Source organism: Perca fluviatilis, chromosome 4 (assembly GCF_010015445.1).
Source record: "Perca fluviatilis chromosome 4, GENO_Pfluv_1.0, whole genome shotgun sequence".
Taxonomy (NCBI): domain Eukaryota; kingdom Metazoa; phylum Chordata; class Actinopteri; order Perciformes; family Percidae; genus Perca; species Perca fluviatilis.
Window position 1 is genome coordinate 21836272 of NC_053115.1, and position 72089 is coordinate 21908360.

General features: G+C 39.4%; 2 protein-coding genes across 3 annotated transcripts; one reads left to right on the forward strand and one right to left on the reverse strand.

The window, feature by feature from the left end:
- Positions 1-11961: 11961 nt before the first annotated feature.
- poc1a (POC1 centriolar protein A) lies at positions 11962-54247 on the reverse strand. Of its 2 annotated transcripts, none has more exons than XM_039799031.1 (11): positions 54035-54247; positions 48823-48907; positions 48486-48657; positions 48115-48294; positions 47869-47976; positions 47447-47562; positions 45182-45315; positions 40134-40202; positions 39782-39922; positions 21325-21603; positions 11962-13103 (listed from the first exon to the last, which is right to left on the reverse strand). In XM_039799031.1, the coding sequence occupies exons 2-11, from the start codon at positions 48833-48835 to the stop codon at positions 12993-12995; spliced, it is 1323 nt and encodes a 440-aa protein (XP_039654965.1). In that variant the 5' UTR covers positions 48836-48907; positions 54035-54247; the 3' UTR covers positions 11962-12992. The 2 variants fall into 2 exon arrangements, with proteins under 2 accessions (XP_039654965.1, XP_039654964.1); XM_039799030.1 differs by lacking the exon at positions 54035-54247 and adding an exon at positions 52698-52917.
- b9d2 (B9 domain containing 2) lies at positions 50887-51908 on the forward strand. Its single transcript, XM_039799033.1, has one exon. It carries the CDS (start codon positions 51203-51205, stop codon positions 51728-51730), a length of 528 nt encoding a protein of 175 aa, XP_039654967.1. The 5' UTR covers positions 50887-51202; the 3' UTR covers positions 51731-51908.
- Positions 54248-72089: the final 17842 nt, after the last annotated feature.

The window sequence follows — 72089 nt, forward strand, 5'->3', positions numbered from 1 at the left end:
AGCACAGAAGCTTTCAGATTGTCGATGTACACACATTTCCTGTTTCACAATACCTCTGTGTCTGTGACAAGATTTCACATCTTCCTTTGTAGTCAATTTGAAGAGAAAAAGAGAGGCAAGGATTGCGGAGTTGGAAGAACGTAAATCTCTAGAGCAGTCTCTAAAGATGTGTTTTTATATATACATACTCTTTTAGTCACGAGTTGAGCAGAGCTAAATGATTTGCTAAGAAGGAGAGCGGAATTCATAATGCACAGTGTGAGGCAAAAAAAAAAAAATTTAAATGGCTGCAAACCAAGCAAATTGCTGACTCTGAAATTAAAACAAAATGAGTCCAGAACCACTATCGACAGCATCTACACGGACCGAGGTATCTCAACGAATCCGAAAGGTATCAACGCCACTTTCCAATCCAATCCAAACCATTTATTCAAAGTTCTCCTGCAATCCAGATCCAGCAGTGCCAGGAGTTCCTAAAAGATCTAAATCTGCCTCTTCTTGACCCAGAGGAGGCAGAACTGGGCCAACATATAACGTTAGAGGAACTTAAATCAGCATTAAAAACAATTAAAAAAGGGAAAACGCTGGGGTTGGATGGAATTCCATCAGAACTTCTTCTACAGTACTTTGACATATTAGGACCTATGATTTTACAAGCTTTAACCTCAGCCATAGAGATGGGTACTTTTCAACAACAAACCAACACTGCAATAATTTCTGTTATACCCATCAGCCTCATTGGGACTGATATTAAGCTCTATTCTAAAGTCTTGGCACTCTGCTTAGAACGCTTTATTGAGAAGCTAGTCCATCCCGACCAATCAGGTTTTATACAAAAGCGTCACGCTGCAGACAATGTACGCAGATTATTTCATGTAATAGAAGAAGCCAGAAACAACAGCAGCAGTTTTATCAGTGGACGTGGAAAAGGCTTTTGACTGCCTAGAGTGGAACTACTTGTGGCAAGTAATGGAGAGGCTTGGTTTGGGGGCCAAATTCATTGACATAGTGCGTACTTTATATGCGAATACCACAGCCTTCATGGCTGCAGCAATCCTCTCCAGACTCGAGGAGATGCGCCTGAGAGGCCGCAGCAACACTGCCACCTGGTCAAGATGGGCATTTATTACTTTGCCGCATCCCGGACAGCTCCCGCTGGCGTGCACCAGTCAAATCCGCCGTCATAATAGCAATCCGCCATGGAACAAGCGCGCCTGCTCTTAAAGGGAATGTGAGATGATGCTCTGATTGGTTTATTGCATGTTACGCCCAAACCACACCTAGCTACTTCAGACCAACCCATTTTAGATTTGCGTCGGGCGCATGACTCATTTATCCCGCCGGTATAATAGCAACAGCACCCGAGATCCGCCCACAAAGCTACTTGCGTTTCGCGTTTGATAGTTGCATTTCAGATCGTTAAAATAGGGCCCTAAGACTGCCAGACCTGGCCTTTGCTCGTGTTTGTCCAAAAAAGTGTATGCTAACCCATAGCCCCATTATCACCAACACATTGGCCAACTTTAAACAGGTGGAGGAGCACCTGCGCTACACCAATAAGTGGCACGTGAATACCCCAATATGGCACAATACACACTTAATGTCTGGTAACAAACCTTTTGCTTATAAGCAGTGGAGGGACAGAGGTATTTATACTCTAGACCAGATATTCAATAAGAAAGGTATGTTGAGTTTTGAAGACCTGAGAGCTAGTTTTGAGGTCCCCAGGACATCCTTTTTTTCCTTGTACCTACTTACTTCTATCTTTGCTTAAGATCAGCCATAACATGTTATGGAGTGCCATGGGGAAACAGTCTTGAGGTGCACCCAGTCATTAAATTAAAACAGTTTTTTTTTATTTCCCTGTGAGAGGGTTAGTGTCCAAGATTTATGCTAAGCTGTTGCAAGTATCCATAGGAGAACTCCCAATAGTAAAGAAATGGGAATGAGAGCCCAGCCCTGAGGGAAACACAATTAATTGGGAGGCAGTTTGGGGACAACATTTTCCACTGTTCCAAGAACCCAACTCACCAGTATATCCACTTCAACACAACATATGCCATAGGACACATTGGACTCCTCAGAAGAGATATGTCTCGAAAGCCATTCCCACTACCTATTGTACGTTCTGTCAACCTGAACAAACTGGAATTTTCCTGCATATGGTCTGGGAGTGTGAATAGGTGCATGAGTTCTGGCATAAAACAACATCAATACTATCTGATGTGATAGGATATCTAATTCCTACTGACCCGATTGTTCTGTTACTTAATGATGACTCTAAATTACACTTGAGAGACAGAGGAAGATTTGGCTAGCCGGCTCAACTGCAACCAAGAAAATGATAGCTCAACACTGGCTCCCCCCTCCCCCCACCACTCGCTGTGTATAAAACAGTGGTTAGCGTATTTTCTGGACATAGTTATGCTTGAGCTCTCTACAGCAAGGATTAACAAAGCCAAATCATCAACTATCAACTTACAACAAAGCACAGCAGCAAAAATATCGGACCTAATGACCTCAGCGCCACAAGTACTAGAGGAGAGTGACTAAGCAAGGTGTGATTTCTGTTTGTGTGTTTCTTTGGTTTTCCTCAAGCCCGTAGAGGGTGGGGGATGGGAGAGGGTTTTTGTTCTTGTTCAATTTGTGTTTCTCTGTTCTGTGCACCATCTGATATTACCTGGCACATATTGTGGAATTCGTTCTGTATGTCTGAATGATAAATGGTGCTAATAAAAAATTTATCTAAAAAAAGAAAGAAAATTGCCCTCCTTCATTCACCAATACTCAAGGGTTTTAATCTGCTTCATCGTTCTCATATTGAAATGGAATATGAATAACCATCCGTACAGTATTAAGTTATCCTTCACTGATGGAAAAACTCCTTCTGCCAGATGGGGGAGTCCTTAATTCCACCTTCAATATATACTCCAAATTGGTAATGTAATTTTCTGAAGTATGGTGTTGACATGAGCACACAGTCCCTTAGTCTCATTTATAAATCCCAAACTGGAACCGCCTGTATGAAGCCACATACCAAAAATATTACACAAATCCATGCAGCACCTCAAAAGCAAGGACACAGATAACTCTTATTATGTAAAGTTTTTTTTGGAAGGGGAAGTATTGTCTTGGCTTAGCATGAATATCTACAGAAAAAGTACTGCACTTCCAACAGTAAATGGGAGATTAATTTGATATCTCTGTACTTGTCTGGACCTTCTTACCCATGAACAGTTTTAAACTGATCATTTCTGAACCAGAAAATCTGCCCACATCCCTGGAAAATCATCCTGGGTTGCATCCAGTATTCTGAAAAAGTCTCCCCATTCATTGTCAGTGGAATGGCGACTAAAACTATGTTATGAATAAATAGTATTCATTTCTATCAATATTTATACAAACTATGTATGTATATACACATATATATATATATGTATATATATATATATATATATATATATATATATATAGTACGTACCTACAAAACACCATGGGACTCCGCAGTGCCAAATGAAATGCATGCATGCTGATATACACCAGGATTATTCATAAAGAAAGGAAAGTAAAATAAGGAAAATAGGACTAGGAAAATAAAAACTTGGCACTAAGCTCTGTTTCTTGTTTTTGTCTGAGGTCTCTTTAAGGCAGACTGTGGTTTAAACCCACTCACCTCAGTGATGGAGTCAGGTGGCCACCCCTCTCTAACACTAACGCTGGCATTTCCTCTGCTGTTTCCTTTGCCCCCAAACACACAGGTCGCCAACACATAAAAAACAGGCCTGGAAAATGTTTCAAGGCACTTTGTCCGTCTCTGTTCAGTCGTTCTGTGATTTGTATCTATTCATTCATCTCAAACATAAGCAGGTACAGAGATTGATAGTTAACTGGTTACTGGTAAAATTCTTATGTTTTCATATAGTGACTGATTTTCTTTTTTTTCATTGTGTTCATACTACTTTGTGTAGAAAATTACACAATTAGAAAGTTTTTAACAGAGGTCCTTTTTGTTACGAGGCTATTGTACTGCATTACAGTGTAGTGGATTATGCGTTACATTAGGTTACATACCAATTATCTCCTGATCCTGACAATTTGATATAGTCGTAGTCCTTGTGAAGCACACTGTAAGAAAGAACAGTGTGATATACACAGTTTATTTCATTATTATTCAAGTATTACAGGGCATTATTAGTGGGGTAACTTACAAGATACAAACGTGGGTCCATTAGCCCCTGCGCTAAGCTATTCAGCTGATAACGCTACTCTAGCTAACTCTCCCAATAAGGCCGCGACATTTCCTCTGGCAGGTGGTTCCAGAGTTGAGACTGCAAAGAACCGCTCTCCTCTGGATTTTCACCTCAATCTGGGAACTACTACTAATACCAGAGAATCTCAGGCTAAACCCAGGCTTAAAATCTAATCTGTAATTAACATGAAGATCAAAACATAGCTCGTTATCAAAGGTGATGCTCATGTGAGGAAATTTAACAAAGCAAATGGTACATGTAGCTACCTGCCCCCAACAACCAGAGACAGCTAAGGTGCCAGAGTGATGCTTCACATCGGACAAACTGTGATAAAATAACAGAACACTTTCTCAAATGTAGCAGCCTCAAACATCTGTGATGAGATTGTTGGGTGAACTGGTTGAGTGCTCAGTGTTCACAGAAGTAAAAAAAAAAAAGCAGGCCAGTGTTAATGCTGAGGTCTTCAGTGGAAGTGTGTGAGCAATGACTGCTATGAATTTTTCATGAATCCAAGAGATAGAGAAGTGGATGTGTGTGCATTTAAGTGTAGATTCTGTATGTACAGTATAGTTTGTGTATGTCCATTGAAGAGCGGTGAACACGTGCTTACGCTGTGAACCCTTAGCGACAGAAAAGCCTCTCAGCTGAATGCATTATTAAAGACCAAACTAGAAAGATGAGAGACAGAGAGTAACATAACACACAGCTGGCTGAGTGACAAAGAAGGAACTCACTTTAAACAAATGAACCAAATCTCCTCATAGCAGTAATCATGAGAGAAAACCGAATAAAACATTAATGATTGTGAGTGTTTTCGTGTGCAATCCATCCCTCTAATAGGCTGATTTGCCAAATATGTTTTGGAGAAGTGGGATTCCTGCCTGGATTACATTCACTGGAAATGTTTTATCCAATATAGGAAGTGTGACATCCTTAAGGTCTCGATATACCTAAAACAAACTATTTTGTACAACCAAGCCAAAATATCTGAGCAGGACACAATTCCAATGTTCAAAATATATGTGGGAAGGAAGTTTCAGACACTCTAAGGACATACTGAGGACTTAACACTTCACAGTAGGGAGCAAGTCAGGTTGGATGGTTGGGCTGACAAAGCACAGGACAACAGAAACCAGTTTTTTTTTTGTCTAGCATGTTGTTTATTAAAGCATACAATGAAGTTACAGACAGATTGTAGTTGGGTTAAATTTTTCACGGTCGGTTGGTCCACCACTTTGGTCGAGACTGAAATAACTCAAGAACTGTATGATGTTCATGACATTTTGTTGCCTTAGAATGTACTTGCCAATGCAAATTGGTTGTACATGAACATCCTTTTTAAGAGACAAGGTTGTCACAGCAAGGTTAGAGAACAGGGTTTGGCTCAGCACCTCTTTGATTCTGGCTAAAGAAGTGCTTCAATCCTGCCAAAAAATGAATAGTCTACCAACCTTAATGGAGCAAGTGGACACACCACCCGTCAAAGAGTTAACAGGACAAATCCACCCTAAAACTGAGTCACCCAACCTGCCCTCAAATTCTCTCTGCTGCTCTCTAAACTGCCTGTCTCTCTTAGTGATGCTGTTATAGTTCTAGACTGATCTAGAACTGCTCTCTCATCTCGGTTTTCATTTGTTTCCTTTTGTGTGCATCCTTGTTCCACAAATGCTTGTTACTAACCTAGTAACAAGCATTTGTTTAGTTTGTTTAGTTAGTAACAAGCATTTGTTTACGCTCTGCGATTCCCTGCAATGCCCGACTGCGTCCTGCGTCCGCCGCATCCACCCATGCTCTGCACTGCCACGTTACATCCCGCAATGCCCTGCTGTGATGTTCATACGCACAGAGTAGTCAGGATCCGGTATTGGAGACTGCACTACTCAGTATGACATGATGTGCCCTGCTATGACATGAACTACAAATACTACCTTTGAAGTCACTGTTCCATTATCTTTAAAGTGACTATTATTGCCACTGTTCATCACACCCCCAACCGGCCCCGTCAGACACCGCCTATCAAGAGTCTGGGTCTGTCCGAGGTTTCTTCCTAAAAGGGAGTTTTTCCTCGCCACTGTCGCAATAGCCACTGCTAATGCTTGCTCTTGAAGGAATTACTGTAATTGTTGGGGCTTTGGAAATTATAGAGTGCAGTCTAGACCTACTCTATCTGTAAAGTGTCTCGAGATAACTCTTGTTATGATTTGATACTATAAATAAAATTGAACTGAATTGAAATTGAATTAAGTCTGGAGCTGATCCACAAAATGCATTTGACTGGGTTTGTTCCAGTTTGAGTGAGTATTTATTAAATCACTCAATCAACATGAAAAAAAACATTAACTCAGTTTGACTCTTTTTATTTTAACATTTAAATCTTTTTGAAACCACCTGTAATCTTAACCCTGCCTACTGTATCTAATCAATGTGCAGAGCAAACACACTGTACCTAGATTGTAGATTGTAAAAGCACTGAGGTGAGTCATGGTGTGTTAAATCAGTCCTCACCTCACCTCACCTCACCACACACACACACACACACACACACACACACACACACACACACACACACACACACACACACACACACACACACACACACATAAAGTCAGATAGTCAAAGGTGGCCAAATTACACTCTAATGATCTGTTCTGTCTCATGAAGAGTTTCACTTTCCTCCTCTTTGTTTCAGCTTGTTCCAGACCTAAGCCAGCAATTTATAGAATATATACAAGCGACCTCATAACTACTGCTGTTACATAACCGCTATAAAAGATCTGAATGATCAAGATTTAGGTATGTACAAACGTAATTGCCATATGTGGATGTGAAAAATCAGTTTGGACGTGAATTGGCATACCGTTTATGACTGATGTGATTAAGTGTAATAAGGTTAATAACATCACTTTCAGGGCTGCAAAATGAGTACTTTTTTCATTATTCATTATCTGCTAATTATTAGCTCTAATTATCTATAATGGTTTGATCCATAAAATGCTGGAAAATAGTTATAAAAACAAAAAATTCTGTTGATCGACTAATGGATTCATCCACCCATTGTTTCAGCTCTAGCGTTTCAAGTTGTTGCTGCTCTAGAGATTTGTGTCATTACAACTTGACGCTAGCCTGACAAACACAACACAGCAGGCTTCAAATAATAAACAGCTATTACATTGGCAAAAGCAATAACATCTGATTACAGTGTACTAATTGTCACAACACTGAACACTTGTGGCACATATTAAAGTTTTCAGAATATAAAGCATCTTTCTCCTCTGAATCTGCTGGCAGTGTTGTGGACAAGTAGGTACTTTGATTGAAATGCTGTGGCAGGTTAACCCCTGTGGACAGAAGTGTTTAATTCAATATCAGTAATATCAGTAATAGCTAGAGAAGGCAGTTTCTTAAGAAATTGCAGCGTGAACAGTATGAAGAAGCAGCTGTATTCTTGACATTCAGTCCATTAATTTGAATGGGGAAAATTTCTTCCAGCATTCACACCAATGAAAATAAACCTTTCTCGGTGTCCTAACAAACAGCAGGCTTATTGGCTGCTTAGAGAATGATTTTGTTGAATTGGATTTGGAAGTCCAACTATTTAGCTGATTACTTGTTTTTTAAATCTTCTTGGTATGGAACGAATAGCAGATATGATCAGTGCTACTAACTACAACTCTGGACTGACTTAGGATCAAGTGTGGAAATGCCTTTCGACATATTTGCAATTAAATTATACAGAGCAACACTGTGGCGTCCTCTCCACAGTATTTGTATTTTAAACTTGGTTCCCAAGGTCAGGTAGACGCTATGATCACCAATATATAATATATATCCCTAAGTTGTCATGACAGATCTCTAGAGCAGTTCCAAATCTGCAATAAAAGTGACCCAAATAACCTAATGACCATTTATGAAACAGACGGTAAAGTTTAATCCTAATTTATGTTTTTATGCTTTTGATTAGTGCTTAAATTATTGATGATAAAGTGATAAAAATGATTTAAGTAACATTTTGGTTGGATATGTACAGCAATTTATAAATTTTTTTTGATGATGATCGACTGTCTTCTTGTTGTTGTGGTGACGATGGACTGGTATCAGGGACCACAATGTCCCGGACTTTGTTGTGTTATCAAGGTCTTATACATTTGTATTTTCTTACTACTATATTGAATTTTGTCTAATAAATTGAACAAATAATTAAATTCATGTTTACGTTTTTTACAGAAGCGACAGAAAATTTATTGTCAACAATTTTAATTATTAATTGACAGCTTTGTTTTATAGGTTGGCTTATTGTAAAGTAGGTCATCAATTTTAAACTCTCAGCACACATTTACACCCCATGAAGCGTGTGTGAGTTGGTTGCATTTGTGTTACCTGAGCAGTGACAACGCAGGCGTGATTTAGAGCTGACATTGGAGCATCGAGGTTACACTGCAAGCTGTAGTTTCATATTCTACTGTGTGGACTCTTACTTACTATATATTAAGTAAATATATATTATAGATGTGTATAGAATGAAAATCTTTGCTGAGTAGCAGATGTGAGCAAAGTTATGTTTTTGCCCACTGAAATGAATCCAGAAATAGACTGAGGATAAGAGGGCAGCGTTTTAGAAGAACTGCAGCTCCTTTTTTCAGGATAGTTGGGTCAACAAGATTAAAACTTTTTTGTTGTTGTATTGTGTTACAACAGAAAAACAAATATCTAACCTCACTCGATCCATTTACTCCCATTGGGATTGAATGGAAAAGAAGGTTTTGGCGCAGAAGCTGAGGCGTGGGTTGGAGGAGCAGATCGCCAAACCTCAGCAACTGCCGACAAGCACGGCTCAGTCTCAGAGGGGGGGAGGAGTGGGAGGCGATGAGGGGAGAAAAAAGGGGGGACAAGGGGAGAGGAGGGGTGAAGCAGGAAATGAGGCACTATGGAGTTTTGCCAAATCCAGCAGCGGCCAGAGAAGACATGGTGGGACTAAGGCTGAAACATGTTTCTCCTCTGTTAAATGGTTCTGTGATAAAACTACTGTTAAAACTTTTCACACCTGTACATACGACGTACTTATGTTTTATATCCTTAATGTTACTTTAATGTGGCTTTGTTGCTGAGAGGTACTGTATCTACATTGTTTAATTAGAAAGTTAATGTAGAAAGTACAAACAGTACTGTAGGTGTCCTTTATCTAACAATAGCTCTGTTCTTTTCCCCTTAAAGTTAATGTTTCATTTCATAACAGTGAATTAATTGATTATGATGTAGGTGGAGGTGGTCTTTATTTCAAGCTAGGCGTCCCGCCTCTACGATTGAACACCGTAGAAAACCCAGACTTTATGATAAAAGGACCTTGAGTGTCATTGCAAACTGCTTCAAAAGTGGGCCATAATTGCATGCAGATTACCAGTATTTGTCACCTACATACAGCATGACTCCCTTAACGACATTTAAAAAAAACCTCACATATCGCCAGATCTTTTATAGCCGACAACCCGACATTCAGAGTAATATGAGTCCCTTTTGTAGCTCTTGGGTGTTTACATTATTTGGTCTACCCTGTGCATATGGCGCCGTCTGTATTCATGAACATCTTTTTGGGCTTGCAAAAACATTTAGTGCACCTGCTTTGCTGTGACTAACTGGAAAGTCTAGCAGTTATTCTGTTTTTCTACTGTGGTTCCTCAAAACCGTTCGGCGTATTTTTTTCTCCGCAGACAGCCTCTCATTTCTTTCCTAGAACTACAAAACGTCCAGTTCCCCCTCAGCTCATTGTGACCACCACACTGTTACAATAATAATTTCAGTGATCATCACCAAAGACAAGTTGCAGTTCTAAGAAAACGCATTTGGCAATAGATATTTCGAGAAATCCGCCTTTTTTTTCACCCACAGTGAAACTATGTCTAGCAGTGCAGCCTCCACCTGATGCATCAGGGCACAGCAGCAGTCTGGCCGAGAGAGTGACTGGGTATCATCTCAATGTCATAAAGTCTGAATGTGACACAATGTTTGAGGACACAAAAGGCCTAGAGGAGTAGCAGAGTACAAAAGCATGACACACTGAACTAGTAAAACGCTGAAACACACTGACACACACTCAGGCAAGAAGTGGCAGCAACCACAGCGCACCAGGAAAACTTATCCAGATGTTCTCCTCATAGGATCACCAACCCCCTCTCCTCCCACACACACACACACACACACACACACACACACACACACACACACACACACACACACACACACACACACACACACACACACACACACACACACACACACACACACACACACACACGGGCCACACATGGGCTACATATTACAGAGGCTTGCTCTCCAACTTCTCTTTTCTCCAACTTCTCTTTTCTTGAACTTCTTTCTTTTTCACGCACGCACACACGCGCACACAGTTTAAAATGATATACAACAGAGAAAGCAGTAAATCCTTACAGTGGAGAAGCTGGAACCGAAGAACAGTTGGTGTTTCTATATGAAAAACACAATGGATTATAGTTGCATTCACTTTCTATAGCTGGATTCATTTTCTATCTTTCGACTAATTGATTAATTGTGGGGAAAAAGTGAGGACTGGCCAAAATGTCCTCACTTCGCAGAAATGTCCTCACTCCCAAGGTTAAAACTGAATTGGTCCCCACAAGGATACACACGCGCGCGCACACACACACACACACACACACACACACACACACACACACACACACACACACACACACACACACACACACACACACACACACACACACACACACACACACACACACACACACACACACAGAGTCAAGACTTGCAGTTATTGAACCCACTCTTTCAGCCCCTCCTCTACTCGACTAGAGCTCCTGGCAGGCTGTCTGGTTGAGGGCCCATAGTAAAGGGAGCCGTTTTCTCTGGCCAGTATGTGTGTGTGTGTGTGTGTGTGTGTGTGTGTGTTGTGTGTGTGTGTGTGTGTGTGTGTCCTCAGGCCCCAGACAGGAAGGAAGAGAGTGGGCCCGGCAGCACAGCTCCAGAATTCCGGTTTTGTTTTTCTTCTTTTTCCATCAGTGCAGAGCCTGAGCCGGGTCTTAAAGAAACAGTCATTAATATTTTCCCCTCTTAACGACCCTGCACTGTTTTCTCAGACCTCCACAATAGGACTCGGTATGATTCATTGCATTAATATGTAAACATATTACCAGTTTGTTAAATAAAAAAGTCAAATTAATGAATAGGTATTTAATGGCTCAGATGAATATGCTCCTCTACAAAGCACAGTGTGCGTCTAAGCAAGGCCTGAGGCTCATTTTCATTGAAGCTTCTAAAAATAAAAAGTAATGATCTAGCATCAGTGGTCAGGTTACGTAAATTACTCAGGGGGTGAAACATAAGAATTTTGGGACACAAGCAGGGCAGGCGTATTTAGCTGCCTCTCCATGTTTTGTAATAAATCCTCACTCAAAATCTGGCAAAGACAGGGTTGAAAATGAGTGATGGAAGACACAGTTCACGGCTCATGATCTTAACATCCCTAAAGATAATAAAGAGGTAAAAGCTCGGGCTCTGTGGACCAATCAAAGCAGGAAACAGTCTCTTAAAAAGTAATCCGGTGACATCATCGATTTGGCAACGATTATGAAAACAAACTCTTTTACTTGTTACACAAACAGAGCTCAGTGTTGTGAAATAGCAACCGGAATCGTTTTATCAACTAAGTTCAAGTCAGAGATAAGAGTGGAAAACATTTATTAAGAAGGTACACAATAAGTTACTTTCAGTGTGTAAAAGTTTCACACACAGGATATAAAAGGGACGGAACAAGTCGCTTATCTTTCAAACTGCAGTAATTACAATCAGATGTTATGCATGGACAGAACAGAAAATCCAAACCGCACCATCATTTTAACTTAAAGTCTTTATGTCTTTCTTTTGACATTTTGTTTCATTGTCACCAGTCCAGTAAGAAGACAAAAACTAACAATGCATTTATCTCTCAATACTTTCTGACTTTCCTACCCCATGTGTTGCTCTCAGCTGTAGGCCCATTCGTTCCACAATGTCAAATCTTTAAAATTGGGACACAATTATATAATTTCACTAAAAAAAGGCAAAATAAGTTCCTTAAACAGGCACATTTTTTAAGCAAATATTACTCAAAAAGAAGACAATAGTTGGAAGAAAACATTTGTTGAAGAATATTTTCAGGACTGCATTAACATTCACACTCATTAAGTAAACACTCATTTGCTGCACAAGTGAGTGTTTACTAATGATTTGTAAACTGTTTACAGTATATGTGCTTTTTGATGAAAAGCAGCGTTTTATGCGCACAAATAGAAATGAAATGTAGCGTAGTGCAAAGGCAAATACGAAAGTCTCTTGCACGTGTCTACACTTTTGTAAAGGCAATCCTCGTGGGCGCACACTCACACACAGTGACTAGTAGCAGCAGGTCCTTCGTCAGCAGAAAAGGGACTGCTCTCTCAGCACTCTTGTAGAAGAACAACTTCTCTAATATTCAACAACTTCACTTCTGATATCTCTTTGTTAAATAACCAGACACAGTACATCAGCAGTAAGGCTCAGTGTGCATTTAAAGTCCAGTCAGGAAAATGGTTCAGGACTGTGTGCAAGATTGCACATTTTAAGTGTGATCTTACAACAACGAGAGAGTGCTGTTTACGTGTTTCTGTTAATGGTGTTGGTGTGACCCCTTTTCCCCTCACACCACAGCTCAACATTTTCCTGGTGCCGCCATCTTCAGGCCTCCTCTCGTCTCTGGAGATGTAGACCGATCTCCATTTGGTTCTCCAAACACTCCTTGAGCTTGTCCTCTGTTAGCGTCAGCCGCTGCTCCAAGATCGAAACCGTCTGGATGGAGGGAACAAGAGGAGAGAGACCAGACAAAGAAAGAAAAGGGGGAAGGAACAAGATGGATAAGAGAGAAAGAGCATGTTAGAGAGGGCTGTATAGCATCAGATTGACAGTAATGACTATATAATGGCGGTGTTTGTGTGTGTGAAAGAAGCAGTTCTGTGTGTGTTTGAGACAGATGTTGTGCATGCAAGACAATCCAGCTGATTATCGTAGAGAGATCTGCTGCTTGAGCCGAAAACACCAGAGTTTCTGTGTCTGGCACGCACCCTGTCTTGTTCTCCCTCTCACACAGTTGCATAAACACACTTACGCACACAGAGAATACAAGAAGGCCGCTATCCGAAACAGGACGGCCATGTGTGGGTAGTGAGATCACAGTGTGACATACTTTTCCTCTCAACATCCTCCAACAGTAACAGTATTTGTTGTGCATTTGTGTCATCTGGGCCTGTTTATTAGGAGCCTCCAGGTGTAATTTCACCATCTGAATGAACAGATTACTGAGGATAGAGCTGGCTTTTCTATCTTTTATTGTATGTGAGCTTCAGCAGGCACATTAAAGCAATAACTGAATCAGCCTTTTATCATCTAAAACAAATAGAAAGAGGATTCATGCCCAGACAAAAAAAACTATCTATATACTTCATGGTTCTAACTAGAACCAGGAGAACTGAGAAACCAACCCGGTCTCACTCAAAAGCGTACAAATAACACGGGTTTACAAACGTGCAATGTGTACGCCAAATTCGAATTGTGCGTACAGTAGATACGTGGAGCCAGTATATGCACGCGCGGCCGGTGCGTTTTATATGCACGCGCGGCCGGTGCGTTTTATATGCACGCGGCTCGCGTCGCCACGTTGTGGGTTATTGCGAGAACAGCGCCACACAAAAAACAAAAAGAAAAAAATGGTTGGGTTTAGGAAAAGAATGCAGGGAAAGGCTTTAGTAACACAAAAAAGTCACAAAAACACGCCAATAAAAGGTTGGGTTTAGGGAAGAAACACTGGGGAAGGCTTAACAAAAAAAAACATAACAAAGTCACAAAAATACGGCACTTAACCCCGATCTCTCCCACGTGACAGTCCTGTTACCCATCCGCCACCCCGCCCAACCTCCTTACGTGGTCCTGCGTCCCTTTATACTATAAACGCACTGGTCTCCATTACTGTAATTGGAGCGCTCCACGTATCTACTGTACGCACAATCTTACTTTGGCGTACACATTGCATGTATTTTCAAAGTGCAAACCCGTGTTATTTGTACGCTTTTCAGTGAGAGTGGGCTGGAGAAACATACTACAATTCTTAAATCTTCATAGTGGCTGCCAGTTAACTTAATTGCTTAACAGCTTTTGGTGAAAAATGTTATTTTTAATATGTTTGAAGAGTATAATCCCAGTTAATTCCCAATTTAAAAATGTTGACGCTGCAAAGTCTTTAGTTTAGATAAATTGAAAGTAAAAAAAAAGACAAACTTGGGAAATAATGTCACGGAAATCAGTGTTTACAGTAGTTTATATAGTGAAAGAGTTGTTAGCGACCTTTGGACAATAAATGCAGTTTCAGATCTAAATTAAAAAAATGATTCTGTGCTTTTGACTGATTTCTTTCCTCTACTGTACTTTTATTCCCTCAAACTGCATTAATCACACCGGGCACGTAAACTCGAGTTGCGTTGCGTTACACACGTGAGTTTGGTTGCTCAAGTTGAAATATTTGAATCTTACACGGATACACGAATGACACAAATTTTGCGTGTTCGATTCATTCGCTTCGCCCACCCCAAATTTGCATCCATTCATTGGCTTTTTATGTAATCGCACAGCGCAATCTGCAAGAAATTTGGGCGGTGTGAACACACCACTAGTCTATAATCTGTCAGTATCTATAATATTTTTTTGTGTTTACATTTTCTTTTTCTTAACATTAGGCCGGTTACACACTGGAAGCGTGGCGTGTCCGTTTATATTTCGGCTCCCATGTTAACAGGTTAGAGCTTACACACTGCCGGCGTGAGACGTGCGTCTCAGGCGCGGCTCGAGACGCGCCTGAGACGCGTGCCTGCTAGAAATAGAACCGACGCCTATTTTTAACGCGAGACGCGAGCGTGTTGGAAGCTTTTCCAGGCAAAATAGAATAGGAAAATATGTTTAAACGTCATTTAGACACAAATACATATTAATAAATGACATGTTTGAAAGTCTAAGTTTTGACATCAATGTAGATATAAATGTAATACAAAATTTCAGAGAAAAGATTTTCAAATATTGCACCCGTCATACAGAACGAAATATTCAGACACGCTTCTGGTATGTAGGACACAGAAAAATCCACGCAAGTGACACGCAGCAGAGACGCAACAGAAACGGCACTCTCGCGAGACGCGTGCAGTGTGTAGCCGGCCTTATGTAAAGCATTCTAAATATCCTTTGTTTGAAAGGTGCTATACACAGACAAACTCACCTTGGCTTGCAATCATAACTATGTAGCCAACTTCATCACACAACGTTACAGGTCTAAATTGTTGACTGATACCTCCTTGGCTTTGGCTTTTATTATAATCTAATCATTATTCACATATGTGAGGTGAAGTAAAACATGAATGAGTTGTGCTAAGATGCAAAAAGATGACAGAAATTTGAATGAATCTTCTTCTGGAAACACTGAAGTGGCGACAGCTCCCTCTGAATCTCTGATAATTGTTTACAGAGCTAATGTTGCCTGGTGACAAACCCGATCCCAGCTAATAAGCATTTTTGGACAGCAGTGCTTGGCAACATAGATTTGGTTCAGGCCAGTAACAATCAAACAGTAAACACGTTTTCCCCTCGACAGAGGAGCCTCTCTAGATTTGGGCCAGCGGGTGAACGATATGTCAACAAGTCTTGACCTGTAATTTCATGTCCCTTCCTGTGCCAGCGAGTGTTATTTTGAAATTGCTAGAAAGTAGCACAGAGATAAGTCATTTATCAAAATATAACCAGCTGTGTGTGAGGCATTGGATAGAGAGATGGAAATGAAAAAAACTGATTTACCAATTTAGTTTACCTCAAAAGTTTCATTGAGAAATAATTTCATGCTGGTAAATTGTGATTGGATTTCTAAAGACTACTTGATAGTTGTTGATTAGTTATTTTTCATTTTGGCCATGAATACGAACAAATTGTTAACTCATTGATGGCAGGGTGGCAGCCCTAGAATCTTAAATCCCTTTGATTCCAATTTGAAAAGACTGAGAGCAAGAAAAAAAATGAAAAATGGGCAGCAACACAGCTTGGACATGGTTATTGGCTATCGAGGTCATGCGTTTGAACCCACAGTGCCACACAAACAAACGCATACAACCAGGCATGAACAAAAAAAAAAAACAAAATGACTTCAACAATGTGTGGGCGAGTGGCGTTTTCTTTTGGGTCATCAAACTAGATAACATCTCCTGCTATTTCATGCATCATGGGAGAGAAAGGGCATGTATTTCCTCTGTCTCTCCCTCTCCCTCTGCCTGTCTTCGTTTTCTAGATCAATACCACCCTGTATTTTTTTACCAACCTGATATGGCTCCCCAGTACTCAGCCCGCCCAACTATGGGTGTTTGTGTGCGTTTGATTCTGCACGTGTCCCCAGGCAGCTGCAACATTATATGGGCATATAGTTTTCATCTGGAGTAGAAACCAAATCTTTATGCTCCTAAAAATAGAGCAAGCTGTTTTTCTTTTCTCTCCAGAACACATTATACTCTCCATCGCCCTGAGCATTACTGGCCTCTGTTACAAAGTCTCAGAGCTTTGGTATGACCCACACTAGAATAGTCTGAAGGCAAAGAAAGGCAAACTGGTGCTGGTTAAAGGTGGCAAAGTCAGCTCTTTTCTTCAAATGTAGCTAGCTGATGTTTGTTAATAAATATGCCACTACTGGTATTAGTGATCCCATAAAATCATTGTGGAACTGGTGAAAAACTAAATGAAAAAAGCACACACAAATACACACATAGAATGGTGGTGTGAATAAGTCCACTGACCAATATCACCAATATAAACAGAATGTGTGTAGAACAAGCACTGCTGCGGTGTTAGCATCCATAACCAGATTAAAAGACATTGTATTGACAAAAAGCCAAAAAAAGCCAGCCAGTCATTAGTTACAAGCCTCAGGCTAGTCTTAACGTTGGCTCTTTAAGCTCAATGCTGCCATAGCATGCTAACAGGATAACTTACAGGTTAATTTTTTTACTTAACCTCTTCTGAAAAAGACCACATGAAAACATAATGAAGGATTTTATATGTTTTACAAGATATAATGGCAAAAATTCAAAAGGGAAAAATATTACTTTTGAGCACTGCTCCTTTTTTTTTACCCTCAACATCGAGCTACATTACATAACATAGGAGAGTTGTTGTCCCCGACTCTGCCTCAGCGCAATGTGCTGCAGTACTGTAGGTGGAAGTGAGTCTGAGAGGTTGTAATTTAGCAAGTTGTTTTTTTCGGTAGTTATTGTGTAATATATTGAAACCAACATGTTTGTATTGTTACCAAATATAACAACAGCCAAGAAGCCTTTCCCCCTACCGATTTTAGACTTTCAGAGGTTATGATGATTTGTAAATAGTATGTATGATGAAAGTGCATTGTTGGTATTTTAAATTACCATATTTTTCTGAATTATGGTGAGTTATCTTTCTTTCTATGTTCCTTTCTCTACAGCTCAGAGGGAAAGTAAACAACACTATAAATCTATCCAATTCCTCAGAATCTCAAACACTGTGGTGAAAAAGAGCGTGTGGTTATCAAGCGGTTTAGTGGTTTCCAAAAGTCCAGAACCTACACATCACAGAGAAAGTTAACAAAATCTTCTCACCTAATTATTCATTCAAGATTTTATATTTGTATTGTACTGTTGTCTGTACTGCATTGTCTGTTTGTGTGTCTGCTTGTCTGTCTGGGAATTTAGCCCTTGTTTTCTATTGTGTTTTAGATCTGTTTTACTTGTTTGTTATGATTATTAGTTGACCCCTTTCCCCTTTGTCCTCAATGTTTTAGTCCATGTGGTGTTAACTCCCCTTCCATCTTAAGGACCACAATGGAAACAAGCCTTTGGGCTTTATTGTGTTTTTATCCTTTTGAACACCTCTTGTTGATTGTTGTTCAATAAAGTTTTCAATCAATCAATTTGTCATAATTAAGAGGAAGAGTGTGAAAGAAAGGGACAAGTGTGGGTACTGCAGGCTTAGTGTAAAGGACATGTAAGAGTGATGGATTATCAAAAAGAGGGAAAGGAAAAAGAAAGGGTATGGGGGTGTTGATGTTTGGGAAGAGGAATGGGGGGGGGGGGCAGACAAGTGAAAAACCGCTAACACAGCAAACTGTGGCTTTGGAAGCTTCAGTCTAACGTTAAATAATTCATCATCTTCCCTCTCGGTCTCCTCGATTATTAGAGTTACAAAGAGCTGTATATTGAAAAATAATGCTGGGGAAAAGACTTATAATGGAGCAGGAATATAGTACAGAAATAAATAATGCCGCTTTGTCAGCCTAATCTTTAGAGGATGGCAGGGCATTGATTTAAATCTCAATGTTAGCCAGCCAATCTCAAACTGAGCAGAAATTAGATCAAGAGTGTCAGCCCATTCTACTCACACCTTGTCGTGCATTGTAAAACTGAGTGCATTTTGGGGTTAAACGGCAAACTTAACTGGGTTGAGCCTGTCTAGCGTGAGCCACGCGTCGGATGTCAGGCTTTATCCTGAATATGTACTTCCGTTGATCCAGACTATACATTAGATTTTTTTTACAACATAATGCAGATCACATGTAACTAGCAGTTGTCTGAGTATTACTGTTTTGTAACTTTTTTTTAACAAGCTATTTTGTTGTACCTCAACAGGTGAGGTACACTGAAAAAGTTTGTCAAAGCCTGTACCTGTGGTATTTGCGGCATTCTTACTGAATTTTATGCCAGCTTTAAGATTATTCAGTTTCATTAAGAGGTGCAAAAATTACTTTTACATTTAGTACATTTTAGTCACCAAAACTCATCGTGTGTATCCTTGAGGGCTAACAAATGTATTAAATGCATGTCCTGCCTCATAAAACATTTGCAAAGACAATTGTTAAACATTGTTAAACCTGTATTTATGTAAATCCATTTTCACAAGCTGGCAGTCTTCTTCTCTGCTTTTGTTGGGGTACTGTAGCTTCTCTTGGTGCATTACTGCCCCCGGTAGATCAAGGGATAAATGTGAAGCTATTGGGAGGACTGTGAATTGCATCACCCACAGTGCATGCATGAGACTAACATGGACTTACTTGACTGACAATGCTGGAAGTCACTGCAAAGCCAAATGGAGAGAACAATGTTTTTCAATGACAGCCTTAAGACGCATCGCTAAAAGCTGCACTACTCTCTCACATTCTGTTTGTTTCTAATCATTTATCTTCATATAACAATAACATATTCTTAAGTACAATTGTCACCGTAAATAAATTATTTGTTATACCCAGGCCAAAAAAAAACAAAAAAAAAAACACTCTCCTGCTTTTTATGGGTGTATTTCTGGACAAATCTTCCACCGTTCATTGTAGCACTTGAACCATTATCCATTGGTATTGCATCTAACAACGAGAAAAAAGGTGGGCTTATATATTTTGAAGGAAGAAAGGACACATTATATCTCATATCTCATATTTGTGGGAAGTACAGTTTCTAACCATAACATGCATAAATCCTCAGATCAATGCATGAGTTTTGGTATTTGATTAAAAGAAAAAAATGGGTCTTTGATGTTGCCCCGAGATTACATATCTAAGAACCAGGTCTGTTTACGGTGCAACATCACTCATCTGGTGATTTTTCAACAGGCTCAAACTAAATAATTAGGAGAACATTTGCAGCAATTACAGTATATTGGTAAATAATGTCAATAAACCATTTCAATTAAACACTCCCCAGCCTTTAGACGCTTTTAGATCGGCAAGAGATAGGAGATAGAAGGTTTAATGTGATTATATCAGAAAAAACAAATCAGTGATTCTTTCCAGTATCTGACATCCACGTTTCACAATTCCCAGGGATTATGGCTTCTAATCACCTACAGAAAGTGATATTTTACTGTATCTTAACACTGAAAGGAAAAACAGAAAAGTAGATAATAAATTAGATAGGTGTTAACAACACCTAGCAATGAGGTGTGGTCTGATGCAGAGCCGCCAGTGGCTGCAGCCTCTGGCTTTGCCAGGGAGCTGGGCCAGTTAAATAAAAATCTTTACAGCAACAAAAAGATGGAATTGCTGTTCACTGCATTTAGGTTCACAACACTGATGAATAGAAGTTGCAAATTCAACAGCTGCAGTCATTTAATTTCATACTGGACAGGTTGGCTAAAAGGACTAAGTTGCACTTTCCTTCAGGTTTGCACCAAGAGCTGAGCCTCAAACTACAGCAGTTATTTCAGGTCTCTCAGTGTCCATCACTGATCACATCTATGAAGCTAAACAAATGCACACAACAATAAAAATGACTAGTGGTGGCGTTTCTTTTCGGTTTTTGTTCGAGAGTCTGTTTTTAGTCCTGCAGGGTTTTACAGTCCTGCGTTTTTAATCTGGCATCATCAGGACAGTTCTTGTGTCCTCACTGTGTGTAATTAGGATTTGACCAAGTTAACTGGTCAAATATCTCCGCTGGCATTGTGGCACAAATGTGTGAATTTCATACTATAATAGACAACAAATGATTGTACAATAAATGTGTCAAATAAGAAACCTATGTTGCAACGACTGTTAGCTGCTACTCTGGTGTGTTTCATATGCGATGCATACAGGATCAGACTTACATTAAAAAATAAATAAAAGCAACATAGATTTTGTCCAAGGTAACTCCCTTTGGACAGTACCAGTGTTTTCCACCTTCTGAGGACGATTGCCAATGAAATACTGAAATGTAACTATGAATGTGAGGAATAAAATTGACCACAGAAACACACACAGACACACACACACACACACACACACACACACACCTGTGTAGAGTCAATGTGCCAGTCACCAAACAGCATGGACATTTTTTTTTTTTTTTATATATATTTCTGTGTTGCAGAAACCATCTCTGGCCTGGAGGTTAAAAGTAAAGGAAGCTTTTGTTCTGAACAGTGTGAGTGGGTGGCACAGTTATAGCACAATGCATGCTGCTTGTCATGAGAGATTAACACATCTTCTGCTTACCTGAGTGAGAATATCCAGTTGACCTATGATGTGTTCCAGGGTGCTGGCTAGACCAGGGGGGACCCCTCCATCTGAGAACTGGGACTGTGCTTGAACCTGGGATGAATGCTGTGGTAAACCCCGGGTCTGTGTCTGGTGGGTGGAGGAGGAACTCGTGCTGAGGTGTCTGTGAGAGTGGGATTGAGTCGCTTTGCTGTGGCTGCCACTGCGACTGGCGCTCTGAGTGTGGGCAGCAGTGTGGGAGTCCTGTCCGGTAAAATGTTCTGTTGGTTCAGAAGCCTAAAAACAGAGAGGAAGGAGGGTGAAGAGTTGTTAGAAACGACATGCAGCAAAGGGCCGCAGGCCGGAGTCAAACCCGGGCCCACTGCGTCGAGGAGTAAGCCTCTATACATGAGCGCCCGCTCTACCAACTGAGCTATACAGGCGCCCGCTGTTAGAAACTCTGATGGTCTCTGATGTGCTTCAAATAACATACTGTATAGTGCAGAGAAACTGAAATGCGAGTGTTTAAAAACTGACTTTTTATCTAGCTAGCAAACAACGTAATGTTTTGTTTGGGATGCTACAGGCTAACTAACTGACTTTTTAATAAGGGTGGGGGAAAAATCGATTCACGTTTGTATCGGGCTATTTTTGCGACGATTTTTAAAATCCATTATTTTCCCTAGACTCTATTTTTTTAACCAATGATTCACCTAAATATTTTCTGTTTATGGTGCCGCCGACAGCGACTATATCATAACTGCTTCCAGCAAAAGAGACTGAAAACAGAAAATGCAGATAATACATGTTAGGTACTTCTTTAAAAATGAAATAAATATTAGACTGACTGACATGTGATGTGCATTCTTTTTGGAAAACAATTATTTTTTAGAAATGTTAGCTACAGTCTAACTAGCTAGCTAGCAAACAATTACATTTTTGTTAAGGAATGACTACAGGGTAAAGTATGTCCGAGCCTCTGGGACTCAGTTGCCTGCTTGTCGTAACGGTTAATGATCGATTAACAAGGGCCGGCTATCGGTCAGAAAAAAAATCTAAATTAGCATCCCTAAAAAAATCTACACTGACTTCGCTTGAATGAATTTTGTTTCTGTAGAAGAACCTTTTAGACATACTTCAGAAGGGCTATGGAGTCAAAAGACGGAAACGGTTGACTCTCTCTTTCACACACACTCACACACTCACACACTCACACACTCACACACACACACACACACACACACACACACACACACACACACACACACACACACACACACACACACACACACACACACGTCGCTCCATCACCTAGTCTATGTGACTAAAAACTGTGTGCACCCATCTATAAGTTTTTTCATATTTCTGTCAGTCTCCACAGACCTCTGTCTATTTGTCTGTTTTACTCATCACCACGCAACAGGAAATCTATTCACACTCAGCTAAGCATGTTCAAGACAGCGCAGTCAAACTGCGTTGTTCCTAAACGAAGCCAGATGAATGGAGCGGTCACCTGGCTCTACACATTTGCCACAGACAGGGGTAATACATACTGCTACAATACAACGGGCAGTGAGTCCCTGCAGTCATATACGATGGGCTATGAGATGTTCCGTGATGTGTTTTATTTTTTTTATCATCTGTTCCTGCTTCAGTTCTGACAACTTAAAACAAAAAAAGATAGAACATACGTTTCACAGAAAGACATTTTACTTTAAAAGAATAAAACAAGAAGTTGGCTGCAGGAAAGCCAGCACTGCAAGAAAGTATAAGATGTGAAAAGGATATCACACAGCCAGAATCAATTGCAATTGCTCATAAGGAAAATGTCAGAAGAGGAACTTAATGCCCTTCAGCATATTGCCACCAGCTTCTAGTTGGTTCAATACTCAATGTGCTCTCAATACATTATATGGTGCATGCTTAGACTCAGCAAAAGACGGGGTTATCACTCAGCATGTGTTTTGCTAAAAAGAAAAATCGAAATGAACCTGTGACATTGTGCACATTTGTGTTTGTGCAGCATAACCGTCTATCACCAATGTAGATAATGTCTGACCTTAAATAGTCTAATAATAAATAGATGAAATAATTTCATCTTTTGCATGTAGGGTAGACAGCAATGAGTTTTTGGCGGATGACCACTTTTTGGCAGTGAATCGCAATCAATGAGCCTTCTAGGGATGCAGCAACTCCCCGCCCCTGCTGCTGTACTGCGCATGCGACACACACACACACACACACACACACACACACACACACACACACACACACACACACACACACACACACACACACACACACACACACACACACACACACACACACACACACACACACACACACACACACACACACACCTCGATTTATAGTTAGATACTTGTCATGCTAAAATGGCTTACAATTTAGCTACAGTGTATGTGGCAAAACATTTGTCTGGATTAAGTGAACAAAGTAATCTGTGAACAAAAACTATGCAGACGATTCAACAAGTAGATTAATGAGACATTCTGAATAGAGCAGTAGAGTCGATGGAGATTCCTTCACTGCCACTGTACACAATAATAACTTCAGGTCATAACTATGAAGGTGTTCAGGTCACGTGCTCCCATATAATGACTTACTGACATCAAATTTCATCCTGATACAACACACCTAACTCCTTTTTTGGGGCTTTTCTGCCTTTAATTTGACAGGCCAGCTAGGTGAGAAAGGGGAGAGAGAGGGGGAAGACATCCAGGAAATCATCACAGGTCGGATTCGAACCCTGCACATCTGTGTCCAGGCATAAACCTCTCAGTATACGTATACCCACAGAGCCAACTCGGCCACAAAGTGTCTTTTTTTTTTTTAAGATAAAGTAAAAAAATCCAGGGACAGTGCACTTACATGGTATCTGTTTGATCTTTTGTTGGAGGCTGTAAAAAGACAGGAAGAGAGAAAGAGGGAGAGAGAAAGAAAAAGAAAGAGAGATAGATAGAGAGAGAGAGACGGAGAGAGGAGACAACAGAGCAGTTCTGCTTAGCCTACAAGCTCCACCAAGACTGGATTAACTCTTGTTGAAAGTACGACTTACAGCTTTGTATTAAAACAGCTGCTTAAACACACAACAAGCACTGGTCCCTATGAGAAGCCGCCTAGGTCAAAATTTAATTCTTCACGAACATAGATACATAGATACATACATACATACACCTGGGGGCGCTGCACAGTGGCTGCCCTGCAGTGTTCTCACGCAGGCATTTGTTTGTTTTTCTTTTTTTTTTTTTATGTCTACCTGAGTGTTTGTGATTGTTTTTTTATTGCTACATCTTAGGCTACTAGCCTCGGAACACTCATCATGGATCTCGCCCTGTGGTGCATGATCAGCTTGTTTTATGTGATTTTAAACAACTATTGCACCCAAGGACTCAACCACCATGCTGCTGGCGGCATTGTTTGTGAGTTTCACTACAGCAGAGAATCTCTGCTGCTGTTGCGTAATCACCTACCTACGGACTTTTCAAATATTTGTGAGCTAATACCAAACTATCTTAAAAAGAACTCTAGCAGGGATACTGCACGGAAAAAGCGAAAACGTGGATCCAAGGGTGGCATTAGTCACCGATTGAAAAAGCTGAAGAATAAACTCCCCCTGCCTTCAGTCCTGCTAATCAACGCACAGTTCCTGAGAGCGAAGACAGACGAGCTGTCAGCCAACGCCCGCTGCCTGCACGAGTACAGGAACGCCTGTGTCTTAGCGATTACTGAGACCTGGCTGGACAAGAACATCGAGTCTAATGCAATGGAGCCCACGGGTTTCTCTGCGTTCAGAACCGACCGAGATCCGGACATCACAGCGAAAAGTCGGGGGGGCGGAGTCTGCCTTCTGATCAGAGACGAGTGGTGTGGGGCAGTGACGGTGAGGGAGCAGCTGTGTACCCCAGACATAGAGATGTTGTTGTCTTTCTCTTCGACCCTACCATCTCCCCAGGGAGTTTCCTCAAATCTTTTTTACCGTGGTTTATATACACCCTAAAGCAGACTTTAAAAAAGCCACTGAAATTATATTTAATACCTCACAGAAACTTGACTCTCTCTCTCCAGATGCTCCAAAATTCATTCTTGGAGATTTTAATAGGTGCTCCATAAAAAAAGTCCCTGCGCACATTTTATCAGTATGTTGACTGCCACACAAGGAAGAATCAGACTCTGGATATGTGTTACGGAACTGTTAAGGACGCATATACTGCCTCACTGCTTCCACCACTGGGAGCATCTGACCACAATGTGGTATATCTCCGTCCTGTCTATAAGAGTCTATATGATAGGGAAAAACCTAAAGTAAAGACTGTTAAGATGTGGAATAATGACAGCATTTTGGCTTTGCAAGGATGTTTTGAATGTACACTCTGGGAAGTATTCGATGCTCAGGATATTAATGAACAGGTTGTGTCTGTGTCTGATTACATCTGTTTTTGCGTAGACTCTGTAATACCCACAAAGACATACAAGGTTTACTCTAATGATAAGCCTTGGGTATCTGGCAAATTAAAAAAACTTATCAAAGAGAAAAAAATAGCTTATCAAAATCAGGATGAGTTTGCAAGGAGGGATATACAGAGACAAATAAAAAGGCAAATACAGCTGGATAAGCTCAGCTATAAACAGAAGCTGGAAGCCTCCTTGGCTTCTGGTAATTCAAGAGAGGCATGGAAAGGAATAAAAAACATGACCTCCATTTCGCATAAGGGCAGGGGAAAGCCCTCCATTAACCTGAATGGCAATGATGGTAAGGAAATGGCAAACCAATTTAATTCATTCTTCTGCCATTTTGAGAGCAGCAAGAGTGATGAGGCTTTCACTAGGACTGCCATCCCTCCTAGTATAAGCATAGAAGAGACAGAAGTACTTCAATTATTTAAAGGCTGTAACATTAGAAAAAGCCCTGGCCCTGACCACATTGGAGGAGATGTTCTAAAATATTGTGCGGAGCAGCTCACACCTGTGTTTACAGGCATTTTTAAGTCCTCTCTTAACTTGAAAAAAGTTCCCACTCTCTGGAAAACATCGATAATTGTACCAATACCAAAAATCCCCAGGCCTAAGGAGCCTAATGATTTTAGGCCTATTGCATTAACTTCATTGGTAATGAAGTGCTTAGAGTGCCTAGTTAAGAGCTACATCATCTCCAAAACGCAGCACCTTCTAGACCCTATGCAATTTGCGTATCAAGCATCCAGAGGAGTTGAAGATGCTGTTGCAACTCTGCTGCATCTCTTGCACACTCATTTAGAGAAGCCAAAGGCTCATGCTAAAATTATATTTGCTGATTTCTCTTCTGCTTTTAACACTATTAAACCCAGTATTTTAGCAAATATTTTAACAGAAGAATTTTTACTTGACGATGATGTTGTCTCATGGATTGTTGATTTTCTTAGCTGTAGAGTACAACGAGTCAGAGTTGGAACGTCACTCTCTGACGATGTGACCACCTGTACAGGATCTCCACAGGGATGTGTTTTATCTTCTCTGCTGTTCACCCTGTACACAAACTCCTGTACCAGCACTTTTCCTAACAGGCATTTTATTAAGTATGCGGATGATACTGCCCTGGTTAGTCTCCTATATGACCAGGAAGAGGAGCACGGGCCAGTTCTTGACTTTTTTATTGACTGGTGTAAGAAGTCAAATCTGATCTTAAATACTTCTAAAACAAAGGAGATGTCAATCGATTTTAGAAGAGCACAGTCCCCTAAATCCACTCTTATACACGGGGATCCTTTAGATAATGTCACAGAGTACAAGTACCTCGGCATGGTGCTCGACCACAAACTTAAATGGGACATATGGACTGACAGATTAAATACTAAATCCCAACAAAGAATGTTCTTTTTAAGAAAACTGTTGTCCTTTAATGTCAGCAGCAGTGTTCTTCAAACGTTCTACTATGCCTTTGTCGAAAGTGTTCTCTCCTTTGGCATTATTTGTTGGTTTGGCAATGCCACTGAAGCACAGAAAAAGTACATCAGGAAAATAATAACAACATCAAGTAAACTATCAGGTATTCCATTACCAAGTATGGAAAGTGTATATAAAAACAGAATACTGAGGAAGGCAAATAGCATTGTGGGTAATCAGAGGCACCCCCTTGCCCCCTCATTTGAATTGCTGCCTTCAGGACGACGATATTGTGCTCCTCTGTTTACAAAAAACAGATCCAAGTTCTCCTTTGTTCCACAGGCTATTAAACTGCTTAATATATCTAATAGTTAACGAAGGTCCTGTACGGTAATAAGGTCTTTATTTATCTATGTATCGTTATCCAGCTGGTCTGGAACCATACTTAATCCATACACCCCCCTCTTCCCTTCCATACAAGTGCCCTGGTTTATGAGTAATAATATCTACATGTTACAGTTTTCTTTTTGTCTCTTTCCTTTTATTTATTTTTTTATTTTTTTTTGGATTAATGTCATTAAAATGCCTTGTGATGTGATTTCTGCTGCAACCTAATTTCCCCACGGGGACAATAAATAAACAAACAAACAAACATACATACATGTGTATGTGTCTGTGCTTGAGTGTGTATATATGTATGTGTGCATAAGTATGTATGTATGTATGTATGTATGTATGTATGTATGTATGTATGTGCATGGAGTCGGAGGTTGGGGTGGATGGATGGGTCAAACAAACGTGACTTTCACCCAGGAGACCTGAGTTTGTGTCCTGTGCAAGGAAGTCAACTTTTGTGACTTTTTTTACGTTGACTACTTCACTTAAGTTCGTAACTTAATTCAGTAACAAACATACTTATTCTAACCCAGACTATGATCTTTTCCTAAACCTAACGAAGTTTGTTTTGTTTTGATTCACCATGTTTAAAACTGTGACCGTGTGTCCGACCAGGAGTTGCTACGTTGTTTGCAGTAATGTGATTCTGAAGATTGCGAAGTGAAAAGCCGAATGGAAGAAGAAAAAAAAATTAAAAATCAGAATGGATTAGTTAAAAGTTCCTTCTAACAAATGTAAAAAAAAGAGGTGTCATTTAAGGTGATCCATAGATTCTAATCAGAGAAACATTTCTTACAAAAGCTGGAGTGAGATGTAAATTGTTCTTTCTGTGAATAACATCCTGAAATTTGTTGACTTGTTGTCTCACACACACACACACACACACACACACACACACACACACACACACACACACACACACACACACACACACACACACACACACACACACACACACACACACACACTCTAAATTAAAGTATGTGGGCTATCTTGGTTCCTGCTGGTTGAGATTACGGAACCGTGTTTGTTTTATCACACCCGCTACAATAGTTTGCATGCATTAGCTACAAGGGCTAATTTGGCTGTTCTTTTAGATTCCTTCCTTTGAGTCTGTTTACATCCATTTAACAGCATGCTGTTGTATACGTATGTATGCGTAGAGGGGCCAGACCTTACCCTGTGGAGCGCTGTGGAGATAGGTCTGGCAAGCGAGACTAGATAACCGGATGGACGGACTTACAGAGATTCCTGCCTTTCTTAGTGAGATGACTAAACTGTTTGTCTTTCAAGTTAGTTAGTTAAACTTTTTTAGTTGTCATTTGCAATAAAGCAGTAAAATGGTTTATAGCGTGTACCGTTAATATATCTTAATACATACAATCATTTGCAATGTGACATGTGTACATAGCGATGTTGATGCTAAAACAATATATTGATCCGCAAACTCAACATGTTTTGTACCGCCGTAGCCTTACGTTGAGCCAGGGAAAACCCTGATACGCACAAGTGTACACACACACATGTACAAACACAGCACACACAGTAACCACCCTCCTAATGAATCACCTGGAGTGGAAAAACCAACAGTGGAAAATTTCCTGAGGCCCAAATTAAACTCTTAGTCTGACACAGCGAGCCATCAATACACCCTGCAAGCGACATACAAAACTATTAATCACTCTACATGCATGCACACATTATTCACACACAGAGTAGGCTACCCACTTTAAATCTTCTGGGAATGGAGCAGGGAAATGAAGAGAGGTGAAAAAGCATATGAAGAGACAGACGGATGTGTAAAACTCAAAAATGTCTTCAACTTCAATCAATTTAAGTCTTAATAGAGTGATATGTGGGTAAAAGGGCCAAACCAACAGAGGATGGCTGTAACCAGAAATACACGTTAAAGACACCTGTCACCCAAACATTTGAAAAATCCCTGAATGCTGAACTCTTACAACACAAGGGCAGCAGGGTGATATACTGATAGTTGCAGATAAAGTTTACCCTCTGGTAACAGAAAGCATCTGCCAAATCTCCCTAAACCATCTTGAAACCCTTAATGCTCCAGGGACGCTGTTGTACAGCATAATCGACAATGTACGACGAGTTCTATGTGTGAACAGAGGTGATACTGCAATAGTAACAGTAAGAGTTTCCAGTAGAGCTGGGCGATATGGAAAAAATCTGATATCACGATATGGTTGACCAAATACCTCGATATCGATATTGCGGCGATATTGTAGGGTTGACAACTGGTGCTTACAAAAAAAATATTTACTCAATGAGATTTTTGATAAATAATCATCATTAATGTGTATATAATAACTAAGTGGGTTAAGGCAAATAATAGAAAAGCTAGAACAGTCTGGTAAATTCAAACAATTACATCACTCTATTGTAATCCAGCCATTAAAACCAGGAAAAGACAACATTTATGTCATATCACGATATCCAAAATCTAAGACTGTTTTCTTTTTCTTTTTTCTTTTTGAGCTGCTGTAACACAGGAATTTCCCCAGTGTGGGATTAATAAAGTCTATTTTATCTTGTCATGTTGTGTACTAAATACGTACCATGTCAAACACAGGTGTAACTAATAACATTAATGATGGCTACACTTAATACACTTGCACCAGTGCACTGGTAGAGTGCTGGCCAGAGCACTGGTATTGTGCATTCAAGCTCACTGGCATATCTAACAGGGCCATCATTAGGTTGTTAGTTACTACCTGTGCTTTGAGAACTCAAAATGTCTGCCGTTAGAAAGGTTCATTGAGGACAGTGTTAAGTGAGAAACTGGAATTTCCAACAATTTTATAGGATTTTTCCAACATTTGTACAAAATGCTTAGGGTATAGGAGGAGCAACTTACACTAAACACCGAACAGTGATGTTTTATTATTTGTGAAAACGCTCCCCTCAGTGCTGAATGGTTAATCATTTTTGCATAGTGACACCGGTCGACAATAGAAATCACAATTTCAAACAGCAGTGCCTTTTGATCATAACTGATGTAATCCAACTGTAGGGCTTTACCCAAATCAGAGTCGGCACTTCAGACTGATCAATCAAAATTTGTCAAAAAAGTGCAGTGACTCGACTGAAAAAAGTGCAAGCCTACATGGCGGGCTTCTCCCCTATTAAACTCCACTGTAGCATTACTGGAGACATTTTACTGTAATGTCACACCCACTTATCCACAGGAAGAAGGCAAATAATGCAAATAACAAGTACAAGAAGTACAATATGTTTTGACACCAGCTGTCACTATTTAACATGCCTTTGAGTTTAAATTGACTGTTCAAGGATAACGTGTTTTATTTTAAATTCATGCAAATCATCCAGACCCGCCCTTTCCTTTATATCACTCATAGCACAGCTGGTGATAATAGATCTTGTTGTTCTGCCACAGAAGAAGCCGTATGTTGTCATATATTATTGTAAAAACAAAACTCCACAGACCTAAAAATTTTGCAAACAAAGACAATCCATCATTCTTGCCTTCTGAGGCTTAATCACAATTAAAATATAAAACAAACAATATCTCTCTCTTTAGGTAAGGCTGGAGTGTGGGTGTGGGTGTGTGTGTGTCATAATATAACCATAAGATGTAGACAAATCTTTTCACCAACTGCTGACATCTTAGTTAATTACAGTGGAGCAAAGGTTTTATGCCAAACTGCTAGTGACGCTTTTTGATGAATGAAGCCTGCGGTGACTCAGCTCAGACTTGTGCTTCTGGCCACAGCTATAACTTACAGAATCAACAAGGGAGGGCGTTTCTCACCAAACCCTTTTATTAATGCGCTTCAGTCAACTTCTCACTCTTATTTTGCATCGCTCTCTGACTGCTTCCCCCACTCTTTTTATATAACCCCTTTTTCTCCCTGCTACACCGTCTCCATTTTTCTTCACATTTCTCCTCATCCCCATCTCTTTTAATCTCTCTCCCTGTCTTTTGGATAAACAGTTGTCTGTTAATGGCTCTAAAATTTTCATTATTTCCAATGCGTCCGTTTCCCATCTCAATGTTGTTTTTTTGTCTTCCGTGTGCTCATTTAGGTCGGAATCGCTCACATGCTCACCCTGTTTTCCCACTTTCTACCTCTCCGTCTTGCTGATGTTCTCTCGCTCCACTAGACCATTATACACTCTTTAACTCCATCGTTATCTCGTCTTCAACACTCCCTTGTCACACCCCGTGCCTTTCCCTCTATACCCTGCTGTCAAATGTATTCAACTCCCGCTGTCAGAACAATACCACCTGCCTTTCCAGCACCTCAGATGAAAATACAACCACAAACTGTATCAGAAACGGCAGTCTTCAGTGCAATATTCTGAGGTCTTAAATATAACTTTATGGATTGTTTCACTGCTTGTTGGGTCTTTAATTAAGGAGAGTACCAGTAAAGTTTGGTCTAATAAAATAATGGTGAAGGAGATAGAAGTTCATACAGCTACTGCAGTCTCAGAACACCCTCCCCGTTCTCCAATCCACATCGCCAAAGCTGAGTTGAACTGTGCAGTGATGTGTGTATGTGTGTATGTGTGTGTGTGTGTGTGTGTTGAGCTGTGAAGGGAAGCCTGCTGTGAGTGTGCAGCTCGTCTATCTGCACACGTGAGTGGGAGAAAGACCCAGATGTGAAGGTAGAGACAGAAAGAGGGGAGGGGGTTCAGCGGGGGATGGATGGAGGGATTAGGGCGGATGTGATCAGAGAGCTGATCTGCCTGTCAGCAATGCTTGGCTCACTCTCACACACACACACACACACACACACACACACACACACACACACACACACACACACACACACACACACACACACACACACACACATAAAGATTTATTCCTGACTGTACCACACACACTCTTTGTTTAGGTGGAGAGACCTCATTTTAAAGCTGGCTTTTTGTGTTTAACAAAAAGGCCTACATGGTCCTGGTACAGTGCCCATCACTGGCAAATTATCATGGAGCTTCACATCCATCCAAGTTCATTAAAGGATCAGCATATCAAATAAGCTACTTAAGAAATCCCTGTGGATTTGATTCTGAGAGCAGCATCCATGGGTGGCCGTTACCTCTGTATGAATAGACACAGCATTACGGTTTCATTAGTCAATTTCTTCCTGGTACCATGAATTAGAGCCAAAGGCGGTTGTGTGTAATACGGGATGTTGGGGATAAAAAAGGAGGGCGGTTTTTTAACACCTAGGTCACATTAGACAATTTAAAAACCGACTGTAGTCAGAGGGCTGTAGTCCTGCTTGCTTTCCGAGCCAGCCTCTGCACTACAAGCCTCAGCCGACAATTAAAACATAGAAAGACCTGTAGTTTTCTGGCTGAAAAACAAAAAAACAATGTGTGATTTTCATAATAGTGTTTTATTATAATATTCATAATAAAACACTGATTGCTTTGCGAGCATACAAATACATCATAGCCCATAAGTCTTAGACATAGTCGTGCTGTCAAAGCCTTGAGGGAGCTGTAGTTGTTAAATGCGGTTCTGTACAAATAGGAAAATATTTCTGAATGGAGATGCACTTATTAGCCAATTTATTAGGTACACCTAGCTAAAACTAATGCAGTCTAATACAACAGCCCTGCAATAAATCCTACCTTCATGAAAGTCATTTTGCTGTTGTTGTTGTTTGTTTAGAGAGGTGTTGATTCAACTGTAAGAAACTTTTTGAGGATTGTCACTGCCCGATGCGAGTCGAGTGCAGATGTGAGTTGCGCATACTCAGATTTAAACGGTTTACGGCATAACGTGTCTTACTGAAATTTGTGAAATCCATAAAACAATAAACGTTTCTCTTTACATACAATAACAGAAGATGGTAATAATTTCAAAAACGTTGTAGCTATCTATGATTGTTTGATTGCTAACGTTAACTCAAAACGCCATTCAAGTGACAGCCTTTGTTGTGTTTGATTGCTAACTTGTAGCCAGCAGTCATTTCAAAAATGTTTTAGACATCTATGATTGTTTGGGGGAGGTCCCATTGGTAAAAAAAAAGTATTCATATTCATATCGAATTAGTTGCTTTTCCTTTCTGCATTTATATCCACCAGTTTAAGGGATGTTTTGTACAGTGCACACATGCTGTGAACTGTTTATAAAAGTTCTTACAAACAAGTGAACATATGTTACGGTGATTATAGTGACTTTGGTGGTGCTAGTGGCAAACAGCTGTGCCTTTCATCTAGCCTAAACACTGTTATTGGACCCATAGTAAAATACCCCTCAGGTATTACTGCCATTAAAACTTAATTAGGTACTGTACAATATTAGCTATGTTGGTTGTTGTTCTTTGCTTAGAGTGATTAGTCTTAGACTTACTTAGCCTAAGTAATGTTTGTCATAAGACTCAAGAATAATGTTTTATACATTCTGAAATATGATGCATGCAGTGTATTTTTCAAAGTATTTGTCAATTTATGTATTATTTTTGTTGTTATTATTATATTTAATTTTAATTAGACAAAAAAGTGATATATTTAAACAAACTTACAAACATACACAGCCCACATTTGAACAAAACAAAACAAAACAAAAACAACCATAACCAAAAAGAAAGCTCTGTCTCACGCAATAGGGACTATCAAACGGGAGAGTTAAGATGTCTAATCATTGGGCTATTCTAAAAATGTTCCTGAAAACCATGCGGTTTGCTTTGAACCCTCTGAAGCTGTATTTCTGAGACTAGTTCCTTTTTGCCATCTGGAGCACTGGTAGCCTTCCATTCAAGAGAATTATCCTCTTTGATATTAACATACCAAACAGAAAGGTCTGCTGTACAGTACTGTATATGGCAATGCAAGAGAAGCTTCAGAGCAACCAAACAAAGCAATCAGTGCATCAGGTTCAATCTGTAATTCATACATTTTACAATATCAATTAAATGTCAAAAAGGAACAATCTTAGAACAAAACCAGACATTACGACCTAGAGTACCTTTTGAGAAGTTGCACCTGTCACACGTCAGATACAACGGTCTATGTATAATTTTAAGATTCAAATGTCTGCATATGAAGTGTAATCTTGAGTGTAAACCGACTAACAATATTCACATTCTGTCCTTCTCTTTAATTAGTTTGCAGTCTGGCTTTTGGACGTATGAGCTGCAGTAGTGTTCGACAACTTCTTTCCTGGCTGCTTTCAGACAGAACATCCTGTTTACTACTGCATATTCTGCCTCTCTGAAAATAAGTCAATTTACAATAGCACATTAGATCCACTTCTCCTACATTATAGTACATTTCACTGTTGTATACTCTCCTTTTAAACTCGTAAAGCCTTTGAATACTCAAGAGAGAAGGAAAGGAACACATTTAGGCAAGCTTGTGACATTTTTCTCCTCTCTGCTTCCTCTCAGGCAACACGTGTCGGAGACTTGCAGCAGTTTATGAGAGATGAAAGGGCCAGTATTAATAATAAATTATGAATGGATAAATTATACATGTACAGGAAAATCTAGCTGGGACTTCCAGGTGCAGCTACTACCATTACTTTAACTGTAACAACTGGCAGATGACAAAGAAAATAAATGTCACTGCCAGGAATTAACAAAGGTTAATGAGGTGTGTGTGTGTGTGTGTGTGTGTATACTCTAACTGTAAATAAATACTATTTGAGCATCATTTCAATAGTGCCAGTAGCAGTCAAGAAATGTATTTGGTATTAGCAGAAATTATCTAGTGTGTGAAGTCAAATGCAAAGCAGCATGTATTATTAATATTATTATTGTTATTAATCATTTTAAACAATTACTTTTTTTGATTTGATGTTTCAATTAAAGCTGAGTGATATGTGGATATGATGCCTGCCACTGAACAATAAGCTTACATGGTAATAGTATCATTAATAACATGTTTAACATGCAGCAGTCAACAAAAGCCAGAAAACTAAAAAGGTCAAACTCCACCAGAGCTGGTTCCGACATGTCTCGGTTTCACCTCCATCGGTCAAATCTAATATGTAGCCAACCTAATCATTACAACCAGGTTTACTTGTAGCCTTTGCAAAAACTTGATGAATCACTTTATTTATGCATGGGGTTTTGCATTGATCTTTTCCCTACATTATATATTTATAACTCTGTTTTAAATCTACTCAGGCAGTTTTTTGTGTATGTAATAGATTCCAAATAGAGCTTTTTCTCCCACAGACAGCACTTTTTCTCAACTGCCTGAAAATGGCTCGCCCACATTCCCGTTTGAAATTCCTCAATTAATGATGTCAGTGATTGAGGAAGCCAGCCCCGTTTTTCATATGTGTGGCCCATAGGTGCTGCCTGAGCAAACATAACCCACCCAGGGGCTTATTTGAATTTGGTTGACCAATCACAACAGAGTGGGCCAGCTGACCAATCAGAGTAGACTGGGATTTTCAGGAAGGCGTGCCAAGAGTTCAGACAGTGTTTCAGGTAGAGGCACAGCAGCAATGGGCATTATGAGAAACATAGTATGTTTCTGAACATCAAAGCATGGAAACCTATTCTGTAGACCTCAAGAGTACAAATATGATGCTGAAAAGGAGTATATGGGCTCTTTAATCAAGCAGATGTGAAGTAAAGTGATGAAGCTTCACACAGCTGTAATTGAACTGTATTTGGAAAAAAAAAAAAATCTCAAAGAAAGGTTTCAGTGGGGTTTTACAAGAACAGTAGTTCTCAGAAGAAGAGAATATGTTTCAAGCATTGCACTAAACAAGTCAATGTAAAGGAGATGTTAGAAATAACCATCCTCAGTGCTTAAACACTTGCTTGCAAATACTAACTTGACTGTAGAGAAACATCTGACATCAACATCGTGTTTGCCATTACAGAGCGTCTCAGGGAACCTTTTTTTCTGGAAATTGTCCTACATCTTTTGTAATCAAGTTTCAACGTAAAAACATGCTGACATTGGAATAACAGTACATTATAAGACATATGTGTAACGTGTTCCTCACCATAGTATTCTATCTATATCAATTATATCTAAGTATTCTATGTTTTATGTACTAGGGACTTTAAGATTTGCTAATTAGTCGTATGTTTTGTCTTTCAAAGACGGTAACTATTCTAAAGTTCAATGTAATTAAGCTCCCAGTTAGTATTATTAGCACTGGTTAAATATCACACTGTGTCTATTTTTTCACCTGCTACATAAATTATTAATTACGAGTCTTATGCTATTCTGGATTTCCAATTAAGTGTAAAGGCAAGGAAGGCAGAATCACTGTGGGTGGCTCCTGACTTCTAGCAGAGCGATCAATAAGAGAAAGCAAAGACCGGGAGTGTGTGTGTGTGTGTGTGTGTGTGTGTGTGTGTGTGTGTGTGTGTGTGTGTGTGTGTGTGTGTGTGTGTGTGTGTGTGTGTGTGTGTGTGTGTTTGTGTGTGAGAGAGAGTGAGTGAGTGAGTGAGTGAGGGAGAGGGTGAGTAAGTGAAAGAAAGAAAGGAGAAAGAAAGAAAAGAGAAAGAAAGACAGAGAAAGAGAGCACCTTGGCTGTGCCCTTGTTGATGTAAGTAACACTGTAGCAGTCAAAGGAGTTGAAATCCAAACCAGTCCCTGAGGTTCCCCAGCCGGCCGGTGACACCCTGTCCCCTTTGTGTGTGTGACATCTGACAAGGTCTTTTAATATTTAAACATCGCTAATAGCTGCACTACTCTCTCACTTTCTGTTTGTTTCTAATCATTTATCTTTTCTGTAACCTCCATGTTTTTTTAACTCTTTTCACACACACACACACACACACACACACACACACACACACACACACACACACACACACACACACACACACACACACACACACACACACACACACACACACACACACACACACACACTTTTGTAATTATTAAGTAATTGTTAATGTCATTATCATTCAGGAATTATTCAAAATATTTTCTGTTTCTAGTCTGTCTAATGTGTGGCTTTGCTGTGTTTTTCTGCAACAAATTAGTTTATAATGAAAATAGTTGTTAGTTTGAACCTGTGAACAGCACAGATTCAGGATCATTTCCCATGTGCATAAAAGCATGCTCCATGGGTGCTGTGACAACTGTGCTCGGATGACTTGTTCATAAAACAAAGTGCCCCTCTTTTTCTGTGACCAAGCAAACAACAAGCATATCAGCAGATTTTATCACTACCTCATACCTTCTTATGTCAAAATTTTAATCATGATAATAAACAACAACAATAATAATAATATTTTACTGTTACTGTATGAAAAACATTAGTCCCTTTCAAAATCAAACCCCTGCCTGCCATGAAGATGAGGAAATAAATTTGCTCAACCCTAAGAATTAATGTTAGTATTAATTAATAAATGATTTATCACTAGTAATGAAAATGTGTTCTACTTCCATTTTGTGAAGTTTTTTTTAAGACAGATGTCCCAAAGAGCCATAGACAGTCAATACCAGACACATCAACTATGTACAGCACTTAAATGATCAGTTATGACTACACAGGGCAGAAAACTGAATGCCTCATCACTAATTTATCTGCTCCCATTGTTTGAGTTTATTGATAATACAGCAGCCTGTACTCTCACAACAGCAGCTTTGCATTCAGTCTGAAGACTAATAAGCATGAATGTAGTAAGTTACAAGAGTCTTATATAAAGGCATTCAAATAAGATTGTATAGGACAAGAAAAAAATAATCACAACCACAAGCCAAGTGAGGAGTGACTTAGCTTAACGTGCACTGGAATGTCATTTTCATCTTTCCTTTTAGTTTGTCAGTGCCTTTTAGGACTCTAACTAATTCATAAGACACAGTAATTACAGTGTTTAAAGACTCATACTTCATTACTTCTTAAAAATAAATAGGAAAATATCTCTATATTTTTGAGGACGTAGTCATAAGCTGAGCACAAATTAAAATTTCATTAATTTCATGTGGTCAGAAAGATGAAAAAAAACTTCCTTCATATCAAGTGTAGATGCAGGAATAAGTAGGTATTTCTTGCCCTGCATGTGAGATATGATTGTAGCTTTGGGCCACACTGCAGACTTCAAAGGAAGGATATGCAGGGAGGAAATATGCCAGCTGCACTGGCAGCATGAAATACTGAGGGGCATCTGTGCACGTGTGTTTCTTTAGGTTTATTTTGGAGCTAGTCACCACACATGCATGCAAAGTCTTTTTTGTGCTAATGTGAGCACTTGCATACATAGACATGTCTGTGTGTGTACATTTGTGTGTATATACCCTGTTGGTCAAACTATACAATGACTTCGCTTTTACATCATTTTGAAGTCTTTATGAGAGTTTTGCCTGCACAACCCTCAGGGGAAAAAAAATTTTAGCCACATGAATACCGAAATCATCACTATGTTGTTGGTTACTTTCAAACCTTTTCTTAATTGTAGACATATACTGTAGCCTCTAGCGCCAAAAGGTTTTGGAATTGCTATGGCCATGGAAATCCTAGGGCCTGAAATCAGAAAGCTCTAGATGATCAACTAGTGTTATAATCAACCTTAACCATTTTTTAAACAGCAAAATCAACTGAAATATGGGGCATCCTGGTGACTTAGTGGCTAAGAGGCATACCAAATAACTGCAACAACAGCCTGTCTGTGACAAATAACAAGCAACACAAGGTGTCACTAAAGAAATGTTCCTGTTCCCATTCTTGAACTTATTACTTCTCCTGAAGAATCCATAGTACAAAGTGCTCCATTGTGTCTGTGGCCAAAATGAAAAGGAGTTATGATGCAGCTAGGCATATACCAGGAGATCAATGTCAGTGCCCATTCTAGATGGATTTTGAATTAAACCAATACCGGTTTTCCGAACAACCACGCTTCATCAATAGTTCTGTTTTAAAGAAGGAAGTTACTTTAGAAAAAAAGCATACATTGCTGGACTCGGTCGAGATGAATTAGAATATTTGGCGAGATCAAGAGAAGTCCAAGTGCAAATACAAATGAGTCCAAGAAAAGTCAGAGACAACAGAAAAACGTCTCTGATCCGGACTCAAGTCCGAACACTGCTCTAGGCACATTTATTACCCAAGGACCATAGCAATGTGTGCATGTAGGGGTTAGGTGTGTTAGGGAAAGGAAAGGATAGATGCTGTGTGTCTAGGATAAAAAGGAATTACATAAAATGTTTGATTTAAATGAGACGTCAAAGTAGATTTGCTGTCAGTTCAATGTGGTTGTCTCCCGCTGTCTGAACTTACCTGGCTGCGGAGTACAGATGGATGCGAGAGGTGCGCCGTGGAGCTGGCTGGTAGTGCCTGCAAGCTGAAAGCAGTTTTATGCTGCAGCCTGACGCCATCGTTGCCTTCAGCACTGTCAAAGTTACTCTTCCAAACCATTACCTGTAAGGTGAATATAAATCATTGCTTGTTCCACAATAATACATCAAAGTCAAATATTACCAATAATCTTATATACAAAGAATGGATTGAGCCATATGAACAGTTTGCTTTCTCTTTTTTAAGTTCTTAAAGGGGAACTATGCCGTTTTTTTTAGCTTCATTTACCTATCTTGTGCAACGTTTTGGATCAGTTAGAAGAATAAGTCATCACCTGTTCATCAGAACCTCCAGAGGCAAAGTACTCTCCTGTCCTGGAGAAGGCCACACAGTTCACTGGACCCTGGAGTGAGGAGAAAGAGAAACAGAGAGATGGTGAATGGAGGTGATAATACAGTAAAATCATAGAGAAGCATCCTGAAACTATAAGCTGCAAACTGTTTATTCAAGGTGAAAGGAAAAGCAATGTAATTGTTGCTATGAAATTGTGTGCCCCCAAAAAAAAAAAAAATCCCAAGAAGAATATACAACACGCACAAGAAGATGCTGTGCACATCTAGTGTTGGCCAATCTCATGAAGTGGGCTAAAACAATTAGTCAACAGATAGATTAATTAATCAGCAACTAATTTGGTAACTCCTTAATCTTTTAAGTCATTTTTCAAGCACAAACCACAAATACAAGGGCCAGCTACTCATAACATTTGAGAAAATAAACAATAGAAATAGTCAGATTAATCAATGACAAAAGTAAATGTCAGTTGCAGCCTTAAAAATTAAACAATCCCTGTGAAAAATGTTTCCATATATTTGTTGCATTCAGCCCATTCATTCATTTTCAAACCATACATATTGTTATTTTAGGTTTCTCTTATATATAACTGTAGTGAAGGTTTAGGTATTCATGTTAAGCAGGGGGAAGTAAACACTACATAATTTAACAAAATACAAACATAAAAATAAATACTCACTTTAAAACGTCATCTATAACAAGATTAAGTGTTTTTGGGTCTATAACTTAAAGCATTTAGGCAACAAAATGATGCTCAGCTGTGGCAGAGCAATCAATAACAGAAAGCAGAGACTCAGGTGGGGTGAGGTCACACATGGTCAGAGCCAAAAAGGATCACATACGGATGTCAGGACTTTGGCCTGTCATGTGTGTGTTTGTGTGTGTGCATGTACCTGGAGGGCAGACATAATTCAGCTTGAAAAACTCACTTTTTTTTTCTTTTCTCTACCTCAAAAAGCACAATGGGGTCAACAATTCGACATGAACCCTCTGACTGTGTTCAGAGAGAGGATGAAGGAGAGAACAGACAAAAGGAGGAAAAAGAAACAGACAGAGAGGCTGCTGGAAAGTTTAAAAAAAAAAAGGGAGCTGTGTGTCCTGCGGCTGGCATGCAGACAGGCTGGTTTGGGTGAGGAATGGTTTCCCAGAAGCACCTGAGAGAAGCAGACGGTGTCACTATGGCAACGCGGTGGCCTGACAGACAGCATGTTCTGTCTCTGCTCTGACTAATGCCTGCTGCCAGGCTGGCACTTGCCATGGCTGCACGCGCACACACACACACACACACACACACACACACAACACACACAACACACACAACACACACAACACACACACACACACACAACACACAACACACACAACACACACAAAACACACAAAACACACACACACACACACACACACACACACTTCTCCACCCTTTCTCTCCATTTGTGATCTGCTGAATGAGCTCCGTATGAGCACAAATATTGATTAAAAAACGTTTTTTATTGATTTAAAAGTGGTCATCCAGAGTCTATGATCACAACTCTGTCCATGGCAATGGTTTTTTATACTTAGCAACTGTCTGTTATACAGATTTAACAGACCGTATTCACAATCAAGTACTCAACAAGGCCCTGTAATAAAAGTAAATATATAGAAGTGGTCATGAACACTATTCTGCTCATCTGACAGAGATCATAAAAGTACAGCAAAATGGACAGCTGATGCAGCTGTGCTGCACGTCATAATTAATTGTCGTTGCTTTAAAAATGGCGGCTCCGAGGCAACAATGCCTCGACTCCTCTTCTCTCGCGTCTCTTACATGACTGCTCCGCTTGAATCTCCTGTGGCCGGGAGTAAGATGTGAGGAGCGGAAGTGCAGAGAGGAATTGGGGATGTACAAACTGGGTTTGTTGCAAGGTTTAACCATAATATTAGTGTGAAATATTTTTTTTACTGTCACTGTCACTTAGAAGGCTGATAAATCTCTATGGAGGGTTGCCATGAAAAGATACAGGCAACGCACGGGGCATGTTAAAAGAAGTTGTATGTTCACGTGAACGGAGCATGTTAAAAGAAGTTGATAGAGACGGTCACGGCTACTGGAGGAGCGGAAGAACTCGAAAAGCCGTGACCCCGCTACACAGCTCCTCGTATCAGCGGCAGTTGGTAGATGATAGGGGTGTGACGAGACACTCGCTCACGAGACAAGACGAGACACGAGATTGGGGTCACGAGAGCGAGACGCGATTTTAACACTAATTTAAAGAAAACTTCAGTTAAGAAATATGACTGGGAAAAATAGTCTTTACTCAGAGAACCAAGGTTACAAGCTAGGGGTGTGACGAGACGCTTACTCCACGAGACGAAACACATCACGAGATTGGGTTCATGGAGAACGAGACGAGATTTCGCCATTCGTGAAAAGTTGTCTCGTGGTAAGTGATGTCAGCGTGATGGAGCGTGGAATTACTATTGAAAATCCCCCTGCCACTTTTAAATCATTTTTGTGGCAACATTTTGGTTTTCCTGCGGAAATAATAACGGCGAAGAGTGACAGACAAGACGAACACAATATGTAAACATTGTAAGAAAAAAATGCCGTATACCGCGGCTAACACGAGCACTATGCAAAAACACTTACAGCACCACCACAGCTCTCTACTAACTACTGCACCCGCGACTCGCGGGTGCAGTAGTAGTACGGCATTTCTTTCTTACAATGTTTACATATTGTGTTCGTCTTGTCTGTCACTCTTTCACTCTTTTCACCTCGACGAGAAATCTCGTCACGCGAGATCTCGTAAAACGAGATCTCGTCACACCCTTAGTAGATGAGTTACCCAAGAATAGGGGGCTTTGATCCGGGTACAGAGCACCGCGAACTGCCGGTCGTTTCGACGGCTACAGTTAAATTTAGGCACCAAAACAACTAGTTACGTTTAGGAAAAAGGTTGTGGTTTGGATTAAATCACTCCCAAAGAACACGCATTTCCGGGGTTAAAGTCCTTTGTTTTCCCACCGTAAGTAATAAATGGAAAGCATTTAAAAAATATATTGTTCCCCTCTTTTTTTGTGCTGATCCAAAAATGTATCCAATCCGTGACTCAAAACCGTGATCCAATCCGAACCATGAGTTTTGTGATCCGTTGCACCCTTAATCGAAAATCATACGTATCGTAATTTTTTTTTTTGGCAAAGATTTTTAAAATCAATTCTTTACCTAGAACTATTTTATTTTTTTACTAAGGATTCACGTACATATTTACTTTTTATACGGTACCGCCAACGGCGACTACATCATAACCGCTTCCAGCAAACAGACCGAAAGCAGAAAATGCAGATAATACATGTTATGTACTTCTTTAAAAATGAAATAAATATCAGATGTGATGTGCATTCTTTTTTATTAAACAATTAGTTTTTAGAAATGTCTCATGATATATTGTCTCTAAAAGTGTATCATTCAACTTTTGTTTTTGTTAAAGAAGGAAAAGAAAATCGCAATGCTTCTAGAATCCCAAAAAATTAAAATCGCATTACAAATTGAATTGGCACCCATGTATCGTGAAAGAATCGAATTGGCAAATTCTCCCAGCTCTACCATGCATTATTGGCATGCACGGGATACAAACAAAACAGGGACCCACTCTTAACAACACTGCTTTATAGCACTCCTGTTGGTCAAAAACTCCACAGTGTACCTTTCAATTTAATAGAACGGCATGAAGGCTGTCAGTGTCGATTTTTTCTTTGCCATACTTACCTTTTAACTTCTAAAATCAAATCTCACCTGACATTAGTCCCACCATACAAGCAGGAGTACATTTAACTTTGTAAAAACAGTAGCATGCCATCTCTTTCATGGGGTCTTTAAAAGCTAAAGTGTATTGACTAAGACTTTCTTAATAAAACATTTTGGATTAGTCAGACAAAGGAGCAGAGAGACAAATTAACCTAAATTAGGCTCATTCTACCCAGCCAGGTTAGGAACCCATGAGCCGAGGTAAACAACAGTTTGTCAGATCCAACAGAAATAAACACTCCCTCAGAGCCCTGATGTGTTTTGATATACAGTACATGCACATAGGTCTACACACATACACAGACAAACAAACACATAACAGAAATAAACCTACACACCCACACTGAACAGATGGGGTCTCTCCCAATTTCAAGCTATGCGACTGGAGAGACAATTATCACCCTGAGCGCTCACAGATTGGCGAAGTCACCACTGAGCCAAAAAGAACAACAACAGAAAGGGAGACGCAGAGTGCAGGAGATGACAAATTTGGAAGTGTGAAGCGAGAAGGGGAAAAGTGCTGTTTATATCTTGACAAAGAAAAGAGTCTTGGCAATAGGTTGAAAGAAGCGTGTGTGACAAAGACAAAAGTCAAAGAGAGGGATAGATAAACAGATGGACCACATGTGGTACTGGCAAGCAACTGATCTCCACATCTAGCCAGCAAGCCAGTCCATCAGCTGTTCAAACAGGTACAGTCAGCGAGCCTTCCGGCCGACTAGTCCAGCCAGCCAAAAGGAGTACATGGGAGGTGGGAACAATAGAGAAGGACAAGGAGGAAAATGAGGATGTTAATGATGGTGGCAATGCTAAAACATCCCCAGAATACACGGAGAGGAGTGCAAGAGAGAACAAGGACGGGACGGAAACAAGACAGGATGAGGAAGAGGAGGAGAGGATCTAGAGGAACGGAGAAACACAGTTCTGTTTCCTTCCAACAACCCTGAGATGAGTCATGAGTGGGCTGCCCGCTCGCCTGGCAAGTACTAAAATACATACAAAAAAGGCATCAGACACACACACTCACACACTTCACACAATCAAACATGCACAAAGGATAACAGTCCACCCCCACCCAAACACACACACACACACACACACACACACACACACAGACGTAATACATAGGAACAGCAGAGCAGACTGCAGACATGACCTGATCATGACTGGGTTAACTGCATGTGTCATATGTATTTGTGTGTGTGTGTGTGTGTGTGTGTGTGTGTGTGTGTGTGTACCTGGTGTCCGTGCAGTGTATACAGTAGCTTGCCCTCTACAAGGTCCAGTATCTTCATTGTGGAATCGCTGGATGCAGTGATGAGGAAATTACCACCCGGGTGGAAAAACAAGCTGTTCACCACACCACTGTGGACTGAAACACACACACACACACACACACACACACACACACACACACACACACACACACACACACACACACACACACACACACACACACACACACACACACACACAGTTTATGACAGGACTAGAACAGACATTTTGTTACTGTAATGCTAGTCTATATCAACAACGTTTCATTTCCAGGATTGTTCAGGCGCAGCCGGAAATTACGCCGGATGTCCCTCTTTTTGGCCGGATGTCCGTCACCTTCCGCTTTCTTTGTGTTGGCATTCTAAACTCTGGTCGATCTATAAGGACTATGGGTAACTGCTCCTCAGATCTCTGCAGGGTAAATCCAGACAGCTAGCTAGACTATCTGTCCAATCTGAGTTTTCTGTTACACGACTAAAACAACTTTTGAACGGGCACGTTCCACCAAAACAAGTTCCTCCCCGAGGCTATTTTGCGAAGGCACCGTCATTGTGTTCTGCGCTAAGCGCCGGCCAAGACAATTGTGATTGGTTTAAAGAAATGCCAATAAACCAGAGCACGTTTTTCTCCCATCCCTCCTCTGCAGTGCTGTGGGGGAAGCTCTGGCAGTGCGAGACAACTGTAATGCAAACTGAAGTGTATCCTTGTGCAATTAAAGACAAAATGTAAAAGAATTAAAAATTAAATCAGGCTTTGCTGTATTTTGTAGCTTTAAATAACATGGAATTATTAAACATTATGATTAAAATCATGATGACAATAACAATGACTATGACACAATTTAAAGAGATCAAATTTTTTGGACGTAGACAAAATACTTTGTTTGTTAAAGTTAATCCTAAAAAAGTGAATTAAGAATAATGTTCTTTTGCCTTTTCCTTCTAAAACTGGATGCCCGAGTACCAGGTCAGTCATATGCCAGCACCTAAGGGGTTCAGTGTCTTGCTCAAGGATACTTCAGTAGACCAGATGCAGATTACTAACATGGTTGCCTGGATCACAATGAAGTGCACTGCTGCTGTAGATCACAAGGTCTCAGTTGCTATGTAACATGAGAATGGCTTAACATCAGGATTACATTAGTAGATATCACAATGTCAAGTATAGTAGCCTATAGCAACTAATCAAAACTTCCCCGGACCTAAAATCAATCTACCATTTAGTGAACTGAGTTCTTAACTGAGACAAATGAGAGGGCAGCCAGACATTTGACGAGCAACATGGTCCCTCTGCTGGCTGCAAGATGCTATGACATAAATAAGATATACTGCTACAGTAGCTGCAAAAAGATGCATCAAATTATACTGGGAGCAGGGGAAATGTGTTCTTTGGGTATGGCTTACGATCACGCAAGGATTACTGAGCAATGTAAGCACCCCAATAAACACAAAACCAGTTGAATTAACCACCCACACACCACATTTTAACCACAATTTGACACTTAAGGCTGGCACAATTGGTGATTAACTACAGTATGTAAAGTAAGAGGAGAGTTGAGGAGAGGAAAGGAGTGGAGAGGCTTTTATCTTCATGCCCCATCTCATCAGACAGATGTGATTATCCATTATTAGATCTCACAACTCAAATCCATTTAAGAGAGCTGATTGGACCACCAGACTGAGAGGCAGACTGACAAAAGGCAACATGGCTTGGCTTATTGAATATGCAAGGGATCTTGATTACCACTTTAGTCGTGAGCTTTATAGCTTAATTTTATCTTGGTGTTATTTCACTAATTTGTTGTATTTTTCACTGTCTAAAGGTGAGGCTTTACTTCAGCTGTGTGTTGCAGAGTCTAGGTGGGAGTGGATGACAAGACTTTAACTGTTAAGACATTTATCTCCCAAATACAAACATTGGGCTGTGGCTTTGCTAGTGGTTTTACTGTGATAGGGATCCAGTTTATGATAAAAGCTCTATTAATATAATAGCTAAAAGGCATCAAGAGTGGCTAAACTGAGTGTCTTGAAGCAAATAATGTAGTAAATGCTTCCATAAATGTTTGCCTTTAGAGTTGATGTGGTTGTCATTTATTATTGAAAATAATGACTTTGCATTAAAACAGTGATTCAATGCAAATTGTGGTTTTGCTGTAGCAATTGACCATGATCTTCAAATGATGATAATTACAAACTAAATACCTCATACGATTTTTGAGGTGTCTTTACCTTGGTAGTGCTGTAGCATCTTATGGGATCTGATGTCCCACACCTTGACAGAGTTGTCAGTACTGGCTGCAGCGATGCATGTTCCACTGGGATGAAAGTCCACATGGTTTGCATAACTTGGGAGAAAGAAAACATGACATTTAATAAAATGGGGTATTTGTTAACAAACACTCTACAACTGAAGCTGATGCTTTTAGAGACGTTTTTGTTACTGAATCAGTGTAAATATGTGTGCCCATTTTTAAAACAAATTATAAATTACACACAGCAAATAATGCTCTAAACCCTCAACATTTACAAAAATGCCAGAAGAAACACTGACAAAAAGATATGGATTCATCTTGTTTACCCACTGCGATTCTTTCTCCCACACACATCAGAATTTTTCACATGCATCTTTTTTTCTGGTCTCAAGTGCTCACCCAGCATGTTCATAGAAAGAATGGATACACTCTCTGCTATTCTTGTCCCACAGCTTTATAGTCTTATCATCACTGGACGACACAATCAAACGATCATCTGGAGAAAACCTGCAAAAAAAATGCATTGAAATTTCTAGATCAAAAACTGTCCATTATCTACGTCTTCTGCTTCAGTTCTTCACTATTAAAATGTATTCATTAAAGTTGTAAAACAATTGAGACATGTTTTGTGTGTGTAGGTCGTACTTAGCACAGCGGACCCAGTTGATGTGCTGGTTGAGAGAGAAGAGAAACTTTTGCCTGTGGACGGTCCACACTTTGATGGTCTTGTCGTCAGAAGCTGTGACCAGATTCTGTCCGTCACCAGAAAAGTTAACACTGCGCACAGTAGCCGTGTGAGCCCTGAAAGATGTTGACTCAGCCTTCCTGTATACACACACACAAGACAACACTAACCTTCTTCTATGTTGGATGAAGCAGAAAATTCAGTACAAATGTCTAGTTTTGTTACTTTCATGAGTCAGAAGAATTGTGCTTTGCAGCAGCTTTCTATTGCAATACGATAATAATGAGAGATGTACCTAAAAAAACAAAAGCTGGAATACTTCAAAACTCACATGCTGGGCACCCAAAGCCGTACAGTCTTGTCTCTGGAGGCCGAGGCCACCAGGTGGCCCGAGGGAGAAAACTGAACAGAAAGGACAGCATCTTTGTGTCCATCAAAACGATACGCTCGCATCTGAGGTTTCGTGTTCCAGATCATCACACAGGAGTCCATAGAGCCTGTGGCTGGGAGAGGAGGGAGCACAGGTGTAGGAACTGAACATATTGTGCATGAACATAGAAAACATGCCACACAGTAAAATTAAATAAAAAAGACAACATCAAATGTGCAGCAAATGATCTGGCCACAGACAAACACAAAGACACAGAGTAAAATAAGGTTGCAGTTACCAATCTGTTTCATGTTGCAGCTGAAGTCCACAGTCGTAACAGTGTCCCTGTGACCCTTGAAATGTCTCTCTAGAGTTGGATCAGACTACATGGTAAACAGAGAGACAGATGGAAGCAGCCACATTAAAGCTTGTGAGCACTTCTTTCAAAGTATTTCTCAATAAAATGAGTCATGACTAAATAAGCAACAGTCAAAATTCCATTTTTTTTTCTTCTTTTAAATCATCCTTGGGTATTACTTATTTTAACACTTTGACGTCCAGAGGGAAATTGCTGTGCAGCAGTTCCAGTATAAAGTGGGAAAGAGCAAATTCACGAGGATCATAAAAATAACCAGGTTGGTGGTAAGGTGCAAATACAGAGCTGAACAGGGCAGACCTCTGCTGTCCATCTCTCTGTGTGAGGTACCTAGATATATTGTAGAGTTTGATTGACACAGGAAGCGTTCTGTGGTGTATTGTTACAGTTTTTCTCAATTGCTAAAACACTAAAACCCATTGGCTGAACAAAGTTCTCAGTAGCCTGAACTAATTTAGCTTAATTATGCAGTCTGTTGTCAATACCTTAAACCATTTCACATGGTAAAACACAATTTACAAATCTCACTTAGACTTTTCAGCCAAACTCTAAACACATTCTCAAAACACATTCTGCACTCTAATGCGCATGTCATCCATACTGGTCAACACAAGTGGCCATAATCAAATACAAATAGAGAACACATGTCGTTGATTGAACACAACCACTCAAAATTGATTTCACTTGTTTCAAATGATGTGACACAACCAATATAAGCCAGTTCAGAGAGCAAACAGGTTGTTGAAGGTGGGAAGGAGAAAGTCTGAGAATGGATAGAAGAAACAATGTGAGAGGACGAGGACGAGTGCGTATGCGTATGCAGGGTGGGCGACGAGGAGGAAGAGGAGGAGGAGTGCAAGAAAGAGGAAGAGGAGGACGAATAGGATTTTTGTCCCTTTTAGTATTGTATACTGTAGTACAGTGCATTGTAGGCTGTATACTGTACAATGAACAAATTGTATGGCCCTGAACATTGTGCTTTCCATTTGTTAACAGTACTGACTGCTCAATAGATTTTGACTGGTTGCTGGTTCATATCAACAAAGAACAAGAATTACAGTATCACAGAGACAAAGGACAAGTTTGTGAGATGCAGGGTACAGTACTGTAAAAATAGGGGTACAAGGAGGAGAAAGAACAAAAAAAAAATTGCAAAAAGAAAAGCAGAGTAATCATTTCTGATAAATTTTGAGCTACTATGATAGAACATGTTTTTGTTCATCAAAAGACAATGACGGAAAAATATGAAATTTGTTTTGAGATTAAAAATGTACTTCTCCTTGAGAACTATATGTTTTGAACAATATGTTTTCTATTTTTTGGTGTATTGTTTACTGACTGCTTGATAGTGTATATCATTATGATCACTTTTGAGAGCAGTGTTTGATTTTGAACTAGGGTAAAACTGTTTTGCGGCGAAAGTTTCATTTTGCGAGAGGAGTCAGAGGTTTTGTAAATATTGCTTGAAGATGAGGTTTTGTGTTTAATGTTTTCAGAAAATGGAACAAGGTTTCAGAATCTGTGTTTTAGCAATTGAGAAAAACTGTAATATGCTAGTCACAACCAGATCAAAACATACACAATGTTTGACCATACAAAGTGCATTTTCTGTTACAAAGTGAACTGGCTGGACTTGGATGCGCAACAGCCGTGGGGTGGCACTGTTCCACAGCTTTACTTGTTTCTAGACTTCCAAACCCTGTTTAATTCCAGACAATGCAACAAATTAACACTCGTTTTGAGGCTTGCAATGAAGTAGAATTCAGTCTTCATCAGTGGTTGATTATGAATAATGGACATGTAGTCATGTGTTATGTATTTGTCTCTAATGCACAGATGTTATTTTATAAACGATGCCAAACAAGGAAACACGTCGCAGGGACACCCCTACTTAATTTTGCCCTCCGCTTAGCCTGTCAGGCAGCGGTTTTTAAAGTTGTGCCACCGCAAAGAAGTCTCCACCAGTCAAAATAACTATTTCCTGGTATTGTGTTGGAAAAACTAACACTAATTTGGCTAAGGTTGGGCTTTATGTCTCTAAATGCTATTCAAAAATGCAGGATCTGTTGGCACTACGACAGGAAGTACTGCCTGAGAAACTACACTCAGGGTGAAATGTGACGAGGTATATACATCCCATCCATGGTGGTAACAGCAGGCATCACCAAGGAGACGGGAGCTGTGGCCCTAGCTAGCTAGTCAACATAGGGCTAGCTAGTCTATGCTAGCCGTTAAACTCGGAAGAAAGACTAGAGCGGACTTCTCGGTGCTGCATGTTTTTGTGTAAGTGGACATTTGTAACATGGCAGAGCTGCACATTATAGGCCAGATCATTGGGGCCGGTGGTTTCCCGCAGAACAGTCTATTTTGCAAATGGGGAGTTCACACAGGAGGAGCATGGCGACTTCTGTCTGGGCTGAAGGAGGGTCAGACCCAGGTGGATATCCCCCAAACAGGAGACATGGCGTACTGGAGTCACCCGATTGATCTGCACTACGCGACTAAGGGACTCCAAGGCTGGCCAAAGCTTCACTTCCAAGTGTGGCACCAGGACTCTTTCGGGCGCTGTCAGTTGTACGGTTACGGGTACTGCCATGTCCCTTCCAGCCCCGGACATCACCGGATAAGCTGTGTGACCTGGAGGCCGCTCGGCTCATGGCAAGAGCAGTTGGCACAAATGTTTGTCGGCGGTGGACCCCAGCTCCGTAGCCCGGACCTTATATACAGCGGAGCGGACAGATACAGACTGCACACCGAAGCCATGGGAACTGTGGAGCTGGAGCTTGGCATCATCATGAGACACTTTGACAAGTATGGCGTCGAAAGTTAACGCGGTGAAATATGAAGACTTGAGGAACTTGTGATGGATTTTATATTGTGCAGGCGGAGGTCTTAACTTTACAAGTTTTTAGTCAAGTTTTGTACTCTTTTCTAAATTGTGTTTTGTTTGTGTTTTATATACTGGCTAGCGCTAGATGTGTGAATAAAGAAGATATTGTCTTAACGAAGTTGGTTTCTTGTTGATATGTCATTATCAGACCACTCTCGCCCAATGCGAGCTGGGATTAGTGGGTAGATCATTCACTATTAACGTTAATTATCATTATGTATCTTCTTCTTGTATCTCCTACATTATTGCCTAGTTCATAAAATGTAAAATGTTATATTCAATGTATATACGAACCCACGTTTTTTAACAACTCCAACTTCACTACTCTACTATTCAGAACCATGCCATGTTTTCATGGACCAAACTTGACTGACATACATACATGTTATGGGTGTTTGTATGCTACAAAAAAATAATTACTATATCCTTTAAGGGCAAAATAGTGTATCAAATATGAAACCTAAATATGACACCTAAGCAGCATACAAAACTCATTATTAATAATCATTATTTAATATACAGCCTTGCCTGTGTGGATTTCAAGACTGTACAGTAGGCTTTTACACAAGTGTAAAGGTATCGATTGCAGTGAAAGCATACAGACAGACGGAATAGTAATTCACTTTTAACATTATGTTACACAACAAAGCGTTAAAACACACACACACACACACACACACACACACACACACAGTTTGATGTTTTAGTTGCTAGAGTTGAGCTGCAGACTTGACCTGTACAGACGTGTAACGTAGATATTTATTGTGACATGTTTGAGAGGAAAGTTCCCATATCATATAAAATAACTATTTAATTGCTACCGTTTACTTGTAAACAGCGCCTGTGAAGCTACAAACAGGAAACCAACTTCAGTGTACCATGCAGCTAACATAACAGTTACACTCACCGGTGCAGAAGTCATCTTTCCTGATATTGGAGACAAACAGCCCGTGAGAGCGACTCTCCTGATCGTTACAACTAAATGTAACTGATTACTACTTCTTTATAACGGTGAATGAGACAAACAATAGTCTACTGTTAGCTCACCTTTCGGCTAACGTTAGCTTACAACTATATTCGCTGGTAGTTGCTGACAACAATAAAGTTCAGTTTACGCGCCGCGATTGGGCGCTGAGCGTCTGGGCGAATTTCTTAAAGGGAAAGTTGTACCTTTAATAACTTCTATGAGTAAAACTGCGATGTCACAAAGATAATATTGTACAAGTATGATTAAATAAAATGCTTTCCAGTTGAGCAATCAGGAGGAAATTATTGAAATGATATGAATCTATCTAGATATTTGAGTGAAAACTTTAAAAAAAACTTTAAACTGTAGTGACGCAACCATAGAAATAAAATGTACGCACCATTACCGCCAGGTGTCAGCAGTGTTGCACCGTTAGCAATCTTTACTATTAAGAGTGTATCAAGGCAGTGGAAAACTTTGCAAATTGATGCAAATTGATCTATAAACATGTCTTAAATTTAAACCGAGTTTTTTATGCAATTAGAAAATACATGATAGTTTTTTACTATAATTAGCCACACACACACACACACACACACACACACACACACACACACACACACACACACACACACACACACACACGTTACAAGGCTTTAAACCAAGCATTCAAGCCTTCTCGTTTATCTAAAAACTGTGTAGACGGGTCCAAAGTATGTGGGATCAGAGCAATTATGCCTATTACTGCTTACAAGGAATTTGCCTTGGTGGTTGGTGCGTACATCAACCAACAAACAAACATATTGAACATTAATATGAAATATTGCACATACTGCACTGAAAAAGTATATTCCAACAACAGTTCTCCATCTTAAGATCAGGTAATGAAACAAGACCCACCTAAATGCCCTTATTGTCTCAGTTGTGCTTTTTTGGTAGCCTAGAAATCTAGACGCACCCTAGCGGCACTTCTGGGTGTAATGAACTAACAACAGAGGAAAAAAACTAATTTCCCCATTGTTGGATCCATAAAGTATGTCTTTATAAGCACACCACACGCAGGGCTATGAAAATGTCAACACAAACCCTCAAATCCCCTGTGAGGCGTTTCAGCTGGATTGTTGCTTTGTCACATAGCCAACAATTCATACCACAAATACTAAGTTCCCTTACTTACCTCATACAACTAGCTGTAATTATCTGGTTTTCATATTATTTACACACCATTTAGTAATTTCTGTTTTAAGATGTATTCGTAAGAACAGGCTGCACTTCACCTGGTTATTTAAGGCGAGACACGGCAGGCAAAAACATCGTTTTTTTTCACTGGTCAATTTTGAGATTTTTGGCTATTTATGTTCAATTACATATCTTCTTTCAGACTTTAGGTGATAAAAAGTCAAAAATACACATTTAGGTCTTTATTTTACTAAACTTTGTCAGTTTGCGTCGGTAGATTTCTCCTAAATTCAACAGAAGTTGGCGTTCTAAATCATCCCGCTGCTCCACGATCGCTGTCTGCACCCTGTCATCTCATATACCGTTGGAAAGCTCTCTCTCTCCTCTACAATGCTGTCGGATCCAAATATGGTCATTTCCTTTTCATCAGCAACCAATCGTGAAAGTAAAAGGGGGGATTTAGCGCTAAATGCGCAATCTCATTGGCTGATGACAATTCCTGACAACGTGATTCGCTTAGAATGGTCACGTGACGCGCTCTGACATTTCCGCGGTAGTTCAGAATGTCAAAATAAATGCGTCGAAAACGGTCGAAAATCACCTCAGAGAAGACGAAAACAGTTGTTATTAGTAAAAAGACCCAGGGGATTACACACTAAGACCGCATATGATGAAATGCCTTCACATAGTACGTCGATGTGTCAACTGTCGTTCAGAAAACAGGAGTTTTCGGACAGCGGAGGTAATCAGACCCTCTCTCTCTCTCAAAGCAGTTTACAGAAAGTCATATAGCCTACATGTCATATGTGTCACATATATACTAACTACACTGTACTGATCGCGATACAACACACTATATTACAAAACAATTACATTACACAACAGTTAAAATGGTTGTATAATATAATTACTATATAATAGGCTACTAAACAAATCTATAATTTTGGGATCCTAAGTGGTTGTGAGTCCCTCAGGCTGTGGCAGACAGATCCATATTTAGCTGTCAGTAGAGCTGCTGTCCCCCCTCCTAGGAGAACTACCAGCTTCTTTTCTGGTGGTAACTTTGGGAAGTTTTATTTTTTTGGCTATTTTTCCAAGGTGTAATTCTCTTAGTGAAGATAGTTTTTCCCAGTGGAGGAGGAAATGCATCTCTGTCTGACCCAGCTGGTGGTCACTGAGCCTGTCTCTCTCTCTCTCACTGACCTGTCTGTCTGACCTAGTTGGTGGTCAAATAACAATTTAGTCTACTTGGTTTGCTTTCTCCAATGTTCTAAATATTGGTCTTTTGAATGATTCATAATTAGTTTGGTTCTGTTGTGTTGTTATGAACCGGTGCTGATGGGAGCCTGGTTAGTCAGCTTCTCCATCGGCTGACTGAGGGGACTGTTTTGTGGGGAAAGTAAGCTTGAGGCAGCAGCAAGTATGGCCATCTTCACCTTCAATGAAGGTGCCTCTGCCATGCTTTCTGTTAAGTATGGCCATCTCCACCTTGATGAAGGTGCCTCTGCCATGCTGTCTGTTATGGAGAAGTTGTGGCTTCAGAGCACAGTTGTGATGGTCAATTCAACAAGAGAAACTGAAATGCTCAGGATCTCGAAAGCTGAGGCTGTCACAACTGCCAGTGTAAAACATAGGCTCAAGAGTCTAAGCACAGCTAAACTAGCCTACATATGGTGCTGGAGTGGACAATTAGACTTTAGAAAGCTGTGACATCTACTGTTGGTCTTGTTCTGTCCATACAACTGTCTAGCGTGGGTTTTGTTGGCAACTTTGTGCATGATACGCAAATGTTAATTCAATGAGTTACTGCACTTGTAGGCCTTATATGCCTGCCATTTTATTAAATAATCAATTTTCATGAGCTTGAAATATTCTGTATTATTATTACTAAGGGCCTGGGCATTTATTCTGTTTTTGAGCAATTTTTCCAATAGAAATGTATTAAATTCCCCTATTTAAATCTTTAAATGCCGTTTTCTCAAAATTAGGTTTTTGTCATTCTCCAGTATAAACATCTCAGCCTATGTAGCCCCTATGTACACCAAACTTTCCAGTTATACACTTAGCAGTATTCTGAAGATATTTACAGAGGGATTTGTTAATAAATCATTCCTGGCCTGATTTATGTGACATTTTAAGCAAAAAAATATAGCGAAAATCGATTTTTTAAGGCTATGGACAGTATATTTGGATTTTCTAGGTAATGAAAGCAGATATCCTGAAATCCCTCTGTAATTTTGTTTTCATCTTGTGTGTAAACAAAATGAAAAAATAATTTTGCACCTGGCTTTATCATATTTTCAGATCTATCTACCGAAAATATATGCAAAATCACGCATATTTAATGAGATAATGCCTAATTTGCATAATTAAACATACACATTTCAAAAACTTGTAATACATTTTTTTTATATACTTATGTAAGTAATCAACTGAGGAAGTTTCATGTTGATATCTATTATTTTAAAATTTTACCCTATTCACCTGTAGTGTCTCGCCTTAAAACGTTAATAAAATACTCAAACAAGTGTGATATTTGCTTGCGGATACCTGTTTTCAAAGGGATTTACTAAATATTCTAAAGTTGTTTTGATATGAGTTCAGATAAGGATTTTGCTGACTATCCTCTCCTTTATAAAGATATTAACTTTCTTGTCTTTTTAGAAACCATATTGCATGTGAGTCAATGGTCATTCCCTGTTTGGTGCACCTCTGAGGGGGTATTCCTTATTCAATCCAAGAAGAATGTCAAGAATTTCCCCAAAATGTCCCTTTCTGCCAGTCTCGCCTTTATTTTAATTACAGTATTCAGTCAACTTCATATACTCTGTATGAGGCACACCCATATGTGTTTTGTTGTTTGTTGTTGTTGTTGTTTTTAATCTTTGCATGTATGTTTTTTGAAACGCTTTACCCAGACAAAGCAATACAACCAATCAAGAATATGATCATTTGACGGGAACACTTCATACTTCTTTATAATTATTGTTTCCAGTAAGTGAGAGAGGAGAAGGAAGGAGGAAGAGAAACAAACTGGAATCCTTTTTGTGATTGTAATTAAGTAACACGCCTAGGTATTTTACACACATACACACACACACACACACACACACACACACACACACACACACACACACACACACACACGTTACAAGGCTTTAAACCAAGCATTCAAGCCTTCTCGTTTATCTAAAAACTGTCTAGACGGGTCCAAAGTATGTGGGATCAGAGCAATTACTGCTTACAAGGAATTTGCCTTGGTGGTTGGTGCGTACATCAACCAACAAACAAACATATTGAACATTAATATGAAATAAACAAATACAGAAACAAATATATAAAAAATAGTAACCATATAGTACATACAGTATATTTAGCTTGTATATATGTAACAACAGATATAAATATGTCTATGGGATGTAAGTGGTGCATCAAGGCAGTGGAAAATTTTGCAAATTGATGCAGTAGTTAAAATCTATAAAAATATCTTACATTTTTTTGCATTTTCATGCAATTAGAAAATACGTGATAGATTTTACTATTAGCCAGTGGTAAGAAAAAGTGAATTTTTCAAAAAAGACTGTTTAGTACACATTTGAAGCACTTGTACTTTGCTTGAGTATTTCCATTTTATTCCACTTCATACTTCTACACTACTACATTTCATAAGGAAATAGTGTACCTTTTACTACTTGTATCTGACAGCCATTTAATAGTTGTTTAGACCATAATATGCCTATAGCAGTTCAACACTAAAATGCTGCTTATGTGTTAATGCATTAATAATAAAAATGTAATAACATAATAACATTGATGGTGGACATGCTTCATATTATGTTTTATTTTGATACTATTAATAGCCTACATGTTGGGAACATTTTTCCTTCTTCCTTCTTAGGTACAATTGTGAATTTTACCTGTAGTGTATTACTATTTTTAAAGTGCTAAGTGAACGATTAAGTAAATAATGTGACTCCTTCCTCCACCTGTGCTATTAGCACATACTGCACTGAAAAAGTATATTCTAACAACAGTTCTCCATCTTAAGATCAGGTAATGAAACAAGACCTACCTAAAGGCCCTTATTGTGTCAGTTGTGCTTTTTTGGTATCCTAGAAATCTAGACGCACCCATATGAGTCAATGGTCATTCTCTGTTTGTTGCACCTGTGAGGTGGTATTCCTTGTTCAATCCAAGAAGAATGTCAAGAATTTCCCCAATTATTGTTTCCAGTACGTGAGAGAGGAGAAGGAAGGAGGAAGAGAAACAAACTGGAATCCTTTTTGTGATCATAATTAAGTAACACACCTAGGTATTTTACACACACAGACACACACACATACGCGCACACACGCACGCACGGACGCACGCACGCACGCACGCACACACACACACACACACACACACACGTTACAAGGCTTTAAACCAAGCATTCAAGCCTTCTCGTTTATCTAAAAACTGTGTGGATGTGTCCAAAGTGTGTGTGTGTGTGTGTGTGTGTGTGTGTGTGTGTGTGTGTGTGTGTGGTGTGTGTGTGTGTGTGTGTGTGTGTGTGTGTGTGTGTGTGTGTGTGTGTGTGTGTGTAAAATAGTAGACATGGCAAAGACAATTTAAGATTTAAAAGTGCAAATACAAAATAGTGTGAACTGTTATCACAAACAGTGCTCTCCCAACGCAAATAAAAAAGAATAACACCATTTCCCTGAAATAGTCTAAATCAAACATGGCACAAAGTGAAAGGCAAAATAAGAGCTAGTGCTTTGTTATTAAGTTTATTCCTAACCCATTTTCCTATCTATCTTTGAAAATTGGTGTTGTTGCAATGTTATATAGGGCAACTATGCATGGTTAGTTAGCATCCACTAAAAGTTCTGTTTTTGCTGCTAACAGGCTCAGATTATTATTCTAAGTGTCTGACAACATTATGGAAAGGATCAGAGATAGACCTTTTTGTTAAAGAGTAAGATCCTAAACAGTACTTTTAGTCTGGTGGGTTTGGTGATGGTGATTTCTGGGCTGTTTCATGTTAAACAAAAAGGTTCTTAGTCTTTAAAAAAAAGGTGTATCTCTGTAATGTTGTACGACAATTAGAATATTAATCTGAGACTGTCAGCGGCAAAAACAGCACTTGGACGTAAAATGAAAGTGCGCAATTGTCCTATGACTTACACTGAAGCTTGTTTGGCAGCTGCCCACTGCAGCGATCACGCTTTATACTGGACCAATGTCAAAGATTGTTGTCCCCATCAGTAACAAGAACATAGAAAAATAGGGTCCAGGTTGAAAAACCAGAAGTTACCCTTTAAATTGTGCACACTGTTTTCAAAGTGGTTTTACAAATGACGGGAAAAAAAAAATCCTGAGGAGTAAAAACAAAGAGTAAAATGTTTTCAAAAACTCTTAAAGGTGCTCTAAGCGATGTTGGGTGACGTTATTCTTGTTGACGTTCAAAGTATTTTCAAACAAAACGAGACTAGCTCGCCCCTCCCTCCTCCTCATCCAGTATATATTTATTTATTTATTTATTTATTTATTTATTTATTTAACCTTTATTTATCCAGGTAATTCTCATTTGCAACAACAACCTATCACATTCACACATTCATACCTGGAAGCTGCCCAGTACAATCACAGTCTGATCTGCTGGCCACTCAGCAGTATATAGCAGTTTATATACAGTACTTTATATATAAAGTATTTATAAATTATATACCTCAATCATCAGTTGGCATAATTGGACAAGTAATTCCAAGGGCCTGCATGCATACAGTGCAGTACTGTCAATACTGTAAATAGTCTTAAAGGTGGTACATGGGAGCATAGAAACAGTGTTTGATAAACAGTAAGGGCCGTTACAGAGTCAACGCGAGCAACGCGAGCAATGCGAACAAGCAACGCGAGCGACGCACTCCCTTTCATAGTCTAAACAGCGGACGCAAGTAGACCCAAGCGTCACGGGCGATGCGTGAAATGCAATACACCGCCCACGCAACAGGGGGTAGCAGAGTGCTCCACGGTGTTCGGTCGGCAGAGCCAGACCCCATGAGCCAGACCCTCCCGGAGAGTGGCTCTTGTCAGGGAGCAGCTGGCTGGCTGACTTCTTTTTATCAGATGCTGGCATGTTTCCCCACCAGTACAGTATGCTACGATTGGGTAGCACTGACCAATACATTGATAAAAGGTCGCTAAAACATGGTTTAGCAGGTTTTAAAAATATATAGATACATTTGGGTCTCTCTCTCGCCTCTTGATGAGGGCACACAGCATAGACTACACACACACAACATTGATACATACCGAAAAATATGACTCAGTAGTCCTATGTTTGATGAATTTGCTCCGCTAAGTTGATTCAAAATTTTTTATGTACAATACGTGCAGTGTCGTCCCCATCGACAACGCATAGTATTGTGCACATCGGCGCGTCGCATATCAAAAACTGGGACGACACATTTGGCTACGCATCGACGCATAATGCCGGCCGAAGCGTAGTGATGCGTAGCCTTGCGGACGCGTATGCGTACCGATGCGTTGACTCTGTAACGGCCCTAATACATTACAGTAAAGAATGATGATTAAATATTACATCCACAGATAATGTAGTCTTGTTATCTTGACATTTTTTTTTTACTTTTATGATCTAAAAATTGAATATTGGTTGTCTGTTTCCATACAACTATGCATTACAGTTTTTTTCAATTGCTTAAGCACAATTTTGAAAACAGGGACAGTCTTTTTCAAAACACTACATACAATTAGCACAACCACACACCCAATTAGCAGAAAACCTCAAACCCTTTGCAAAATGAAACTATACACTAATTTATAAAAAACATATTTTGTTACCATATGAAACACACACGTTCCATATGACTTAATCCTGTTTGAACCAGTTACACACTGCTGTTGCTAACCTGAAACACTTTTAGCAATTATACTTCTCAGTGATTAGAGTACTGTAAATGAAGTACACAGAGAAAGTGAAAATTTACAATAAGTTCACCACACACTACACTAGACCAATGCTGCAGACTGAGGAAAATATCATTTATTTCTCTCCATATACCCAAATCAGTCAACATGTCAACATGGAGAATCACAACAAAACATGTCCCAGTTTTCATGCTCCTACAGTAGTGTGCATAACACTGTTAGCTCAGCAAACAACAGACAAACATAAAATACAGTATCCAGTACAGGTTACAATCACAAAAATACACAGAAATACACGGAAAAATACTAGACTTTATCTCTTCGCCTAGCTGGATCTGACCAGAGAATTTCATCAACATCACAGGCAAACATCCTCATTGGCAAGACAACCGTCTTGAATGTCGAATCCATCCTTGCGCAGCTGCGACGTCGACTTGGTCACAGGCGTCCTCCATGGCCTGAATGAGGGGTACCTGAGCCTGGGGCCGGAGATCATAAACCCTCGCGTGAATAAGGGCCCCCTTCCTCCTTGTCGTTCTCGACCCTCAATCCTCAAATGTCACACGGAGTGGTATCAAAAGTGCTGATATGGTGCATACAATGAGCAGCTGATTACTGTAACTGTAGACAGATCTTCTTTTACCTGTTTCCTTGTCGAAATGTCCTCATGACAGATGCCACTGTATATCTACTAAGATTTGGCTGAACTCTTAGTCCAGCCTCCCTCAGCGTCAATCCATGGTTCACAACATGGTCCGCTAGTGTTGCGCGACTTTCATTTGATAAATTTGGTCCTCTTCTTCTTTGAGCATATTCTCCGGCTTCACGTCTCCCTCTCCCTCTCCCTCTCCCTCTCCCTCTCCCTCTCCCTCTCCCTCTCCCTCTTCCTCTACCTCCACCTCGGCCTCTACCTCTGGGTGGGCCTCTTCCTCTTCCTCTACCTCCTTCTCCTCCTCTGTGGATTCTCCCTGTCACTCTCAGTCTTTTTCTTCTGACTCCTTCCATTTTGGTTGAGGGCAGGTGAACTTACCTGCTGCATTTTATATAGCGCTTAAACCTGATTGGTGTGTCTACAATTAAGCAATCATGTGTTTTCATACCTGGTGGCTGTCACCTGGTGGCTGTGTTTAACCAATTGGTTCATGGGTGTGTTAATTTGAAAGCCTTTGCTTTGAAATTGCAAGGAAATGACATCATGATAAATTTCTGTGTCAAATGCATTTAGTGTTTAGTGTTTTGCAAATCACTGTGTGATGTTTTGCAAAAAGTGTGAAGCTGACAATGTGCTTACAGTTATGCAGATCTAGGCTAGTGCTTTGCTTCTTGAGTGTAATGTTTTGCTACTTTTGGGAAAGTTTTAATTTTAGTTTGTAAGCAATTGTAAAAAACTGTAAGAGTAATGCAACAGTTACTTATCATTTTGAGCAGTTGTATCAATTGATAGTTAGATAATTTTAATGAAATGAATAGACAATCATCTGAAATGTAATGTGTGAATTGCCTTTTGAAATAGTAGTACTTTGATGTTAAGTTGTGTCATATTGAACAGGTGATCTTTGTTAAATGAACAAATGATCTTAGGTTTATGTGTATTGTATCCAAGCAACTGAAAAAAAATGTTAGAGTTTTGAAAAATGTGCATTTTGATCATTGGTTGTGAGTTTTGTGTCTAGAGTTTTGAAAAATGACGTCAAGGTTCTGAAATTAGTGCCAAAGTGATTGTAAAAACATTTTAATCTGTTGACTCCTTGAGTCATTTATGACGGCCTTTTAAAACTGCAAAGAGTTCTTATCTTATCTCTGGCAACTTCCACCATCTTCTTTGCCATTGTATAGCCCTTTTTTCTCAAAGTGCATTATGGTAAAATACTCTGGATTGGTAAAGAGAGTAAAAAGGTGCATAAACTATACAGCACCAAAACATAAAAAAAAAATTATATAGTTTATCATCTGCATCGGCAATCATAAGTTCTACTTGGTTAAGAGTTGATGTTACTGCAGAGGGGAAGAAACTGTTTTTTTAACGTGATGTTTTAGTCTTGATGTATCTCAGATGCAATGTGCTGTCATCATTATAAAATAATACACTGGGCTTTTAGTTTAAAGGTCCCATGACATGGTGATCTTTGGATGCTTTTATATAGACCTTAGTGGTCCCCTAATACTGTATCTGAAGTCTCTTTCCTGAAATTCAGCCTTGGTGCAGAATTACAGCCACTAGAGCCAGTCCCACAATGAGCTTTCCTTAGTATGTGCCATTTCTGTGTCTGTAGCTATTGAGGAGGAGGGGGGCAAGGTGGAGGGTGGGGGTGTGGCCTTGACCAACTGCCACTTTGCTTGTTTGAAAGCCATGATGTCTCTCTCTTTCTCATGGGTGGGCCAAATTCTCTGGGCGGGCAAAGCAGAGAAAGGGGAGGTAACCTTGCTCCTTATGACCTCATAAGGAGGAGATTCCAGATCAGCCCATCTGAACTTTCATTTTCTCAAAGGCAGAGCAGGATACCCATGGCTCGGTTTACACCTATCGCCATTTCTAGCCACTGGGGGACCATAGGCAGGCTGGGGGAACGCATATTTAAAAATATTTTGATTGCTAAACAACAGTGGGCACAACTGAGTCACATGTGCAAAACTCAAGCCACAGTCTGCACTACCAACAGTCACCTGAGCTAAACAGTTCACATCACCTGCAAAACTCAACACAACTCTTAACACATGTCTCAAAACAGGCTCAGTGCAGCCAAACAGTATGCACAGGCCTCACTGAGATAACACACACTGTCTCTCAGAACACACTGAGGGTAAAAACACTAGCGTCAAACACCAATACAGAAATTACAAACTTTCTCATCTTTACAGTTTGAACAATTTGAGTGACTTGACACTACTCAATAGTTTATTTAAGGAAAAAATATAGATTGTATAACATACCAATTTTACGTAAGGTAAACAAGAAGGAATGAAAATCTGCAGTTTTCTTCAATAAAGTATTTTGTTTCTAGTAATTTATGGAATTACTGGGAAAAAAACTAAAGGTACATACGTAACAGTACCAAAGAATCGTGTGACTAATCCTGCCTCTCTCCAGCATCATGTGGCAAGTTTTCTTCATCACATTGGATGTCTGAATCATCTCTAAATACAAATGAATGTGGTGTTACCATTGCTTTCACCTCCATTATTTTCTGAAAAACAGTAAGAATGCAGTTTTACTATTGTAAAAATATAGTGTTTTTCACTTTTTGTTTATAGCTGTGTACATAACCTCAGACATCTTACCTGGACATATTGTATCTTTGCTCTTTTACCTGTTTCTCTCAAACGGTACAGTGTATAATTGTTTCATTCTTATTTGGTGTTTGTATACAAAAAAAGGCTTTCTGAGCTTTCTCTATATAAATACCATATATGTTCACTAACTAGTCTAAAACAAGACACCTGCTTAGGCTTTCAGCTAAAATTCCAATCAGCAGTGTTTGATAGGCACCAGGCTTAAATCTATTCTGTTTTGAATGTGTGGTTAACAGTTTTGACAGCAGTATGTTAGCATTTGAACAAAGTGCTGTAAATCTACAGCGTTGTGCACGTTGTGGTTAAAGTCATGGGATAAGTGTGTAGAGTTTGAAATCTATGTTCAAGCAATGAAAAACGAACTTGAGTTTGGTCTACATGAACTGCTGCTGTGCAGACTGTAGTTAGAGTTTTGCACGTGGCTCCAGTTGTGCCCACTGTCATTTAGCAATGGAAAAAAACTGTAATGTTAAAAAACCTCATAAAGTGAAATTGTCATGCCACGGGGCCTTTAAAGTGAAATAAAAATATGCTAAGTTAAATGTACTTGCTATTCGGATGTAAAAACTGAAATTATTTCCTTAATTAATGTTCCTTCTCTGTTGCAGGTATTTTGTTGTACATATGTTATAAAAATGTGACATCAAACCAAAACGCTGCCATTATTATAGACCTGTGGCTGAGGTAATGTTTCTGGTAATATAAAGTGACTTCATAACTTATTTCACTCTGAAATAATTAGTGTGTTGTGTGTCATGTGAATGTCTACTGATGACAGCATACTAGGGATGAAGTATATGACCTAAAGTCTGACAAGATCTGAGTCACACAAACACTATGCGTGTACTGTTTCTGAATATATTCAGGCATATATAATGTATAAAGCAGTTTTATTTCTTTTGGAAGAAAGCAACATAACCATCATGTTTGAAAGCTCTTATGTAATTCACAATGATTTTCATATAATGGATTCGTTTTTGAGAGAAACATTTCACAACGTCCGTCTTCCTCAGATTTTTAAGACGTGCTCTGTCAACTTATTTAGAGGGAATATTGCTCCATTGTTCCACAGCTTTAAGGCGGGAGTGCCAGGCAAGGCTGCAGTGACGACAATGTCGAACTAATTTATTTTTAGAGACAAAACTGAAACAACCATTAAGGAAATGTGCAGACTCGTAGACTGTTCGTGATTGCATAAAAATGACTGCATTGTCAGTTACAACATGGTTTGCCTCAAGGGTTGTCAAATACAGAAGCGAAGGGACATTCTAAGAATATAGTCTACAGGTTAATGTTTCCTCGAGAACACATAAAGAATTATTTAATATTTGCCTAATGCATATCCTTCTCCAACTTTTCTATAACTGTGGTTACACAGTCAAAAACAAAGTTCTTATTGTCAAAGTTTAGTGACAGTGTTGCTTAACGTTCATGTACTTGTGTGTGTTAGTGTGTGTATAAAGGATATATAATGTAGGTGTATGCTGAGGAACATTCCCAAAGGCAATAAGGTTGACATGATAAGAGCCTCATATGTGCTTTGTAGTTAGTTGGCCACAATTGTTAAAGGAGAGCAGTTGAGATCATTCTGTTTATGTCATAAATAAGTAAATAAGATTAAAGGCTAGATTTATTCTTTATTTGGATCCACATTATCAGCTTCCAGTAAGGTAGCAGCTAATCTTCCTGAGGTACACATACAACGAAAGATAACATTAAACAAGACATATAACACAAATAAAAATACTCAATAAAAACATGTTCAAGACAATTGAAAGTCAAGTGAAAAACAAAGCACCACAACACATCACATTGCATTCCATCATAGTTGTTCAGTTTGGTTAATTAACATTGGGGTCGTTGTAAATATGTATTTTTAGTGGTCTTTTGAAACTTGGCTTACTGGGTGCTTCAATGAAAAATTGTTGCTAATTCATTCCACGTTGTGATCTGCATAGTGCATCTGTTCTGGGTGTTTGTTTAACTAGATAACCCCTGCCTGTTAGTGTGCTTATGTTGGTCTCTCACATAATTTATTTGCGAGTACAAACAATTTGGTTTACTATAACATATATTTCTAAAGAAACTCATTAGATTGCATGCATTCTCTCTGCACTCCGCCTCACAACTAGAGGGCAGTGCGATGTGTGCCTTCCACCTTTATTGTGAGCTTTTTGGAGCTTAGAATGATCTTTTTTGGCTGCATCTGACCAGACTGCGGAAAGTTGAACATAATAGGACAATATCCAGAGATCCAAACACGTCAATGATTGAACCACGCCCATGGTTATGTGCGTCAAGCAGCCTCACAATTCCCAGTTTAAATATTAACAGACTAATTTAAAAATTACACAACCAAATACTGTTTGGAACCCTTTGGCTTGTATACACAAAAATAATTGTAATCCTGCCATCAGAGCACATGGTGCACAAGTGTTTCTTTAGCTTAAAGTATAATCATGTAAAACACTTCAACACTTTAATTAGATTCTGATTTATTTTATGTGAATGCAGAAGTAATTGTACACTTTGATGGTTCATGTACTTATTTTTGGTCTGTGCATTCAAGCAATTTAGGTAAACAGCAAACTTACTTTCTTAAGATAGTAAATAATGAAGTTGATTTTTGAAATCCATTTGCAAAACATGAGTTATGGAAGTGTAATGCATGCAGTCTCTCATTCCCACAACTGGAGCTGATCAATGAAAGAAATAACAGCAGCAATTCTGTAAGTGGCAATTCATTTGGAGCTCAAAGGCCGTACTGTGCTATTCCTGCTGCAGCAAGGAAACATGCATTCTTTGTGAATGAAGAGAAAACACTTGAATTTCCGGCTAACATCCTTGTTTTCATTTTAGTTTTTGTGCCTGAACATGTGACAGTGCGCTGTGATATGAACAACAATTCAGTAAGTGACAAACAAAATCAAGTGAATTATGCAAAAAAACACAAGCACCCACTTGTTTATTAGCATAAAGGTTCCGTGTCTTTTGATACCTGATACCCTTTTACCTGCATGGTGTGGTAACAGGTTTGCAGCATGGAGAAACATGCCTTCTCATCCAGAATGTTATCACAGAGAGTACAATTTATCACACCACAGTTTAGCCCACAATGCACTATACCAAGGTTTCTAAACGTCACATGTTATATATTGTGTAATCAAATAAATGCATGCATGACAATACTCTTATAGTGTTAGTATTGCGTGACAGATTTGTTTGTTGAAACTTTTTATCATCTGGCTAAAAGAAAAAGAAGAATGGTATGTTGCTTGGCCTGTATTGAGGAAAAGGAACTGCTGACCGTATCCAAGACTCTGTGGATGTTATCCTTTCATCATTTTTTTGGTCTCACACACAGGCATATATACTGTAAAATACAACAAAACACAAAAAGAACTACAGCTGAAATGGCCAGATGCTCTTGCTCTACTGGTGGCTTGAATTGTTTGATTGAACTGTCTTGACTTTAAAAGTGACCCACTTTTCATAAAGTTCAGTTTAGGTAGGTTTAAGACTGCAGTGAAAAGTTGAATCACTTTTTTCTAGAACTCAAAATTCCATTGATCTTCTGTTTAGTTTTTTTTTACGGTTTGAACATGTTTTGTTTCTCTGCTCTTTTGTTCACCAAACATAATAAGACAGGAAATGAATAAGGAAGTGATACAATCACCTCTTGGGATGAAGAGAGTGGCATTTACTGTTGGTATGTTACTTTTACACATCCTTGTTCCTGGTTCAGGTGAGTCTGAGTGGGCAAAGTCTGACTGTTTTTTTAACTAGAGTGAAGGTTGTAACAGGCAACACATGTTTAAACACATATGTAAGATACTGATGTGTATTACACCAATACCACTGCTACCATGAGAGAAATAACAAGGACTCAACCAATATCTAAAGTAACTTTTACAGAAAGTCAGGGTAAACATAAACATGTATGTCCTCTCTACCAAAGATGACCCCTATTATACTCTTAATAATAACAATAAGAAATACTAGGTTATTTTGACAAATAGAAAAATAAGAGGAAAAAAAAAACAAATAAAATGAGCTTTCCCTTTCAGTATTATCAATGTTTTGCCCTGATCCGTAACATGTCCTTGTGCAGTAGGTGTCTCTAATCAGGGACAGTGGGACATGAAGGGAGAGGAATGTCCAGCTGGTGAGCCTGGACATCGGCCAGTCTGTGAGCGTGCAGCAAGGCCAATGTGATCCAATACTTTAAACTCCTCATGCACTACTTTCAGTATTCAGATCCACTGGGTTACATACATGAACCTGTCAAAGTACTGTAATTGGAAATGCTTTATTTAACAGGTCTATGATTGCTGAATAATTCCTCCCATCATTTCCAAGAAGTCTATTGTTACTAATTTATAGGAGTCTTTAGTTAGTGTACAGCAGGTCAGAACATGAGGAAAATAAAAATTTGTTGACATGCAAGCATAACATTTATTGTTTATAATATTTACTTTGGTTTGAATTAAATTAAGCTATTTTTATGAATACATTGGTAATGTCCCTGTAATTAGTACCACATTACATAGTTCTATCCACGATACCTTCTAGGTAATTTGATAGGTAATTGTGGACCTGTTAAATAAAGCATTAAAATGAATGACCCCAAAGACAACAGTATTTTATGTATCCTTCTTCATAATGCCGATGGCTCTCAAAACAGAGCACATATTTTAACTGCTATTGTTTGCAGGCTTTGCGCTCTGAAAAAGGTGTACACATATTGGCAGCCATTACTCAACACATCAATCTGGGGGTAGAGAGAGTGTATGTGAGACAGATAATTGTCTCACATTCTTCCAACAATCCGTACAGGGTGGAGATTTTTGCAGCCTATCAGCTCCCAGAATTAAATTCCTGTCTGATTTCATGCTCCAGTATGCCAAAGGGGAAACTTCTACAGTCAAATTCTCAGTAAATAAACCGAGCTTGTGAATGTAGTTCCTTTTACGCTGCAAGCAATAAAGACTTTAGGTGGTTAGGGTAGACAGCATCAGTTGTGTAATAGCAAACAAAGATTAAACAAAGAATACGAGAACAGGTATTTGTCGTCACTTTTTAGTAGTACTTCTTAAAAAGTCAGTACACTGTCTATTTGAAGACAAGAAGTCTTAATGATGGTTCCATGGTTACTGTTTTTTGTAGCTGTGGTGCAAGAACATTCGTGTCTTTTGTGATCTTTTTCACCACAACAGAAGTAATTGTGCAATACCAGTGCAACAACCGCTTGTCCTTGGTGGTTAATGTTAATAAGTTTACACAAGGAGTCATTGAGTGTTTCAGTGTTCACCCAAAGTTGCCTATGTTAAACTATATAACCCAAAGGAGTCAGTATAAATTAATAAAGTTACCAACTTTTATACATTTATTTTATTGACTATTTGGTTAGCCAATTGTGGGTTTTTTTCCACATGCAACAAAACAAGGCTAAAACTGTTTTCTATTTACTGATTGTATTAAAACTATATAGCTATACTTATATTGTCAGCAAGAAGGTTCTGGGTTCGAATCCCAGTCGTCCCGGGCCTTTCTGTGTGGAGTTTGCATGTTCTCCGGTTTTCTGCATGGGTTTCCTCCAGGTGCTCCAGTTTCCCCACCATCAAAAACATATAGATTAGGTTCTCCAGTCAGTGGCGTTGATCAAGGCACTAGCTCAGATCTGGAGTGGATCCCTGGGCGCTGTAAGTGGCTGCCCACTACTCCCTCGAGGGATGGGTTAAAGTGCAGAGAATGAATTTTGCTACATGTATGTGTATGTGACAATAAAGTACCTTTATTTCGTCCTTAATGTTATGGCTGTATTACAGATGCAATGGAAGTGAATGAAGCTTTAAAGCACTTCAGGATCAGGCTTTAATGCAATATGGTATATTACGAATGATGAACGGTACAGATCTGTTTTATAGGCTTATTCACACATTATTCACCTTGATCAGAGTGCAATACTGAGCAAGTTTGAATGGAATTTGTACATACTTTATACAGTTGCTGTATTATAAATACAATAGGACTGAATAGACATCCATAGACTGCATTACTGCATTTTATTGCTCATAATAACTCTTAAACTGTGCATGTCACCATAATGAGTGAATGTAAAATGAGTCAGTGTGCAATACTAAGTATTTGGAAGTGTAAATGGAGTTTGGGTTGTAAATAAATGTAATGTGTCAAACATATGCAATATACAGTATAACTGCCCCACAACAATTGCATTAATTTAACCATTTTCATCACAGCAATGATGAACCGCAGACCTCACATATCCTTAAAGTGATGGTTCGGAGTAATTCACCCTAGGGTCCTTTGCACCATGACCTCGAGCCAAACAAACACCCAGAAGCTTTTTTCACCTGGGTCTAACATTGGGAGAGTTAGCGTAGAGTAGCGTTATCAGCTGAATAGCTTAGCGCAGGGGCTAACGGACCCACGTTTGTATCTCGTAAATTACCCCACTAATAATGCCCGAAATGATACCAAACGTCTACAAGTAGTACAAATAGGTTATGCACTCATAAAACGATGGATTGGAAAGTTTGTAAGTACACCAGAAGTTTATGTAAATAACACTTGCCTGCTGGCTTCTGCTCTCTGCTGTTGTTGCTGCTGCAGTAAGACGAGTGCTTAGGGCCGTCTACAAATTACAACACCGAAAAGAGATGCAACAAAAATATTTATTAATTTAACTTTTTTTTTTAAAGTAAGTGCTGTAGTATAACTAGCAGGAGACAAGTAATAATTAAGGTAAGTTTGGAGACATTACCTTATTTAATCATTGAATTAATAAATATTTTTGTTGTAACTCTTTTTCGGTGTGTAATTTGTAGAACGATACTAGATCTAACTACGGAGCCAACGCAGCAGCAACAGAGAGACTGAGGAGAGCGAGCAAGTGTTCATAAACTTCTGGTGTACTTACAAACTTTCCAATCCATCGTTTATGGGAGCATAACCTATTTGTACTACTTGTAGACGTTTGGTATCATTCGGGCATTATTAGTGGGGTAACTTACAAGATACAAATGTGGGTCCATTAGCCCCTCGCAGCTATTCCGCTGATAACGCTTTCTACTATCTCCCCAATGTTAGACTTGATGGTGAAAAGGGTTTGGGGGGTGTTTGGCTCGAGGTCATGGTGCAAAGGACCCTAGGGTGAATTACTCCGAACCATCACTTTAAGGCACCTTTCTATATACATAAGGATTGCACGCAATTCATGCAGACACATGCATTATGCACTCTTCACTTTTTAGATGAGAAAAGATGAAACAATGAAACAGTCACATGGTCACATTCCTGAAAGCCCAGAGGACCCGCAGTTTTAGACCCTGATAGAAGCTTATGAGCTAAGTGTCATAGGCAACCAAAACATGATACTTGTTACGTAAAAAGACCATTCCTATTTAAATAACTATTTACATCAAGCCTTTAGCTAGGATTACATTAAGACAGCAGCCATAGCATTTTGAATCACGCAAAGCAGAAATGAAACCAAGTCTCAGCTTGTGCATTACGTTGTCTTTTTAATTTGAGGTTGACATTGCTTGGGACTTTCTGCCTCTCTGAAAAACATTCAGCATTTTTGAACAAAATAAAAATCTTTAAATCTTTAAACTATCTAGAGCAAAGGACACTGACCACAATAAAGTAACACCTCTATTTATTCTAATTCCTTGAAAGGCAGTAGAACACAGAGGGAAGAAATGATCATGTCTCATTTCAAAGAAAATTAATGTTGGATGACACTGCGATCCTAATAAGGGAAGTATTGTTTTCAAAACCCAGCTGCAACAAGGGGGGCTCCTTGAAAACACAGAGGAATGTTTAAAACTTTGAAATCTAATGCTGTTTTAATCAGCCACACAGACACATGATGACAAGGTTACATACAGAGATTTCATGAATGCA

Coding starts and splice junctions, on each gene's coding strand:
- b9d2 (XM_039799033.1), top strand. CDS start 51,203: ATGGCAGAGCTGCACATTATAGGCCAGATCATTGGGGCCGGTGGTTTC.
- poc1a (XM_039799030.1), bottom strand. Junction 47,977..48,114: donor AACTGGGTCCGCTGTGCTAA/GTACGACCTACA, acceptor TTTTTTTTGCAG/GTTTTCTCCAGATGATCGTT. Junction 13,104..21,324: donor AACTGGATATTCTCACTCAG/GTAAGCAGAAGA, acceptor CCCTCCATCCAG/ACGGTTTCGATCTTGGAGCA.